Source organism: Oncorhynchus keta, unplaced genomic scaffold (assembly GCF_023373465.1).
Source record: "Oncorhynchus keta strain PuntledgeMale-10-30-2019 unplaced genomic scaffold, Oket_V2 Un_contig_18300_pilon_pilon, whole genome shotgun sequence".
Classification (NCBI taxonomy): Eukaryota; Metazoa; Chordata; class Actinopteri; order Salmoniformes; family Salmonidae; genus Oncorhynchus; species Oncorhynchus keta.
The window spans coordinates 23,541-89,354 of record NW_026280845.1 but is presented as its reverse complement, the minus strand read 5'-3'; the positions used below and the strand labels follow the sequence as shown (position 1 = coordinate 89,354).

Genomic DNA, 65,814 nt, shown 5'->3' with positions numbered 1-65,814 from the left:
ATTTAACAATGATTTGTTTACATTGTTTTGCCAGAATTTGTTTTTGTTCACCTGTGTTACCCACTCCAGTCAGCAGGCGGCGATGAGTCTTTCAGATGATGCTTCTTGCGTGACGTATAATGTACGGGACGGGATGTTTTTTTCTACAACAACACTACAGCCACCTCGGTAGCGTGCTTGACAACATAAAACTAAAACATTGAAGCGCTTTAGGCCATTTTTGTTCATATTAACCTCGGTGTTTTAAACACACTTAATGCGTATTTACTAGTTACTCTATTTAATGTACTATTTACGTGTTAAGCTAAGTAACACTCGGCTAATGCTAACTAGCTTGCTAACATCCTCGACCATGAGTTCACTAAGCTTCTCCCTCCCTGCTAAAGAAGAGGAGGTCTGCTGGACGGAGAAAGATGTTCTCGTAAAAGAGGAGGAGGAAGAGGAGGCTGTTACAGTTAAACAAGAAGTAGAGGATGAGGCTGTTACAGTGAAAGAAGAGGAGAAAGACGTGAAAGAGGAAGAATCTTTAAGAGTAAAAGAGGGAATGAAGGAGGAGGAGATTACTGTCCCGTTGGAGGAGACTGGAGATCTGATTAACACCAGTAAGTGCTGTTTTAAAAACAGTGGAACAAACTCTGTAGTTGTTGAAGTAATGTGTCATGTTAAAGACTGCGGTCAAGTGAGCCGTCATTCGCCAAACTTCCGCGTGTAGGATGTTTTCTAATGCTCAGAAAGAAACGACAGCTACGAATTATAACAAACAAACAGTTTGACTCACACTTATTCAATCTTCCATAATCAAAGTGATACCAAATCGTTTAGTTCATTTCCGTACCTTATCATAAAATTGCTTTGACATCACGGGTAGACTGAGGCTGCAGTAGCCTAATAATGTTGGTGCTGTTTAGGAAATGTTAGGAAATGTTATCAATCCAAGATGTGTTTATGATGTCATGACACACAGGACGATCTAATTGAGTCTGATATGTTTTCAGTATATTATTTATCCAGTGTAATGACCATATTCTGCCAATTTAAAATATGGGTTAACATAATTGCTACTTCTATATTACAGTTAATGTTGAAGCGAAATCGGATGATAGAAAATGTGTCACGTCTGCCACCAGTACATCCCTATTCCACTGTCAACATTAACATAACGTGGGTAGCCTATGGTTAGTAACCGGAAGGTTGCAAGTTCAAATCCTCGAGCTGATACAAATCTGAACAGGCAGTACAACATTGTTCCTAGAAAAACAAATAAATAACATGCCCATATGACAGCTTTGAAAAACACTGTACATTCGGAAAGTATTCAGACCCTTTACTCAGTACTTTGAGTTCTAGGCTTTATCAGAAAGTTAGACGTTGTTTCTGAATAACAAAACATGGGAACCCTCTAGTAATAATGAGAGAGAGAGAAGGAACAATAGCAATATTGAAAAATCAGATGTAAAATTTGAACAAACCTTACAGTTGAAATACTGCAAATTCATTATTAAGACAGAAATGACAATCTATTATTATAGGCCCATCAGCCTATAAACATGACATTATCTATTATTTGGAGCCTGCTCAAAAGCCTAATCCCTACATTGACATATCTATTATTACAGAAATAAACATCAGCCTGTAAAGACATTATCGGACAAATCTGCAAGCCTTAAACATGACATTATCTATTTTCCAAAGCAATTCTAATGAAGGGTTTAATAGAGCTCTGTTCGGCCATAAACATTATCATTATGATAGATCTGTCAGCCTGTAACCATGACATTATCTATTATTATAGAGCTCAGCCTGTAAACATTATCATTATGATAGATCTTGGGCCTGTAACCATGACATTATCTATTATTACAGAGCTCTGTTCAGCCTATAAACATTATCATTATGATAGATCTCTGACAGCCTGTAACCATGACATTATCTATTATTATAGAGCACAAAACGGATCAAGAGCTCTGCAGCCGAAAATCATGACATTATCATTATTAAATACTGTCAGTGTAACCATGACATTATCTATTATTATAGAGCTCTGCTCAGCCTGTAACATGACATTATCTATTATTACAGAGCTCTGCTCAGCCTGTAACATGACATTATCTATTATTATAGAGCTCTGTTCAGCCTATAAACATGACATTATCTATTATTATAGAGCTCTGCTCAGCCTATAACATGACATGATTACATTATCCTATTATTATAGATCTCTGTTCAGCCTGTAACCATGACATTATCTATTATTAGAAGAGCTCTGCAGCCTGTAAACACATTATCTATTATTATAGAGCTCTGTTCAGCCTATAAACATGACATTATCTATTATTATAGAGCTCTGCTCAGCCTGTAACCATGACATTATCTATTATTATAGAGCTCTGCTCAGCCTATAAACATGACATTATCTATTATTATAGAGCTCTGCTCAGCCTGTAACCATGACATTATCTATTATTATAGAGCTCTGCTCAGCCTGTAACCATGACATTATCTATTATTATAGAGCTCTGCTCAGCCTGTAAACATGACATTATCTATTATTATAGAGCTCTGCTCAGCCTGTAAACATGACATTATCTATTATTATAGAGCTCTGCTCAGCCTGTAAACATGACATTATCTATTATTATAGAGCTCTGCTCAGCCTGTAACCATGACATTATCTATTATTATAGAGCTCTGCTCAGCCTGTAACCATGACATTATCTATTATTATAGAGCTCTGTTCAGCCTATAAACATGACATTATCTATTATTATAGAGCTCTGCTCAGCCTGTAACCATGACATTATCTATTATTATAGAGCTCTGCTCAGCCTGTAACCATGACATTATCTATTATTATAGAGCTCTGCTCAGCCTGGAACCATGACATTATCTATTATTATAGAGCTCTGTTCAGCCTGTAAACATGACATTATCTATTATTATAGAGCTCTGTCTCAGCCTGTAACCATGACATTATCTATTATTATAGAGCTCTGCTCAGCCTGTAACCATGACATTATCTATTATTATAGAGCTCTGTTCAGCCTGTAACCATGACATTATCTATTATTATAGAGCTCTGTTCAGCCTGTAAACATGACATTATCTATTATTATAGAGCTCTGCTCAGCCTGTAAACATGACATTATCTATTATTATAGAGCTCTGTTCAGCCTGTAAACATGACATTATCTATTATTATAGAGCTCTGCTCAGCCTATAAACATGACATTATCTATTATTATAGAGCTCTGCTCAGCCTATAAACATGACATTATCTATTATTATAGAGCTCTGTTCAGCCTATAAACATGACATGATCTATTATTATAGAGCTTGCTCAGCCTATAAACATGACATTATCTATTATTATAGAGCTCTGTTCAGCCTGTAAACATGACATTATCTATTATTATAGAGCTCTGTTTAGCCTGTAAACATGACATTATCTATTATTATAGAGCTCTGCTCAGCCTGTAAACATGACATTATCTATTATTATAGAGCTCTGTTCAGCCTGTAAAACATGACATTATCTATTATTATAGAGCTCTGTTCAGCCTGTAACCATGACATTATCTATTATTATAGAGCTCTGTTCAGCCTGTAACCATGACATTATCTATTATTATAGAGCTCTGTCAGCCTATAAACATGACATTATCTATTATTATAGAGCTCTGTTCAGCCTGTAACCATGACATTATCTATTATTATAGAGCTCTGTTCAGCCTGTAACCATGACATTATCTATTATTATAGAGCTCTGTTCAGCCTGTAAACATGACATTATCTATTATTATAGAGCTCTGTTCAGCCTGTAAACATGACATTATCTATTATTATAGAGCTCTGTGTTCAACCTGTAACCATGACATTATCTATTATTATAGAGCTCTGTTCAGCCTATAAACATGACATTATCTATTATTATAGAGCTCTGTTCAGCCTGTAAACATGACATTATCTATTATTATAGAGCTCTGTTCAGCCTGTAAACATGACATTATCTATTATTATAGAGCTCTGTTCAGCCTATAAACATGACATTATCTATTATTATAGAGCTCTGTTCAGCCTGTAAACATGACATTATCTATTATTATAGAGCTCTGCTCAGCCTATAAACATGACATTATCTATTATTATAGAGCTCTGCTCAGCCTGTAAACATGACATTATCTATTATTATAGAGCTCTGTTCAGCCTATAAACATGACATTATCTATTATTATAGAGCTCTGTTCAGCCTATAAACATGACATTATCTATTATTATAGAGCTCTGTTCAGCCTGTAAACATGACATTATCTATTATTATAGAGCTCTGTTCAGCCTATAAACATGACATTATCTATTATTATAGAGCTCTGCTCAGCCTATAAACATGACATTATCTATTATTATAGAGCTCTGTCAGCCTGTAACATGACATTATCTATTATTATAGAGCTCTGCTCAGACCTTGACATGCTTATCTATTCAGCTCTGCTCAGCCTGTAAACATGACATTAGCCTGCAAATGACATTATTATTATTAGAGCTCTGTTCAGCCTGTAAACATGACATTATCTATTATTATAGAGCTCTGCTCAGCCTGTAACCATGACATTATCTATTATTATAGAGCTCTGTTCAGCCTATAAACATGACATCCATGAGAGCAGGACTCTAGTTGGAACTCTACATCATTTGATTTTCAAATTACACCAAGAATCTTTTAAATTAGACATTTTTTGTAAACTGGCCTATGGTTATTGAGGGATGTGATTTCAGGGTCAACTCCTCCATTAATATGATTCAACCTCCTAGCAAGAGAGTTGTGGAGGTTTCAATCAGGTCTCTGTTTAAATAAACACTCTGTCTTTGGCAGGAGAAAGACCAGACTCGGAGAAACCAGAGCCAGGGACGTCCAAACCAGCAAGACGACACCACTGCTCCCACTGTGGAATGATTTTTAACCAGTTAAGGTGTCTGAAACGACATGAGAGAATACACACAGGGGAGAAGCCTTTCCAATGCTTCCAGTGCGGAAAGTGTTTTTCCTTGTTAGCGAGCATGAAAAGACACGAGAGGACGCACACAGGAGAGAAGCCTCATCACTGCTCCCAGTGTGGAAAGAGTTTTTTTCTCATCAGGGTGCCTGAAAAGACATGAGATGATACACACAGGGGAAAAACCTCATCACTGCTCCCAGTGTGGAAAGAGTTTTAACCGGAAAGAATACCTGAAAGAGCATGAGAGAATACACACTGGGGAGAAGCGAGATAAACCTTTCCAATGCTCTAAGTGTGGAAATTTTTCCTTGTTAGCGAGCCTGAAAATACATGATAGAATACACACAGGGGAGAAGCCTCATCACTGCTCCCAGTGTGGAAAGAGTTTTAAGCTGAAAGGACAATTGAAACAGCATGAGATAATCCACACAGGGGAGAAGCCGTACCACTGCTCCCAATGTGAAAAGAGTTTTTCCTGGTTGGGTCACATGAGAAGACATAAGAGAGTACACACAGGAGATAAGGATGTAGGCTGCTGAACAGTAGGACATAGAACAGACAGTCGTGAAGAGGGCACGAGAAAGCCTATTCCCCCTCAGGAGACTGAAAAGATTTGACATGAGTCCTCAGATCCTCAAAAGGTTTGACAGCTGCACCATCGAGAGCATCCTAAATGGTTGAATCACTGCCTGGTATGGCAACTGCTCGGCCTCCGACCGCAAGGCACTACAGAGGGCAGTGCATACGGCCCAGTACATCACCGGGGCCAAGCTTCTTGCCATCCAGGACCTCTAAACCAGGCGGTGTCAGAGGAAGGACCAAAAAATTGTCAAAGACTCCAGCCACCCATGTCGTAGACTGTTGTCTCTACTACCACATGGCAAGCCTTACCGGAGCGCCAAGTCTAGGTCCAAGCCATAAGACTCCTGAACATTTAATGGCTTCCCAGACGATTTGCATTACCCCCCTTTTACACTGCTGCTACTCCCTGTTACAATCGTCCGTGCATATTCACTTTAATAACTCTACCTACATGTACATATTACCTCGACTAACCGGTGCCCCGCACCTCTGTACTGGTACCCCCTTGTATACAGGCTCCACATTGACTCTGTACTGGTACCCCCTTGTATACAGTCTCCACATTGACTCTGTACTGGTACTGGTACCCCTTGTATACAGTCTCCACATTGACTCTGTACTGGTACCCCAGATATGTCTCTCCACATTGACTCTGTACTGGTTACTTGCTGCTCTTTAGCCTCCACATTGACTCTGTACTGGTACCCCCTTTATATGGTCTCACTTGATTGTGATTTTGGTTGATGCTCTTTAATTCCTTGTTACTTTTATTTATTTTTCTTGTTACTTTTATTTTGCATTTGACTAATAAACATTTGATTTTATATTAAAGCTGATTTTAAAATAACAAATAACTGCTACTGATTAAACCTGTAAGGCATATTCATTAAAGTAACTTTTAATACCTTTGTAGGTAAGTCCAACAAGAAGCTGTGTCTGTATATGTCCTATCATTACAACTCCTCCATTAATACCTGTTGTAATCCGTCCAACAAGAAGCTGTGTCTGTGCTCCTACAGATTATTAATACCTGTTGTAGGTCAGTCCAACAAGCTATTCTGTCTTATCAGAGGCACAACTCCTCCATTAATACCTGTTGTAGGTCAGTCCAACAAGAAGCTGTGTCTCTACATGTCCTATCAGGGCACAACTCCTCCATTAATACCTGTTGTAGGTCAGACCAACAAGACGCTGTGTCTGTGTCTGTCCTATCAGGGGCACAACTCCTCCATTTAATACCTGTACATACAGAAATGCAATTGTTCATTGAATCAGTCTAAGACTTTGCACATACACTGCTGCCATCAAGTGGCCAATATCTAAATTGTGCCTAACCTGGAATAGTACACTATGGCCTTTCTCTTGCATTTAAAAGATGATGATGCAAAAATATATATATATATCTTTGTATTATCTTTTACCAGATCTAATGGGTTATATTCTCCTACATTCATTTCACATTTCCACAAACTTCAACTTCCTTTCAAATGGTATGAAGAATATGCATATCCTTGCTTCAGGTCCTGAGCTACCGGCAGTTAGATTTGGGTCATTTTCTGGGAGGAATTTGGGGGTTTGATCCTTATTAAGGGCTGTGTTTTGTGTGGGCGTGACCCTGGTGTGACGTTTTAAGAACCGTGTAAATCTCTATGACACCTCCACTGTGGGGATTTATTTCCTTTGTTACCATAGCGAGTTCTGAAATATGCTAAGTCAATTATTCATTGAGGCTGAAGACGGAATAAGAAGCGTATTGATTGTGTAATCGATGTGTAGGTTCAATCATTATTCTAATTTAAATTATGAGTCAAAGTTCCTGAAAGACACGTAAAACGTAGCCTACCGATTGTCAAAACATTAGAGTCTGGTCCCACTGTGGGACCAGTCATTCAATGTGATGATTTTGAACCTTTTTTAATCGTGATCTTTATGCACACTGGCTACTCCTCATTCAGGCTTCTGATGTATCTGTTGTATCCTACTGTAGGGCTTGGTTGTTCTAGATTAAAGGTCTGTTGTAATCCTACTGTAGGGCTTGGTTGTTCTAGATTAAAGGTCTGTTGTATCCTACTGTAGGGCTTGGTTGTTCTAGATTAAAGGTCTGTTGTATCCTACTGTAGGGCTTGGTTGTTCTAGATTAAAGGTCTGTTGTATCCTACTGTAGGGCTTGGTTGTTCTAGATTAAAGGTCTGTTGTATCCTACTGTAGGGCTTGGTTGTTCTAGATTAAAGGTCTGTTGTATCCTACTGTAGGTCTTGGTTGTTCTAGATTAAAGGTCTGTTGTATCCTTAATGTAGGGCTTGGTTGTCACACTTTTTTCCCCCCATCCCCCCATCTAGCCTGTAGCTCGGTGCAGATGTTGCCTGTAAGAGTCATGTCCTGTTGTTTCAAGAGTATTTTTCCTGCTGTAGCAAAATGGCTGAAATCAATATTTTCCCCATGTGCGCTGTATTTTTATAAAAACGTCAAAGTCAATGTGTATTTCTACAAGACGTACCTGCAACAGGTGTGGACTTTTACCCTGAAATGACGTAGTTAAAAGAGTCAATGGAAATGGTTATATAAAATAACAAGTCAATGTGCAGGGGTTATATACAAGACGTACCTGTACAGAGTCAATGTGCAGGGGTTATATACAAGACGTACCTGTACAGAGTCAATGTGCAGGGGTACGAGGTAGTTGAGGTAATGTGTACATGTAGGTAGGGGTTAAAGTGACTAGGTAGATGACAGACATATTTTTAAATGTATTTATCAGATGTGTTTTATTTAAAAAAAAATACTAACATTAAAATCATTGTTGTGCAAATACAAACCTAACATGTTGTGGGCTAATGACAGAATGACACTACACACATGCAGCACAGATGCCTTTTATTAAAATGGTCTAAAATGGTCTTCATCAATAGGAGTGAAGGAAAAACAGTTCATTGTCATGGAAACCAAACAACGCATTTATTTAGTACAATCAAATGAACCTTGTACTACACTGCAGCTATTCTGCAATTATTGCGTCCTAAATACCACTTGGACTGCAGTTTCAAAACAGCAATCTTTTTTTCTTGACAGGGAAGACGACATTTTAGGTTATTTGCCACATAGACTAGGTTTTTCAGGATAACTTCTTGATGTCGGCAAAAATGAACATGTGGCACTGACTCGCCCACGCATTGCTGAAGATTTAGGATTAACATAAAGCATTTTCACCCAATTTAAATCCAATGACACGGTGAAATGTTTACTCGATCACGACCGTTTGTGATACAGTTTAGTATCTGTAGTGACGCCTTTAGCACTGAGATGCAGCGCCACTCAAGAGCCAAAAATATCTGGCAGCGGCGGGATTCGAACCCGCGCCTCCGAAGAGACTGGAGCCTTAATCCAGCGCCTTAGACCGCTCGGCCACGCTACCAATGAACGTATATCTTCCACATGATTACAACATATTGATATCCATCAATACCGGATGTTTCCGGTTTTTATCAGTTGGGTAGTGTATATATATTTAATAGTATGGAAAAACCTTTAAATGATTTGTTATGACATTGTTTGACAGAGTCCTCTGCGTCACCCAATTCAGCCAACAGATGGCGACGTGAGTCATTCTTACGTGACGTATAATCTAGTGGACGGGAAGAGCAACACGGCTCCGTATTCATCCACCTCGATAGCTTGCTAGGCAACATGAAACCGAAATATTGAAGCTCTTTTAGGCCATTCTTGTGTATATTAGTCTCAGTATTTTAAACACAATTGTGTTAACGTATCAACTGCTTAAATGTAACGTCATTTGCATGTTAAATGTGTTAACTTGTTAAGATTGATACTGAGCCCGGCACTAGGCTAGTTTCTAATGCTAACCAGCTAATGCTATTTAGCGAACTAATATCCCCGACCATGAGCTCACTAAGCTACTTCTCCCCTGCTAAAGACGTCTGCTGGACTCAGAAAGAAGCTCTAGGGCTTAACATTGTCGTAAAGAGGATGATATTACAGTGAAAGGAGAGGAAGAAGCTTTCAGAATGAAAAAGGAGGAAGAGGAGGCTATCACATTGAAAGAAGAGGAGGAGCATTTTGGAGTGGAGGGAGTATCGGCTGTCACAGTGGTAAAAGAGGTAGAAGCTTTCAGAATGAAAGAGGAGGTAATCACATTGAAAGAAGAGAATGACACTTTAGGAGTGAAAGAGGAAGAGGGGATACAGGCTGTCACAGTGGAAAAAGAGGTAGAAGCTTTCAGAATGAAAGAGGAGGAAGAGGCGGCTGTTAGAGTGAAAGACGAACCTTTTTGGGAGGAGGAAGAGGAGGCTGTCTCAATAAAAGAGAAGGTTGAAGCCGTTCTGGGAGTGAAAGAGGAGGAGACAGAAGATCTTATTAACAGCAGTGAGTATTGTCTAAAAACAACTCAGCAGTTGTTGAACTAGGCTACGGTGTGGTTTTAAAGGGGCATTCCACTGAAGTTATGCTCTCAAATATGTTGTTCAGTACTGGAGGAATTGATAAAGGGCCAATCTGAGATTGGTACATACATTTTGTTTTTACTTTTAAATGATTGATACTTTATTGTCCATTTACATGTATTTAGTTTAGTCAGCGGGTAAACATCTTTCCACACTGGGTGCTGGTCTCCCAAGCTGGGCTCACTCTCTCAGAGGAAGAGAACATTTTTCTGGAATGGCCAGAAAATGTGACATGTTACTCCCTATCTAAATGTGGGATGTGAAACCTGGCAGTTCAGGTCTGCTCCGCTGAGAGAGTGGAAACAGAGAGCTGACATGGGGCGTTGTGACACTATAAGGCATGGGAACCTATGAAATTCACAGAGCGCTCTATACACCAATAATGTCACTCGAACCAGTCCACAACTTCACATCTCACAGTTGTTTAAAAGCAGAGAAGAAGTCCTAGAACCTGATGACACACAAGAGAGAGTTGTAGCCATTGATTCTTGAAGAATATAACTTCTAAATGCCCAATGACCTCAGTTCAACGGTCATACCCCATCTGAACCCGATATATACCGAGTTTACAAAACATTATGAACACCTGCTCAACTTTGATTTCCCATCAGAACCCACAACAGCCTGTTTAACTCTGAGGGGTAATATACTATGTAGTGGGATAGAGGAGTTAGTGAGCTGACTTTGGTTCAATTCTGAATTCGACTCAGGATAACTGTTGAAGGTCTCTTACCTCTTAACCATGTAAGTTTCTATGGCAACAAATCCTTCATCTCTAACCTGTGGGGCGGCAGCGTAGCCTAGTGGTTAGAGCGTTGGACTAGTAACCGGAAGGTTGCGAGTTCAAACCCCTGAGCTGACAAATCTGTCGTTCTGCCCCTGAACAGGCCATTGAAAATAAGAATGTGTTCTGACTTGCCTGGTTAAAAATAAAATAAAATAAAAAAACCTGCTCCGGGGCAGGCTAGTTGAGACCAATCATCAGGCTGACTCAAGTGTTGTGAGTTGAGCTGTGAGTTGAGGTCCAACCAAATCGAATTCTCTACCATCTGTGATTGCAATAAAAAGTCATAAGTTTACCATCTGTTTTGATGTTGTCATTCACACAGGAGAGACACATGACTATTATGGATCCTCTGGGAAGCCTCAACAACATGATGCTGACGAGGAAGAGAAGAGTCTTTCCAGATCAGAACACCAGATGGTACAGCTGGTGGTCTGGTCTAGCATACAGCAGATGGGTCTGGTCTAGCATACAGCTTGGTCTGGTCTAGCATACAGCTTGGTCTGGTCTAGCATACAGCTTGGTCTGGTCTAGCATACAGCTTGGTCTGGTCTAGCATACAGCTTGCTCTATCTGGGTCTGGGTTTCTGTAAAGCACTTTATGTCAACAGTGACATCAGCATCCATAATGATATGTGTCTGTGTCCCCTCTTTATGGTTACCAGGACAACGCTAGCCCTTCCTCCCTCCCGGAGTCCCCGTGTCGTGCCTCTCCCGGTAGCACCTTACTGCTGGGTATGAAGAGGTTGTCTGTGCTGCTGGTGGACTGCAGGAAAACAACGGGGCTGAGTGGAACTGTGAGAGGAGGAGAAGAGAAGAAAGGATCAGATTTGACACATCAAAGTAAGTAGTTTAGTTTGAACAAATAGAATAGATCTGCCCACTCGGGTCTGTTCCCAGTAGGGCTGTTATCTGTTCCCAGTAGGGCTGTTATCTGTTCCCAGTAGGGTCTGTTCCCAGTAGGGCTGGTATCTGTTCCCAGTAGGGCTGGTATCTGTTCCCAGTAGGGCTGGTATCTGGTCCCAGTAGGGTCTGTTCCCAGTAGGGCCGGTATCTGTTCCCAGTAGGGCCGGTATCTGTTCCCAGTAGGGCCGGTATCTGTTCCCAGTAGGGCCGGTATCTGTTCCCAGTAGGGCCGGTATCTGTTCCCAGTAGGGCCGGTATCTGTTCCCAGTAGGGCCGGTATCTGTTCCCAGTAGGGCCGGTATCTGGTCCCAGTAGGGCCGGTATCTGTTCCCAGTAGGGCCGGTATCTGTTCCCAGTAGGGTCTGGTCCCAGTAGGGTCTGGTCCCAGTAGGGCCCAGGTATCTGTTCCCAGTAGGGTCTGTTCCCAGTAGGGTCTGTTCCCAGTAGGGCCGGTATCTGTTCCCAGTAGGGCCGGTGTCTGTTCCCAGTAGGGCCGGTATCTGTTCCCAGTAGGGCCGGTATCTGTTCCCAGTAGGGTCTGTTCCCAGTAGGGTCTGTTCCCAGTAGGGTTGGTATCTGTTCCCAGTAGGGTCTGTTCCCAGTAGGGCTGGTATCTGTTCCCAGTAGGGCTGTTCCCAGTAGGGCTGGTATCTGTTCCCAGTAGGGTCTGTTCCCAGTAGGGCTGGTATCTGTTCCCAGTAGGGTCTGTTCCCAGTAGTGTCTGTTCCCAGTAGGGCTGGTATCTGTTCCCAGTAGGGCCGGTATCTGTTCCCAGTAGGGCCGGTATCTGTTCCCAGTAGGGCCGGTATCTGGTCCCAGTAGGGCCGGTATCTGGTCCCAGTAGGGCCGGTATCTGTTCCCAGTAGGGTCTGGTCCCAGTAGGGTCTGGTCCCAGTAGAGTCTGGTCCCAGTAGGGTCTGGTCCCAGTAGGGTCTGGTGTCTGGTCCCAGTAGGGCTGTTCCCAGTAGGGTCTGTTCCCAGTAGGGTCTGTTCCCAGTAGGGTCTGTTCCCAGTAGGGCCGGTGTCTGTTCCCAGTAGGGTCTGTTCCCAGTAGGACCGGTATCTGTTCCCAGTAGGGTCTGTTCCCAGTAGGGTCTGTTCCCAGTAGGGCCGGTATCTGTTCCCAGTAGGGCCGGTATCTGTTCCCAGTAGGGCCGGTATCTGGTCCCAGTAGGGTCTGTTCCCAGTAGGGCTGGTATCTGTTCCCAGTAGGGCTGGTATCTGTTCCCAGTAGGGCTAGGGTCTGTTCCCAGTAGGGCCGGTATCTGTTCCCAGTAGGGCCGGTATCTGTTCCCAGTAGGGTCTGTTCCCAGTAGGGTCTGTTCCCAGTAGGGTCTGTTCCCAGTAGGGCCGGTATCTGGTTCCAGTAGGGCCGGTATCTGGTCCCAGTAGGGCCGGTATCTGGTCCCAGTAGGGTCTGTTCCCAGTAGGGTCTGTTCCCAGTAGGGCTAGGGTCTGTTCCCAGTAGGGTCTGTTCCCAGTAGGGTCTGTTCCCAGTAGGGCCGGTATCTGTTCCCAGTAGGGTCTGTTCCCAGTAGGGTCTGTTCCCAATAGGGCCGGTATCTGTTCCCAGTAGGGCCGGTGTCTGTTCCCAGTAGGGCCGGTATCTGTTCCCAGTAGGGCCGGTATCTGTTCCCAGTAGGGTCTGTTCCCAGTAGGGTCTGTTCCCAGTAGGGTTGGTATCTGTTCCCAGTAGGGTCTATCTTCCCAGTAGGGCTGGTATCTAAAAAATGTACCAGGGATATATGCATATTCTCTCTTCAGGGACCTGAGCTTTTCTCCTACAGTCTAGTTTACTTTGGGCATTCATACAAACTCAGATTTTCAGGAAGTGGACATAAATTTATTTATATCTATCCCTAAGGGCATGTGCTACAGTCAGTTTACTTTGGGCACGTCATTCAGACAGGAAGTGGAGAAAAAACTTCCTGTTTTTGTTTATTTACCTATTTTGATGTCATATATTGAATTTGGATTTACTTCCAAAGTCTTAGTCAATAATTGAAACCAACCTCATTTAATCTGACATCCACATTCCATTGATGCCTTGCTAACCCTATATCAGATGTTGGATGTGGAGATCAATAAGGAGGTTATAGAGCTAGATCAGATTTGGATAAATTCCCTTACAACCCCCTAAGAAGTAGATCAGATTTGGATGTCATTTTTGATCAATAAGGATGTCAAGATGTAATAAGGATATCATAAATCTAGATCAGATTAGGATGTCATAAATCTAGATCAGATTAGGATGTCATAAATCTAGATCAGATTAGGATGTCATAAATCTAGATCAGATTAGGATGTCATAAATCTAGATCAGATTATGATGTCATAAATCTAGATCAGATTAGGTGATGTCATAAATCTAGATCAGATTAGGATGTCATAAATCTAGATCAGATTTACAGAATCTAGATCAGATTTAGGATGTCATAAATCTAGATCAGATTAGGATGTCATAAATCTAGATCAGATTAGGATGTCATAAATCTAGATCAGATTAGGATGTCATAAATCTAGATCAGATTAGGATGTCATAAATCTAGATCAGATTAGGATGTCATAAATCTAGATCAGATTAGGATGTCATAAATCTAGATCAGATTAGGATGTCATAAATCTAGATCAGATTAGGATGTCATAAATCTAGATCAGATGTAGGATTTAGGGCGTCAACAAAAAAGACACAACAACATGTAAAGTTCAATAGAAGGGCATTTATTTTATTAGCCTACAGTTCTCTACATCCACTCTGCTCTAAGGGATCTATATTAAACCCCATACAAAGACTTAGCAGGAGGTTTCATCATGTGGACTTCGTACATGTCTGTCTAACTAAACACTGTCTTTGGCAGGAGAGAGATCAGACTCTCACGTTGACAGCGGTAAGAGTCCTCCGGGGATCCGGACCCAGCGACGCCCAAACCAGCTGGACGGCACCACTGCGCCCAGTGTGGAAAGAGTTTTAACCATTTAGGGAACCTGAAAACGCACGGGAGGACACATACGGGAGAGAAGCCGTACCACTGCGCCCTGTGTGGAAAGCGATTCACCCATTCAGGGAGCCTGAAAGCACACACGAAAATACACACAGGGAGAAACCTTATCACTGCTCTCAGTGCGGAAAGAGATTTATCCAGTTAGGGAACCTGGAATCACACGAGAGAACTCACACAGAAGAAAAGAGGCTTTTCCACTGTTCTCATTGTGAAAAAACGTTTAAGAATTTAGGGAACCTGAAAGTGCATGAGAAATGCCATACAGGCGGGAAGCTTTTTCGCTGCTCCCAGTGTGGAACGATATTTACCCAGTTTAGGCACCTGACAGACCACGAGGTAACACACACAGGGAAGATGCCTTACCACTGCTCCCGGTGTGGAAAGACCTATTTCACATCACATGCACTTAGTCTTCATGAGAGAACACACACAGTGCTCCCGCCCTTATCTCATATTTTTGACTGAAAAATCATGTTTTTTTTTGTTTATGCCACATTTAAATCAAATTGTGTTTTTCCAGCTAGTGGATACAGTACAGTGAAATGTATGTGTTTTTCCAGCTAGGGGATACAGTACAGTGAAATGTATGTGTTTTCCAGCTAGGGATACAGTACAGTGAAATGTATGTGTTTTCCAGCTAGGGGATACAGTACAGTGAAATGTATGTGTTTTTCCAGCTAGGGGATACAGTACAGTGAAATGTACGTGTTTTTCCAGCTAGGGGATACAGTACAGTGAAATGTACGTGTTTTTCCAGCTAGTGGATACAGTACAGTGAAATGTATGTGTTTTTCCAGCTAGGGGATACAGTACAGTGAAATGTATGTGTTTTTCCAGCTAGGGGATACAGTACAGTGAAATGTATGTGTTTTTCCAGCTAGGGGATACAGTACAGTGAAATGTATGTGTTTTTCCAGCTAGGGGATACAGTACAGTGAAATGTATGTGTTTTTCCAGCTAGGGGATACAGTACAGTGAAATGTATGTGTTTTTCCAGCTAGGGGATACAGTACAGTGAAATGTATGTGTTTTTCCAGCTAGGGGATACAGTACAGTGAAATGTACGTGTTTTTCCAGCTAGGGGATACAGTACAGTGAAATGTATGTGTTTTTCCAGCTAGGGGATACAGTACAGTGAAATGTATGTGTTTTTCCAGCTAGTGGATACAGTACAGTGAAATGTATGTGTTTTTCCAGCTAGTGGATACAGTAGTAGTCACACAAAATGGCTTTCTTGAATTTCAAATGGACTAGGTTCTTCCACCACGTTTCCCCATCTTCAGACTATATTTTATGATAATATATGACAAAACGCCATTTTTAAAATTACTGTTACAGACTTTGTTTTATTGGCCGATAGTCTGAATATTGATTAGTCTGGTAATCATGTCTGTCTCTAGTAGCAGTCTGGTAATCATGTCTGTCTCTAGTAGCAGTCTGGTAATCATGTCTGTCTCTAGTAGCAGTCTGGTAATCATGTCTGTCTCTAGTAGCAGTCTGGTAATCATGTATGTCTCTAGTAGCAGTCTGGTAATCATGTATGTCTCTAGTAGCAGTCTGGTAATCATGTCTGTCTCTAGTAGCAGTCTGGTAATCATGTCTGTCTCTAGTAGCAGTCTGGTAATCATGTCTGTCTCTAGTAGCAGTCTGGTAATCATGTCTGTCTCTAGTAGCAGTCTGGTAATCATGTCTGTCTCTAGTAGCAGTCTGGTAATCATGTCTGTCTCTAGTAGCAGTCTGGTAATCATGTCTGTCTCTAGTAGCAGTCTGGTAATCATGTCTGTCTCTAGTAGCAGTCTGGTAATCATGTCTGTCTCTAGTAGCAGTCTGGTAATCATGTCTGTCTCTAGTAGCAGTCTGGTAATCATGTCTGTCTCTAGTAGCAGTCTGGTAATCATGTCTGTCTCTAGTAGTAGTAGTAGCTTTTCCTTTCTTTCACAGTCAGACTGAATTGTAGGACTAGAGGTAGTAGTAGTAGTATCAGTAGGAGTAGTATCAGTAGTAGTAGCAGCAGTAGTAGTAGTAGTAGTAGTAGTAGTAGTAGCTGTAGTAGCAGCATCAATAATAATAGTAGTAGTAGTAGTAGTAGCTGTAGTAGCAGCATCAATAATAGTAGTAGTATCAGTAGTGGTGGTAGTAGCAGTAGCTTTTCCTTTCTCACAGTCATAGACTGAATTGTACACCAATCTACAATCATAACGTCAATCATATATAATTATCAAATAGTAACATTCTAAACTAGCAAAACACATTTTAATACAAATCAACGACAAGGTTTTTTTGGTTGGCAGCTTGAGAAAATTACAGTCCATCTTTAGAGTTGTTAGGAAGGCATTTCTAAGGCTCTGGGCGATGTGGTGTGTGCCGCCTTATCAATCGGTCCGTTTAGTGAAGTACGGAACGGCAGAGTCTGAGAGCAGCCTGTTTGTTGTCACGGAGACAGAGAGTGTTCAGTTTGCTCTCTGGTTGGAGGGAGCCAGTCTGTAAACTGGGAGTTCTTCAGTGTTTTACTTGCTATATTGTATTTACTTTGCCACCATGGCCTTTTTTTGCCTTTACCTCCCTTATCTCACCTCATTTGCTCACGTCGTATATAGACTTGTTTATACTGTATTATTGACTGTATGTTTGTTTTACTCCATGTGTAACTCTGTGTCGTTGTATCTGTCGAACTGCTTTGCTTTATCTTGGCCAGGTCGCAATTGTAAATGAGAACTTGTTCTCAACTTGCCTACCTGGTTAAATAAAGGTGAAATAAAAAAATAAAACATTTTTTTAAAACAAAATGTCAGGCAGATCTGCTCCTGTCTTACATGAGTGCTTCCCGGTAGCTGGTGTACAGTTCCGACCGGCCTAGAATGATTCTGCTGCAGGGGTCTCTTCTGGACTCTCCAGCTTGAACGGTCAGGGTTTGAGTGAGGTCAGGATGTGGTCATGGTATACGAGGGTGACAGCCAGGGAAAACAGAGGATGTGGTCATGGTATACGAGGGTGACAGCCAGGGAAAACAGAGGATGTGGTCATGGTATACGAGGGTGACAGCCAGGGAAAACACAGGATGTGATCATGGTATACGAGGGTGACAGGATGTGGTCATGGTATATGAGGGTGACAGCCAGGGAAAACACAGGATGTGGTCATGGTATACGAGGGTGACAGGATGTGGTCATGGTATATGAGGGTGACAGCCAGGGAAAACACAGGATGTGGTCATGGTATACGAGGGTGACAGGATGTGGTCATGGTATACGAGGGTGACAGGATGTGATCATGGTATACGAGGGTGACAGGATGTGATCATGGTATACGAGGGTGACAGGATGTGATCATGGTATACGAGGGTGACAGGATGTGGTCATGGTATACGAGGGTGACAGCCAGGGAAAACAGAGGATGTGATCATGGTATACGAGGGTGACAGCCAGGGAAAACACAGGATGTGGTCATGGTATACGAGGGTGACAGCCAGGGAAAACACAGGATGTGGTCATGGTATACGAGGGTGACAGGATGTGGTCATGGTATACGAGGGTGACAGGATGTGGTCATGGTATACGAGGGTGACAGGATGTGGTCATGGTATACGAGGGTGACAGGATGTGGTCATGGTATACGAGGGTGACAGCCAGGGAAAACACAGGATGTGATCATGGTATACGAGGGTGACAGCCAGGGAAAACACAGGATGTGGTCATGGTATACGAGGGTGACAGGATGTGGTCATGGTATACGAGGGTGACAGGATGTGGTCATGGTATACGAGGGTGACAGGATGTGGTCATGGTATACGAGGGTGACAGCCAGGGAAAACACAGGATGTGATCATGGTATACGAGGGTGACAGCCAGGGAAAACAGAGGATGTGGTCATGGTATACGAGGGTGGCAGCCAGGAAAACACAGGATGTGATCATGGTATACGAGGGTGACAGCCAGGGAAAACAGACTCCAGAACTGGTCTTACAACTGGTCTCTTGAATAATGTTTACATACTGCTTTACTCATCTCATATGTATATATTCTGTATTTTATTCTCCTGTATTTTAGACAATGCCACTCCGACATTACTCGTCCTAATATTTATATATTTCTTAATTACATTCTTTTACTTTTAGATTTGTGTGGAATTGTTGTGAATTGTTAGATACTACTGCACTGTTGGAGCTAGGAACAACAGCATTTCACTACACCCGCAATAACATCTGCTTAAAATGTGTATGGACCAATAACATCTGCTACAACATGTGTATGGACCAATAACATCTGCTATGTGTAACAATCATCTGCTACAACATGTGTATGGACCAATAACATCTGCTACAACATGTGGACCAATAACATCTGCTACAACATGTGTATGGACCAATAACATCTGCTACAACATGTGTATGGATGGACCAATAACATCTGGACTAACAACATGTGTATGGACCAATAACATCTGCTACAACATGTGTATGGACCAATAACATCTGCTACAACATCTGTGTGTGTATGGACCAATAACATCTGCTAAAATGTGTATGGACCAATAATATCTGCTGTGTATGGACCAATAACATCTGCTACAACATGTGTATGGACCAATAACATCTGCTACCAACATGTGTATGGACCAATAACATCTGCTACAACATGGACCAATAACATCTGCTATGGTATGGACCAATAACATCTGCTACAACATGTGTATGGACCAATAACATCTGCTTAAAATGTGTATGGACCAATAACATCTGCTACAACATAACATCTGCTGTATGGACCAATAACATCTGCTACAACATGTGTATGGACCAATAACATCTGCTACATCTGCTACATGTGTATGGACCAATAACATCTGCTACAAATGTGTATGGACCAATAACATCTGCTTAAAATAACATCTGCTACAACATGTATGGACCAATAACATCTGCTACAACATCTGTGTATGGGACCAATAACGTGATTTGATTTGATACGTAGCCGATGTAGATGCCCAGTAGGTCTGCTTTGGTTAAAGGGACCCTGGTCATGATGTCAACCTGGCTCCTCCAGAGCAGGTCATAATAATACATGGAGTGGATCTGACTCTTTAGGAACTCAAGCACAAGTTAGATATCACTGTTGGAGCTAGGAACATAAACATGATATCACTGTTGGAGCTAGGAACATGAAAGCACTGATAGGAACATAAACATGATATCACTGTTGGAGCTAGGAACATAAACATGATATCACTGTTGGAGCTAGGAACATAAACATGATATCACTGTTGGAGCTAGGAACATAAAACATAAACATGATATCACTGTTGGAGCTAGGAACACAAACATGATATCACTGTTGGAGCTAGGAACATAAACATGATATCACTGTTGGAGCTAGGAACATAAACATGATATCACTGTTGGAGCTAGGAACATAAACATGATATCACTGTTGGAGCTAGGAACATAAACATGATATCACTGTTGGAGCTAGGAACATAAACATGATATCACTGTTGGAGCTAGGAACATAAACATGATATCACTGTTGGAGCTAGGAACATAAACATGATAGATATCACTGTTGGAGCTAGGAACACACAGCATGTTAGATATCACTGTTGGAGCTAGGAACATAAACATGATATCACTGTTGGAGCTAGGAACATAAACATGATATCACTGTTGGAGCTAGGAACATAAACATGATATCACTGTTGGAGCTAGGAACATAAACATGATATCACTGTTGGAGCTAGGAACATAAACATGATATATCACTGTTGGAGCTAGGAACATAAACAGCATGATATCACTGTTGTTGAGCTAGGAACATAAACATGATATCACTGTTGGAGCTAGGAACATAAACATGATATCACTGTTGGAGCTAGGAACATAAACATGATATCACTGTTGGATATCACTGTTGGAGCTAGGAACATAAACATGATATCACTGTTGGAGCTAGGAACATAAACATGATATCACTGTTGGAGCTATAACTGTTGGAACATAAACATGCACTAGGAACATAAACATGATATCACTGTTGGAGCTAGGAACATAAACATGATATCATCACTGTTGGAGCTAGGAACATAAACATGATATCACTGTTGGAGCTAGGAACATAAACATGATATCACTGTTGGAGCTAGGAACATAAACATGATATCACTGTTGGATATCACTGTTGGAGCTAGGAACATAAACATGATAGAACATAAACATGATATCACTGTTGGAGCTAGGAACATAAACATGATATCACTGTTGGAGCATGAACATAAACATGATATCACTGTTGGAGCTAGGAACATAAACATGATATCACTGTTGGAGCTAAACATGAATCACTGTTGGAAAACATAAACATGATATCACTGTTGGAGCTAGGAACATAAACATGATATCACTGTTGGAGCTAGGAACATAAACATGATATCACTGTTGGAGCTAGGAACATAAACATGATATCACTGTTGGAGCTAGGAACATAAACATGATATCACTGTTGGAGCTAGGAACATAAACATGATATCACTGTTGGATAGGATAAACACTGTTGGAGCTAGGAACATAAACATGATATCATATCACTGTTGGAGCTAGGAACATAAACATGATATCACTGTTGGAGCTAGGAACATAAACATGATATCACTGTTGGATATAAACATGATATCACTGTTGGAGCTAGGAACATAAACATGATAGATATCACTGTTGGAGCTAGGAACATAAACATGATATCACTGTTGGAGCTAGGAACATAAACATGATATATATCACTGTTGGAGCTAGGAACATAAACATGATAGATATCACTGTTGGAGCTAGGAACATAAACACACTGTTGGAGCTATAAACATGATAGATATCACTGTTGGAGCTAGGAACATAAATGATATCATGATAGATATCACTGTTGGAGCTAGGAACATAAACATGATAGATATCACTGTTGGAGCTAGGAACATAAACATGATAGATATCACTGTTGGAGCTAGGAACAGGAACATAAACATGATAGATATCACTGTTGGATAGAACATAAACATGATATATCACTGTTGGAGCTAGGAACATAAACATGATATATCACTGTTGGAGCTAGGAACATAAACATGATAGATATCACTGTTGGAGCTAGGAACATAAACATGATAGATATCACTGTTGGAGCTAGGAACATAAACATGATAGATATCACTGTTGGAGCTAGGAACATAAACATGATAGATATCACTGTTGGAGCTAGGAACATAAACATGATAGATATCACTGTTGGAGCTAGGAACACACAGCATGATAGATATCACTGTTGGAGCTAGGAACATAAACATGATAGATATCACTGTTGGAGCTAGGAACATAAACATGATAGATATCACTGTTGGAGCTAGGAACATAAACATGATAGATATCACTGTTGGAGCTAGGAACATAAACATGATAGATATCACTGTTGGAGCTAGGAACACAAACATGATAGATATCACTGTTGGAGCTAGGAACATAAACATGATAGATATCACTGTTGGAGCTAGGAACATAAACATGATATATATCACTGTTGGAGCTAGGAACATAAATATGATAGATATCACTGTTGGAGCTAGGAACATAAATATGATAGATATCACTGTTGGAGCTAGGAACACACAGCATGATAGATATCACCGTATTCGCGGAGAGCGCGCTTAAACGATGACCATGATCTCCAAAATTCACCAAAGGCTCTTTTCGAAGCCACCTCCATATTTCCGTCAAAAAGGCACAATTGTTTAATTTCTACACGCCCCTCTACATTTCCCACCATGTATGTTGTTGACGAACACCTCGTGTTCCCTGCTCTCGAGTCACAACCGGCCGTGATTGTAAATAAGAGTTGGTTCTTAACTGACTTGACTAGTTAAATAAAGGGCCACATAGAAATAGAAAATAGAAACTGCGTATTGCACGTTTTACTCGGCGGAATTCTAGATTCAATATTATCTGCTAACGAGAGGGACGTGACCACAAAAAAGTGATTATGTGTATATTAGTATGCCCAGAGTAGAACAGTCAAAGGTTTTACAAAGGAGGGGAAAATACACTATGAGTAATAAGTGATAGTGATGATATTAGGGCAAAGAGTCCCAATAATAAGTGTTGGCATGGAGAATTGTCATTATGTAGCGAAGAAAAACATTGCATGACAACTGACTTTGTAAGTTCCCACATTGCAGTGCTGCTGAGAGACTCGTGCAGAGGTGTGAAAACTTTACCGTGGAGCACGGCCGCCATCTAGTGGATAAACGCGGGTACTGCAAACGTGTGAGCACGTCATTGTGGTGTAACGGATGGGAAATGGCTAGCTTTGTTTGCGGTGTTCACGCTAAATAGCGTTTCAATCGGTGACGTCTCTTGCTCTGAGACCTTGAAGTAGTGGTTCCCCTTGCTCTGCAAGAGCCGCGGCTTTTGTGGTGCGATTGGTAACGATGCTTTGTGGGTGACTGTTGTTGATGTGTGCAGAGGGTGCCTGGTTCGCGCCCGGGTATGGGCAAGGGGACGGTCTAAAGTTATACCGTCACAGTGGCTCCCTATTGGTATTTGATTTTCAGCCCAGCGTTTCCCCAACTCCGTCCTCCAGTCCCCATGTGGTGCACGTTGTGCTTTTTTGAGAATTCTATTTCTCTTGGAATGTAAACATGCTAGAGTCTGTCAATTACTTTGTGAAAAATCGCCATTCCATCATTCCTGTCCCATGTGACCGTTGAAGACGTGTCACAAATCCTTGGTGGCAAAAACTCCCATGTTTTGATCAGATAATTTCAATTGGTCAAAAAGATGCATTAGGATGCTAGCGGAAACATTAGCATTGGGATGCTAGCGGAAACTTTAACATTAGCATTGGGATGCTAGCGGAAACATTAGCATTGGGATGCTAGCGGAAACATTAGCATTGGGATGCTAGCGGAAACATTAGCATTGGGATGCTAGCGGAACATTAGCATTGGGATGCTAGCGGAAACATTAGCATTGGGATGCTAGCGGAAACATTAGCATTGGGATGCTAGCGGAACATTAGCATTGGGATGCTAGCGGAAACATTAGCATTGGGATGCTAGCGGAAAAATTAGCATTGGGATGCTAGCGGAAACATTAGCGTTGGGATGCTAGCGGAAACTTTAACATTAGCATTGGGATGCTAGCGGAAACTTTAACATTAGCATTGGGATGCTAGCGGAAACTTTAACATTAGCATTGGGATGCTAGCGGAAACTTTAACATTAGCATTGGGATGCTAGCGGGAAACATTAGCATTGGGATGCTAGCGGGAAACATTAGCATTGGGATGCTAGCGGGAAACATTAGCATTGGGATGCTAGCGGAAACATTAGCATTGGGATGCTAGCGGAAACATTAGCATTGGGATGCTAGCGGAAACATTAACATTAGCATTGGGATGCTAGTGGAAACATTAGCATTGGGATGCTAGCGGAAACATTAGCATTGGGATGCTAGCGGAAACATTAGCATTGGGATGCTAGCGGAAACATTAGCATTGGGATGCTAGCGGAAACATTAACATTAGCATTGGGATGCTAGTGGAAACATTAGCATTGGGATGCTAGCGGAAACATTAGCATTGGGATGCTAGCGGAAACATTAGCATTGGGATGCTAGCAGAAACATTAACATTAGCATTGGATGCTAGCGGAAACATTAGCATTGGGATGCTAGCGGAAACATTAGCATTGGGATGCTAGCGGAAACTTTAACATTCGTAATGAGCACGGTGACAAACATTCATTGTTACACCCCTGTAATTACAGACAGCAATTACCACCAGTTAGATGTTACTATTACAGCATAACTATGAATTATTGTAATGTATTACAATATTTGTACTAAAACAGACATTCAAATGAGGCGCTACCAAATATTGAAAGGAGAGGAAGCTTTCAGAACAAAAAAAGGAGGAAGAGGAGGCTGTCACATTGAAAGAAGAGGAAGAGGAGATATAGGCTGTCACAGTGGATGAGGAAGAAGGGATAGAGGGTGTTACAGTGGAAGAGGAAGAAGGGATAGAGGGTGTTACAGAGGAAGAGGAAGAAGGGATGGAGGGTGTTACAGTGGAAGAAGGGATAGAGGGTGTTACAGTGGAGGAAGGGATAGAGGGTGTTACAGTGGAAGAGGAAGAAGGGATAGAGGGTGTTACAGAGGAAGAGGAAGAAGGGATAGAGGGTGTTACAGTGAAATAGGAGGAGGGGATAGAGGGTGTTACAGTGGAAGAGGAGGAAGGGATAGAGGGTGTTACAGTGGAAGAGGAAGAAGGGATAGAGGGTGTTACAGAGGAAGAGGAAGAAGGGATAGAGGGTGTTACAGTGAAAGAGGAGGAGGGGATAGAGGGTGTTACAGTGGAAGAAGGGATAGAGGGTGTTACAGTGAAAGAAGGGATAGAGGGTGTTACTGTGGAAGAGGAGGAAGGGATAGAGGCTGTTACAGTGGAAGAGGAAGAAGGGATAGAGGGTGTTACAGTAGAAGAGGAAGAAGGGATAGAGGGTGTTACAGTGGAAGAGGAAGAGAGAGGGATAGAGGAAGGGTCAAGGAAGAGGAGATAGAGGGTGTTACAGTGGAAGAGGACGAGGAAGGAGATAGAGGGTGTACAGTGGACGAGGAAGAGGAGATGCTTTCCGAATGAAAAGGAGGAAGAAGATATCACATGAAGAGGAGGATGTTGTAGTGAAAGAAGAGGAAGAACCTTTTGAAGAGGAAGAGGAGGACATCTCAATGAAAGAGAAGGGGAAATATATTTTGGGAGTGTAAGAGGAGCAGGAGGAGAGGAAGATTAACACCAGTTAGTTGTCTCATAAAAACAGGGGCACAAACTCAGCACTTGTTGAACTAATGTGTTGCTCAGTACTATAGGAATTGTTAAAGGGGCAAACTTGGAAAATGCGTTTTTTAAATGCACAAACATAAAAATACATGACAGTTTACAAAACTGATATAGACAACAACAACATAAGATAATATTACATTACAAATAAAATAAACAATTTAATTGCATAGAGTAAAGTACTGCTAAGAAGTAAGAGAAAACATGAGCTCTGGTTGTTTTGCAATGACTTACGACAGAATAAACAATTGTCGTGAATATTTTTCTAAACTGCGTTACCCACTCCGGTCAGCAGATGGCGAGGTGAGTCTTTCAGATTGTGCCTCTCGCCGTGACGTATAATCTAGTGGACGGGAAAGGGCGCTTCAATAACAACACGGTTCCTGACTCAACTTTCTCGCTCGACAACACAAAACGTAATATTGACGCTTATTTTGTCATTGTTTGTATATATATTCATCTCAGTGTTTTAAACACAATTCTGTTTGAGTATCTACTGGTTAAATGAACATAATTTACTTGTTACATTGGCAAATAAGGTTAAGGTTATTTCTGAGCCAAGCACTAGGCCAGTCGCCAGCTGACATGCCCTGACCATGAGCTCACTTTGCTACTCCACCCCTGCTAAAGAAGAAGAGGTCTGTTGCGCGGAGAAAGAATCTCTGGGGCTGAAATTTGTCGTGAAAGAAGAACATGAGGATATTGCAGTGAAAGGAGATGAAGACGTGTTTAGATTTAAGCAGGAGGAAGAGAATACTATATCATTTAAAAAAGAGAAAGAACCTTGTGGAATGAAACGGGAAGAGGAGGTTCTCACATTGAAAGAGGGGATGTTACAGTTAAAGAAGAGAAAGACACTTTAGGAGTGAAAGAGGAAGAGGGGATACAGGCTGTCACAGTGGAAGAAGAGGAAGTAGAAGCTTTCAGAATTAAAAGGAGGAAGATGAGGATATCAGCGTGGAAGAGGGGTAGAATCTTTAGAATCAAAAAGGAGGAAGAGGAAGAACCTTTTAGAGGACGAGGAGGAGGAGGCTCTCTCAATAAAAGACGAGGAAGGAGAGGAGGAGGAGACAGACGATCTGATTAACGCCAGTGAGTATTGGATTAAAAACAGGGGCATAAACTACCCTTGTTAAACTAATGTGTGGTTTTAAAGGGGCAATTCTACTGGAGTTCTACACTTGTATTGTTCAGTACTGTAGGACTTGTTAAAGGGACATGCATTTTTTACTTTTAAATTAATTGTATAAATATATAATTAATTGTATATAGCCTACCACAAACTTACACCAAACTTCGACCTCCCCCCTTGTTTTTCCACTTCTGCTACTCGCTGTTTATTTTCTTTAACAGCAAACAACACAGACGGAATCAAATCAAATATTATTAGTCACATGTGCCGATTCCCAAAAGGTAGATCTTACCGTGAAATGCTTCCTGACAAGCCCTTAACAAACAATGAAGTAAAAGAAAAAGAGTTCAGAAAATATTTAGAAAATAAACAATTGTAAAAAAAAAAATGTTTCTAAGTAACACAATAAAATAACAATAACGATAGAGATTCTGGATTCGAGTCCAGGCGACCGGGAGACCCCTGGGGCGGCGCATAATTGGCCCAGTGTTGTCCAGGTTAGGGGAGGTTTTGTCTGGCAGGGATGTCCTGGTCACATCGCGCACTAGCGACTCCTGTGACAGTCTTGGCGCAGTGCACGCTGACACGGTAGCCAGGTGCACAGTGTTTCCTCCGACACGTTGGTGCTTCCCGGGTTAAGTGGGCATTGTGTCAAGAAGCGGTGCGGCTTGGTTGTTTCGCCTCTCCGGGGGCGGTATGGGAGTAGCAACGCTGAGACAACACTGTAACTACCAATTGGAAACCACGAAATTGCGGAGAAAATGGGGTAAAAATATATATATAATAACTAACGAGGCACCGGCATCGAGTCAATGTGCGGAGGCCAGTCCAGGCAATTTCTACATGTAGGTAGGGGTAAAGTGACCATGCATAGACAAACAGTGAGCACCAGCAGTGTAAATGTACATGTAGGTAGGGGGTGGTGTCAATGTAAATAGTCTGGGTTTATTTCTTTGTACTCCCTGACGAAGGCCATGCAGCCGAAACGCGTCAGATTTTTAAAACTTTATTTCTATTGAACATGCCATAAAAAGGCATTTTAATCGATTACATGAAGAGCGCCTTGGTCCTCCTTTCTTTTTTGATGACCAATTTACCCCTTTTACCAAAGAGCACCTTTTATCTACCAAAATGTACTATTGTGTACCTTAGTAGCGCTTCCTTCCTACTTTTTCTACTAGTCTGGGTTTCCATTTGATTGATTGTTCAGCAGTCTTATGGCCTGTGGGTGGAAGCTGCCAAGGAGCCCTTCGGACATTGACCTGGCGTTTTGGTACAGCTTGCCGTGCGGTAGCAGAGAGAACAGTCTATGACTTGGGTGACTGGAGTCTTTGACAATGTTTTGGGCCTTCCTCTGATACCGCCTGGTATATAGTTCCTGGATGGCAGGAAGCTTGGCGCCGGTGATGTACTGGGCCCTACGCACTACCCTCTGTAGCGCCTTACGGTTGGATACCGAGCCAGGTGTCTCATGTGCCATATATATACTTGCCACTGCTTGACTAAAATAATCTCGGTCGTCCAACAGTCTTTCGACCAAACAATTGACCAGACGACTAAATGGGGTCAGGCCTCTATAATGGATTGATCCACTCAGACAGGCCTCTATAATGGATTAGTCCACTCAGACAGGCCTCTATAATGGATTGATCCACTCAGACAGGCCTCTATAATGGATTAGTCCACTCAGACAGGCCTCTATAATGGATTAGTCCACTCAGACAGGCCTCTATAATGGATTAGTCCACTCAGACAGGCCTCTATAATGGATTAATCCACTCAGACAGGCCTCTATAATGGATTAATCCACTCAGACAGGCCTCTACAATGGATTAGTCCACTCAGACAGGCCTCTACAATGGATTAGTCCACTCAGACAGGCCTCTACAATGGATTAGTCCACTCAGACAGGCCTCTACAATGGATTAGTCCACTCAGACAGGCCTTTACAATGGATTAGTCCACTCAGACAGGCCTTTACAATGGATTAGTCCACTCAGACAGGCCACTATAATGGATTAGTCCACTCAGACAGGCCTCTACAATGGATTAGTCCACTCAGACAGGCCTCTACAATGGATTAGTCCATTGTACATTTTCTTGAATTTGTTCTTGATTTTGGGGCCTGTGAAAAGACCCCTGGTGGCATGTCTGGTGGGATAAGTGTGTGTGTCAGAGCTGTGTGTAAATTGACTATGCAAACAATTTGGGATTTTCAACACATTCATGTTTCTTATAAAAAGAAGAAGTGATGCAGTCAGTCTCTCCTCAACTCTCAGCCAAGAGAGACTGACTGCATGGTATTAATGTCACGCTAGTATCACCAGTAGTACATTTACCGTTAATTACCATCATTTCTAGTATACAATGTTAGTTTGGTTTACGGTCATTTCTGTATGTCACTATGTCACTACAGTCTTACCGTTGTCATGGACACGTTGGTTGCCGAGAGCACTGTCTGGGCTAGTTAGTGTTTATTTCATTGCCTTTACGAGTTTTTTTGAAGCGCTCCCGTCAATCTAGAGATCTTGCGTAAAGACACTCACCTAATTATACATAGAAGTAGGCCTCTAGGCTACCTGGCCTGATTTCACATAGAAGTAGGCCTCTAGGCTACCTGACCTGATTACACATAGAAGTAGGCCTCTAGGCTACCTGGCCTGATTACACATAGAAGTAGGCCTTTAGGCTACCTGACCTGATTTCACATAGAAGTAGGCCTCTAGGCTACCTGACCTGATTACACATAGAAGTAGGCCTGTAGGCTACCTGACCTGATTACACATAGAAGTAGGCTACCTGGCCTGATTACGCATAGAAGTAGGCCTCTAGGCTACCTGACCTGATTACACATAGAAGTAGGCTACCTGGCCTGATTACACATAGAAGTAGGCCTCTAGGCTACCTGGCCTGATTTCACATAGAAGTAGGCCTCTAGGCTACCTGACCTGATTACACATAGAAGTAGGCCTCTAGGCTACCTGACCTGACCTGATTACACATAGAAGTAGGCCTCTAGGCTACCTGGCCTGATTACACATAGAAGTAGGCTACCTGGCCTGATTACACATGAAGTAGGCCTCTAGGCTACCTGGCCTGATTACACATAGAAGTAGGCTACCTGGCCTGATTACACATGAAGTAGGCCTGTAGGCTACCTGGCCTGATTACACATAGAAGTAGGCCTCTAGGCTACCTGACCTGATTACACATAGAAGTAGGCCTCTAGGCTACCTGTCCTGATTACACATAGAAGTAGGCTACCTGGCCTGATTACACATAGAAGTAGGCCTCTAGGCTACCTGGCCTGATTACACATAGAAGTAGGCCTCTAGGCTACCTGACCTGATTACACATAGAAGTAGGCCTCTAGGCTACCTGACCTGATTACACATAGAAGTAGGCCTCTAGGCTACCTGACCTGATTACACATAGAAGTAGGCCTCTAGGCTACCTGACCTGATTACACATAGAAGCAGGCTACCTGGCCTGATTACACATAGAAGTAGGCTACCTGGCCTGATTACACATAGAAGTAGGCTACCTGGCCTGATTACACATAGAAGTAGGCTACCTGGCCTGATTACACATAGAAGTAGGCTACCTGGCATGATTACACATAGAAGTAGGCTACCTGGCCTGATTACACATGAAGTAGGCCTGTAGGCTACCTGGCCTGATTACACATAGAAGTAGGCCTCTAGGCTACCTGACCTGATTACACATAGAAGTAGGCCTCTAGGCTACCTGACCTGATTACACATAGAAGTAGGCTACCTGGCCTGATTACACATAGAAGTAGTCCTCTAGGCTACCTGGCCTGATTACACATAGAAGTAGGCCTCTAGGCTACCTGACCTGATTACACATAGAAGTAGGCCTCTAGGCTACCTGGCCTGATTACACATAGAAGTAGGCCTCTAGGCTACCTGACCTGATTACACATAGAAGTAGGCCTCTAGGCTACCTGGCCTGATTACACATAGAAGTAGGCCTCTAGGCTACCTGACCTGATTACACATAGAAGCAGGCTACCTGGCCTGATTACACATAGAAGTAGGCTACCTGGCCTGATTACACATAGAAGTAGGCTACCTGGCCTGATTACACATAGAAGTAGGCTACCTGGCCTGATTACACATAGAAGTAGGCTACCTGGCCTGATTACACATAGAAGTAGGCTACATGGCCTGATTACACATAGAAGTAGGCTACCTGGCCTGATTACACATAGAAGTAGGCTACCTGGCCTGATTACACATAGAAGTAGGCTACCTGGCCTGATTACACATAGAAGTAGGCTACCTGGCCTGATTACACATAGAAGTAGGCCTCTAGGCTACCTGACCTGATTACACATAGAAGTAGGCCTCTAGGCTACCTGGCCTGATTACACATAGAAGTAGGCCTCTAGGCTACCTGGCCTGATTACACATAGAAGTAGGCCTCTAGGCTACCTGACCTGATTACACATAGAAGCAGGCCTCTAGGCTACCTGACCTGATTACACATAGAAGTAGGCTACCTGGCGTGATTACACATAGAAGTAGGCTACCTGGCTTGATTACACATAGAAGTAGGCTACCTGGCCTGATTACACATAGAAGTAGGCTACCTGGCCTGATTACACATAGAAGTAGGCTACCTGGCTTGATTACACATAGAAGTAGGCTACCTGGCCTGATTACACATAGAAGTAGGCTACCTGGCCTGATTACACATAGAAGTAGGCCTCTAGGCTACCTGACCTGATTACACATAGAAGTAGGCCTGTAGGCTACCTGGCCTGATTACACATAGAAGTAGGCTACCTGGCCTGATTACACATAGAAGTAGGCTACCTGACCTGATTACACATAGAAGTAGGCCTCTAGGCTACCTGGCCTGATTACACATAGAAGTAGGCCTCTAGGCTACCTGACCTGATTACACATAGAAGTAGGCCTGTAGGCTACCTGGCGTGATTACACATAGAAGTAGGCTACCTGGCCTGATTACACATAGAAGTAGGCTACCTGACCTGATTACACATAGAAGTAGGCCTCTAGGCTACCTGGCCTGATTACACATAGAAGTAGGCCTCTAGGCTACCTGACCTGATTACACATAGAAGTAGGCCTCTAGGCTACCTGTGTCCTGTAGCTCACATAGAAGTAGGCCTCTAGGCTACCTGGCCTGATTACATATAGAAGTAGGCCTGTAGGCTACCTGACCTGATTACACATAGAAGTAGGCCTCTAGGTTACCTGACCTGATTACACATAGAAGTAGGCCTCTAGGCTACCTGGCCTGATTACACATAGAAGTAGGCCTGTAGGCTACCTGGCCTGATTACACATAGAAGTAGGCCTCTAGGCTACCTGGCCTGATTACACATAGAAGTAGGCCTCTAGGCTACCTGACCTGATTACACATAGAAGTAGGCCTCTAGGCTACCTGACCTGATTACACATAGAAGTAGGCCTCTAGGCTACCTGGCCTGATTACACATAGAAGTAGGCCTCTAGGCTACCTGACCTGATTACACATAGAAGTAGGCCTCTAGGCTACCTGGCCTGATTACACATAGAAGTAGGCCTGTAGGCTACCTGACCTGATTACACATAGAAGCAGGCCTGTGGCAGTGCAAGCACCATGTTCTACAGTTGTTTTTAAAAACAAATAATTGTTAAAATGATTAAATGATTGGAAACCTGGCTCTGATTTGGATTAAACTTCAAAGGAAGTCAGTTTTGTCACATGGAGGTTTCATTCAGGTCTCTCTCTACTTAAATAAATACTCTGTCTTTTGGCAGGAGAAAGACCAGATTCAGAGGAACCAGAGACGTCCAAACCAGCAAGACGACACCACTGCTCCCACTGTGGAAAGAGTTTTACCCGGTTAAGGGACCTGAAAGTGCATAGGACATTGCACACAGGAGAGAAGCCTTACCAATGTTCCCAGTGTGGAAAGAGTTCTGCAGAGTTAGGGCACCTGAAAGCACATGAGAGAATGCACACAGGGGAGAAGCCTTACCAATGCTCTCTGTGTGGAAAGAGTTTTTCCTTGTTAGCAAGCCTGAAAAGACATGAGAGGATCCACACAAGAGATGCACTTTTCCAATGCTCCCAGTGTGAAAATAGTTTTTCCTTGTTAGCAAGCTTGAAAAGACATGAGAGGATACACACAGGTGATAAGACTTTCCACTGCTCCCAGTGTGAAAGGAGTTTTACACGGTCAGGGAACCTGAAAAAACATAAAAGAATACACTCAGGAGAAAAGCCTTTCCACTGCTCCCAGTGTGGGAAGGGTTTTACAGAGTTAGGGAACCTAAAAAGACATGAGAGGACACACACAGGAGATAAGCCTCATCGGTGCTCCCAGTGTGGAAAAAGTTTTACCCAGTTAGCACACATGAAAGTGCATGAGAGAATCCACACTGGAGAAAAGCCTTACCAATGCTCAGACTGTGGAAAGACCTATTCCTCATTGCGGTCACTTAAAAGTCACGTGAGAATCCACACGGGAGAAAAGCCTCACCAATGCTCAGACTGTGGAAAGACCTATTCCTCATCGCGGTCACTTAAAAGTCACGTGAGAATCCACTCAGGAGGGAAGAAGCCTTCACCCTAGTTTGTAAATTGTTATGTCACATCACATTGACTTAATTTCTTCTCCTAGCGGGTATGTTGATATTTCACTTCACATTAACTTAAAATTCATCAGAGAACATACACAGTGCTCCCGGTGTCTTATATTGTTGACTGATAATGTGTTTACCTGTCTTTACCAGATGTAATTAAATGGTACAGGGTATACTCAAACATATATTTGTTTGTTTCTATTAGAAAACATTAATTGAATATGGAGTCTGTCAGTTTGAATATAAAGGAGATCAGGTTCCTAGTTTTAAATTGTCCTTTTTTTAAACTCTTTGTGTGTGTTTATCTGGGTGTGTCATTCCTCCAGCACTACAGATAATCAAGTGATATTTGGATGTGATGCATTTGTTCCATTGTTTACATTTGCATTGTTGGCCCACTGCTGATCTTACAGTGTGGCTTTAACCTCTCTGAGACATGTGGGACGGGAGCGTCCCACCTCACCAACAGCCAGTGAAAGTGCAGGGCGCCAAATTCAAAACAACAGAAATCTCATAATTAAAATTCCTCAAGCATACAAGTATTTTACACCATTTTAAAGATACAATTATTGTTAATCCAGCCACAGTGTCTGATTTCAAAAATGCTTTACAGCGAAAGCACCACAAACGATTATGTTAGGTGAATGTTGATAAAAATACAAGTGTTATACATGGAATTAGAGATATACTTCTCCTTAATGCTGTGTCAGATTTCAAACAAACTTTACGGAAAAAGCAAACCATGCAATAATCTGAGTACAGCGTTCAGACAACAAATCAGCCAAAAAGATATCCGCCATATTGGGTAGTCAACATTAGTCAGAAATAGCGTTATAAATATTATTATTGTTACATATATATTATTATAGTATATTATTCATATTATAAATATTCACTTACCTTTGATGATCTTCATCAGAATGCACTCCTGGGAATCACAGTTCCACCATAAATGTTTGATTTGTTCGATAATGTCCATAATTTATGTCCAAATAGCTTCTTTTGTTAGGGCATTTAGTACACAAATCCAAACGCTCATTCAGGTCCAGCCGAACGTCAGACGAAAAGCTCAAAAAGTTATATTACAGGTCGTAGAAACATTTCAAACTAAGTATAGAATCAATCTTTAGGATGTTTTTATCATAAATGTTCAATAATGTTCCAAACAGAGAATTCCATTGTCTGTAGAAAAGCATTGGAACAAAACTCTGTCGTGACCACAATATAACCAATATCCAATAATAATAATATAACCAATAATGTATCTGCAATAGAGGCTGAGTTAAAAAAATACAAGCCTCAGATTTCCCACTTCCTGATTGGATTTTTCTCAGGGTTTCACCTGTCATATGAGTTTTGTTATACTCACAGACATCATTCAAACAGTTTTAGAAACTTCAGAGTGTTTTCTATCCAATACTACTAATAATATGCATATATTAGCATCTGGGACAGAGTAGCAGGCAGTTTACTCTGGGCACCTTATTCATCCAAGCTACTCAATACTGTCCCCCCGCCCCCCCTGTCACCGAGAAGTTTTTAAGGCAACGTTGTCAAATCAGCAGACAGGACATTGATAAAACAACTAATTTGCCAGTCAAAGCCTATTATGTTTGTTATAACAGTGAACCGTTCCAATAACTGGCCCAAATAACTGGCCCAAATAACTGGCCCAAATTACTGGCCCAAATAACTGGCCCAAACTGATTTATTAGAAAACATATGGCCCTTTGTAATGTCCATGTACATAGGATTCTGTATACAGCCTTTTAACATATTAAAACAAAAGAGATACATTTCCTAGAATCTGTCCGTTGCTGCAATGCTTGCAGATGTGCATAATATGCCCCGCAACCCTAATCAAAAAGTATTTAATAATTCCAAATAACAAAAAAACTTAGCTACGGGTTGCTGTGACACTTAAACTTGAATTTATTATTATTATTATTTTTTTTTTTTGCACTGCATGTTTCACCGGTGCAGTTGAATGCAGCATCGCAGTATGGTGCCATCACCACGGAGCACAGCTAACGGTAGCTACTAACAGTTAATGTTTCACCGGTGCAGTTGAATGCAGCATCGCAGTATGGTGCCATCACCACGGAGCACAGCTAACGGTAGCTACTAACAGTTAATGTTTCACCGGTGCAGTTGAATGCAGCATCGCAGTATGGTGCCATCACCACGGAGCACAGCTAACGGTAGCTACTAACAGTTAATGTTTCACCGGTGCAGTTGAATGCAGCATCGCAGTATGGTGCCATCACCACGGAGCACAGCTAACGGTAGCTACTAACAGTTAATGTTTCACCGGTGCAGTTGAATGCAGCATCGCAGTATGGTGCCATCACCACGGAGCACAGCTAACGGTAGCTACTAACAGTTAATGTTTCACCGGTGCAGTTGAATGCAGCATCGCAGTATGGTGCCATCACCACGGAGCACAGCTAACGGTAGCTACTAACAGTTAATGTTTCACCGGTGCAGTTGAATGCAGCATCGCAGTATGGTGCCATCACCACGGAGCACAGCTAACGGTAGCTACTAACAGTTAATGTTTCACCGGTGCAGTTGAATGCAGCATCGCAGTATGGTGCCATCACCACGGAGCACAGCTAACGGTAGCTACTAACAGTTAATGTTTCACCGGTGCAGTTGAATGCAGCATCGCAGTATGGTGCCATCACCACGGAGCACAGCTAACGGTAGCTACTAACAGTTCATGTTTCACCGGTGCAGTTGAATGCAGCATCGCAGTATGGTGCCATCACCACGGAGCACAGCTAACGGTAGCTACTAACAGTTAATGTTTCACCGGTGCAGTTGAATGCAGCATCGCAGTATGGTGCCATCACCACGGAGCACAGCTAACGGTAGCTACTAACAGTTAATGTTTCACCGGTGCAGTTGAATGCAGCATCGCAGTATGGTGCCATCACCACGGAGCACAGCTAACGGTAGCTACTAACAGTTAATGTTTCACCGGTGCAGTTGAATGCAGCATCGCAGTATGGTGCCATCACCACGGAGCACAGCTAACGGTAGCTACTAACAGTTAATGTTTCACCGGTGCAGTTGAATGCAGCATCGCAGTATGGTGCCATCACCACGGAGCACAGCTAACGGTAGCTACTAACAGTTAATGTTTCACCGGTGCAGTTGAATGCAGCATCGCAGTATGGTGCCATCACCACGGAGCACAGCTAACGGTAGCTACTAACAGTTAATGTTTCACCGGTGCAGTTGAATGCAGCATCGCAGTATGGTGCCATCACCACGGAGCACAGCTAACGGTAGCTACTAACAGTTAATGTTTCACCGGTGCAGTTGAATGCAGCATCGCAGTATGGTGCCATCACCACGGAGCACAGCTAACGGTAGCTACTAACAGTTAATGTTTCACCGGTGCAGTTGAATGCAGCATCGCAGTATGGTGCCATCACCACGGAGCACAGCTAACGGTAGCTACTAACAGTTAATGTTTCACCGGTGCAGTTGAATGCAGCATCGCAGTATGGTGCCATCACCACGGAACACAGCTAACGGTAGCTACTAACAGTTCATGTTTCACCGGTGCAGTTGAATGCAGCATCGCAGTATGGTGCCATCACCACGGAGCACAGCTAACGGTAGCTACTAACAGTTAATGTTTCACCGGTGCAGTTGAATGCAGCATCGCAGTATGGTGCCATCACCACGGAGCACAGCTAACGGTAGCTACTAACAGTTAATGTTTCACCGGTGCAGTTGAATGCAGCATCGCAGTATGGTGCCATCACCACGGAGCACAGCTAACGGTAGCTACTAACAGTTAATGTTTCACCGGTGCAGTTGAATGCAGCATCGCAGTATGGTGCCATCACCACGGAGCACAGCTAACGGTAGCTACTAACAGTTAATGTTTCACCGGTGCAGTTGAATGCAGCATCGCAGTATGGTGCCATCACCACGGAGCACAGCTAACGGTAGCTACTAACAGTTAATGTTTCACCGGTGCAGTTGAATGCAGCATCGCAGTATGGTGCCATCACCACGGAGCACAGCTAACGGTAGCTACTAACAGTTAATGTTTCACCGGTGCAGTTGAATGCAGCATCGCAGTATGGTGCCATCACCACGGAGCACAGCTAACGGTAGCTACTAACAGTTAATGTTTCACCGGTGCAGTTGAATGCAGCATCGCAGTATGGTGCCATCACCACGGAGCACAGCTAACGGTAGCTACTAACAGTTAATGTTTCACCGGTGCAGTTGAATGCAGCATCGCAGTATGGTGCCATCACCACGGAGCACAGCTAACGGTAGCTACTAACAGTTAATGTTTCACCGGTGCAGTTGAATGCAGCATCGCAGTATGGTGCCATCACCACGGAGCACAGCTAACGGTAGCTACTAACAGTTAATGTTTCACCGGTGCAGTTGAATGCAGCATCGCAGTATGGTGCCATCACCACGGAGCACAGCTAACGGTAGCTACTAACAGTTAATGTTTCACCGGTGCAGTTGAATGCAGCATCGCAGTATGGTGCCATCACCACGGAGCACAGCTAACGGTAGCTACTAACAGTTCATGTTTCACCGGTGCAGTTGAATGCAGCATCGCAGTATGGTGCCATCACCACGGAGCACAGCTAACGGTAGCTACTAACAGTTAATGTTTCACCGGTGCAGTTGAATGCAGCATCGCAGTATGGTGCCATCACCACGGAGCACAGCTAACGGTAGCTACTAACAGTTAATGTTTCACCGGTGCAGTTGAATGCAGCATCGCAGTATGGTGCCATCACCACGGAGCACAGATAACGGTAGCTACTAACAGTTAATGTTTCACCGGTGCAGTTGAATGCAGCATCGCAGTATGGTGCCATCACCACGGAGCACAGCTAACGGTAGCTACTAACAGTTAATGTTTCACCGGTGCAGTTGAATGCAGCATCGCAGTATGGTGCCATCACCACGGAGCACAGCTAACGGTAGCTACTAACAGTTAATGTTTCACCGGTGCAGTTGAATGCAGCATGTGCAGTATGGTGCCATCACCACGGAGCACAGCTAACGGTAGCTACTAACAGTTAATGTTTCACCGGTGCAGTTGAATGCAGCATCGCAGTATGGTGCCATCACCACGGAGCACAGCTAACGGTAGCTACTAACAGTTAATGTTTCACCGGTGCAGTTGAATGCAGCATCGCAGTATGGTGCCATCACCACGGAGCACAGCTAACGGTAGCTACTAACAGTTAATGTTTCACCGGTGCAGTTGAATGCAGCATTGCAGTATGGTGCCATCACCACGGAGCACAGCTAACGGTAGCTACTAACAGTTAATGTTTCACCGGTGCAGTTGAATGCAGCATCGCAGTATGGTGCCATCACCACGGAGCACAGCAGCTAACGGTAGCTACTAACAGTTAATGTTTCACCGGTGCAGTTGAATGCAGCATCGCAGTATGGTGCCATCACCACGGAGCACAGCTAACGGTAGCTACTAACAGTTAATGTTTCACGTGCAGTTGAATGCAGCATCGCAGTATGGTGCCATCACCACGGAGCACAGCTATAGCTACTAACAGTTAATGTTTCACCGGTGCAGTTGAATGCAGCATCGCAGTATGGTGCCATCACCACGGAGCACAGCTAACGGTAGCTACTAACAGTTAATGTTTCACCGGTGCAGTTGAATGCAGCATCGCAGTATGGTGCCATCACCACGGAGCACAGCTAACGGTAGCTACTAACAGTTAATGTTTCACCGGTGCAGTTGAATGCAGCATGGGTGCCATCACCACGGAGCACAGCTAACGGTAGCTACTAACAGTTAATGTTTCACCGGTGCAGTTGAATGCAGCATCGCAGTATGGTGCCATCACCACGGAGCACAGCTAACGGTAGCTACTAACAGTTAATGTTTCACCGTGCAGTTGAATGCAGCATCGCAGTATGGTGCCATCACCACGGAGCACAGCTAACGGTAGCTACTAACAGTTAATGTTTCACCGGTGCAGTTGAATGCAGCATCGCAGTATGGTGCCATCACCACGGAGCACAGCTAACGGTAGCTACTAACAGTTAATGTTTCACCGGTGCAGTTGAATGCAGCATAGTATGGTGCCATCACCACACACAGCTAACCATAGCTACTAACAGTTAATGTTTCACCGGTGCAGTTGAATGCAGCATCGCAGTATGGTGCCATCACCACGGAGCACAGCTAACGGTAGCTACTAACAGTTAATGTTTCACCGGTGCAGTTGAATGCAGCATCGCAGTATGGTGCCATCACCACGGAGCACAGCTAACGGTAGCTACTAACAGTTAATGTTTCACCGGTGCAGTTGAATGCAGCATACAGTATGGTGCCATCACCACGGAGCACAGCTAACGGTAGCTACTAACAGTTAATGTTTCACCGGTGCAGTTGAATGCAGCATCGCAGTATGGTGCCATCACCACGGAGCACAGCTAACGGTAGCTACTAACAGTTAATGTTTCACCGGTGCAGTTGAATGCAGCATACCATATGGTGCCATCACCACGGAGCACAGCTAACGGTAGCTACTAACAGTTAATGTTTCACCGGTGCAGTTGAATGCAGCAAACCATCACCACGGAGCACAGCTAACGGTAGCTACTAACAGTTAATGTTTCACCGGCAGTTGAATGCAGCATCGCAGTATGGTGCCATCACCACGGAGCACAGCTAACGGTAGCTACTAACAGTTAATGTTTCACCAGTTGAATGCAGCATCGCAGTATGGTGCCATCACCACGGAGCACAGCTAACGGTAGCTACTAACAGTTAATGTTTCACCGGTGCAGTTGAATGCAGCATCGCAGTATGGTGCCATCACCTCCCACGGAGCACAGCTAACGGTAGCTACTAACAGTTAATGTTTCACCGGTGCAGTTGAATGCAGCATCGCAGTATGGTGCCATCACCAAACAGCTAACGGTAGCTACTAACAGTTAATGTTTCACAGTTGAATGCAGCATCGCAGTTGGTGCCATCACCACGGAGCACAGCTAACGGTAGCTACTAACAGTTTGTTTCACCGGTGCAGTTGAATGCAGCATCGCAGTATGGTGCCATCACCACGGAGCACAGCTAACGGTAGCTACTAACAGTTAATGTTTCACCGGTGCAGTTGAATGCAGCATTCAGTATGGTGCCATCACCACGGAGCACAGCTAACGTTAGCTACTAACAGTTAATGTTTCACCGGTGCAGTTGAATGCAGCATCGCAGTATGGTGCCATCACCACGGAGCACAGCTAACGGTAGCTACTAACAGTTAATGTTTCACTTGCAGTTGAATGCAGCATCGCAGTATGGTGCCATCACCACGGAGCACAGCTAACGGTAGCTACTAACAGTTAATGTTTCACCGAGCAGTTGAATGCAGCATTTTTCAGTATGGTGCCATCACCACGGAGCACAGCTAACGGTAGCTACTAACAGTTAATGTTTCACCGGTGCAGTTGAATGCAGCACGCATAGTCCATCACCACGGAGCACAGCTAACGGCTACTAACACTTAATGTTTCACGTTACAGTCTCATGGTGCCAACCACGGAGCACTAACACTACTAACAGTTATAGTCTCATTGAATGCAGCAAATGACTGCCATCACCACTTTTCAGCTATAGCTACTGGGACATTAATGTTTCACGGTGCAGTAACACATTACAGTATAGTCCATCATGGAACAGCTAACGGCTACTAACACTTAATACATTATAGTCTCATATGGTGCCATCACCACGGAGCACAGCTAACACTTTACATTATAGCTACTAACAGTTAATGTTTCACTTTACATGCAGCATAGTCCATCACCACGGAGCACAGCTAACGGTAGCACTAACACTTTACATTAATAGTCAGTATGGTGCCATCACCACGGCACTAACAGCTACTACATTATAGTCAGTTGAATCATGGTGCCATCACCACGGCACAGCTAACACTAACAGTTACATTAATAGTCTCATGGTGCCATCACCACGGCACAGCTAACACTACTAACAGTTATAGTCTCATGGAACACATACCAGTAACACCACGGAGCACAGCCATAGCTACTAACATTAATGTTTCACCGTCAGCATCGCAGTAGGTGCCATCACCACGGAGCACAGCTAACACTTTACTACTAACAGTTAATAACACCATGCAGTAATAGCATCAGTATGGTGCCATCACCACGGAACAGCTAACGGTAGCTACTAACAGTTAATGTTTCACCGGTGCAGTTATAGTCTCATCACCACGGAGCACAGCTAACACTTTAGCATTATAGTCTCATGTTGAATGCACGGCACCATCAACACACAGCTAACGTTACTAGTCTCATGGAATGGCACTAACACCACGGACATTATAGCTCTCATTAATGAAATGCAGCATTGCACTCACCACGGAACAGCTTTAGCTACAGCACAGGACCGCCACTGTCCCCTCTTCTGCAACGGAATTAGTAGCTAGCTGGAAGTGAACGTTATTTATACTCAAAAATATAAACGTAAAATGCAACAGTTTACATTGATATATAGTCTCATGGATTTCACATGACTGGGAATAACACTATTACAGATATAAAAAAAAAAGTCTCAATGGAACATGATCTCGTTACTAACATTTATCGATTATAGTCTCATGGAACACGGCACTAACACTTTACCATTATAGTCTCATGGAACACCATACCATAACAACATAATACACCATACCATAATCTCATAATAACACGGCATACCATAATAACATAATAACACCATACGTTATAGTCTCATGGAACACGGCACTAACACTTTACATTATAGTCTCATAACACGGCACTAACACCATACTCATGGAACATAATAACACCACTAATAACATACATAATAACATAGTCACCATACATGGAACACGGCACTAACACTTTACGTTGATAGTCTCATGGAACACGGCACTAACACTTTACATTATAGTCTCATGGAACACGGCAACTGAACACGCATTACATCTGTCATTGTATGTGGCAAAACTTAATTTTAGTCTCACAAGGAACATTTACTGATCATGCTGTTAAATCAGATTCTTGAAATGAACACCACTGTCAGGTTGATGGATTATCTTGGCAGTCTCATATAACACGGATAAACAAATTTGACAGAAATAATAGCTTTTTCTTTTGTGCATGGAAAATCTCACTCCTCTTATTATAGTCTCATGGAACACGGCACTAACACTTTACGTTATAGTCTCATGGAACACGGCACTAACACTTTACGTTATAGTCTCATGGAACATAAAACTAACACTTTACATTATAGTCTCATGGAACACGGCACTAACACTTTACATTATAGTCTCATGGAACACGGCACTAACACTTTACGTTATAGTCTCATGGAACACGGCACTAACACTTTACATTATAGTCTCATGGAACACGGCACTAACACTTTACATTATAGTCTCATGGAACACGGCACTAACACTTTACATTATAGTCTCATGGAACACGGCACTAACACTTTACATTATAGTCTCATGGAACACGGCACTAACACTTTACATTATAGTCTCATGGAACACGGCACTAACACTTTACATTATAGTCTCATGGAACACGGCACTAACACTTTACGTTATAGTCTCATGGAACACGGCACTAACACTTTACATTATAGTCTCATGGAACACGGCACTAACACTTTACATTATAGTCTCATGGAACACGGCACTAACACTTTACATTATAGTCTCATGGAACACGGCACTAACACTTTACATTATAGTCTCATGGAACACGCACTAACACTTTACATTATAGTCTCATGGAACACGGCACTTTTACATTATAGTCTCATGGAACACGGCACTAAACTTTACATTATAGTCTCATGGAACACGGCACTAACACTTTACATTATAGTCTCATGGAACACGGCACTAACAACATGATAGTCTCATGGAACACGGCACTAACACTTTACATTATAGTCTCATGGAACACGGCACTAACACTTTACATTATAGTCTCATGGAACACGGCACTAACACTTTACATTATAGTCTCATGGAACACGGCACTAACACTTTACATTATAGTCTCATGGAACACGGCACTAACACTTTACATTATAGTCTCATGGAACACGGCACTAACACTTTACATTATAGTCTCATGGAACACGGCACTAACACTTTACATTATAGTCTCATGGAACACGGCACTAACACTTTACATTATAGTCTCATGGAACACGGCACTAACACTTTACATGTCTCATGGAACACGGCACTTACATGCTTTTACTCATGGAAAAGAGACTCACAAAATAACAACATGATTTACCATTCAGTCCCTATCAGCATAAAACCCAACATGATTTTACCAATAGTCCCTAAGCATAAAAACAACATGATTACCATTCAGTCTATAAGTAAAAACCAATTCCAGTCATGTTTTCCATTCAGTCCCTATCAGCATAAAAACAAATGATTTACCATTCAGTCCCTATAAGCATAAAAACGACATGATTTACCATTCAGTCCCTATCAGCATAAAAACGACATGATTTACCATTCAGTCCTATCAGCATAAAAACGACATAATTTACCATTCAGTCCCTATCAGCATAAAAACAACATGATTTACCATTCAGTCCTTATCAGCATAAAAACGTCAAACCGAAACACAACCAAAACAAACTGAAAGTGCAACAACTTTAAAGAGTCACAAGCAGGGTAGAGTGTAGGGGTGGCAGGGTAGCCTAGTGGTTAGAGCATTGGAAACCTAGAACCAAAAGGTTCTGCCCTGCCCCTGAACAGGCAGTTAACCCACTGTTCCTAACATCTCAAAATAAGAATTTGTTCTTTAACTGACTTGCCTGGTTAAATAAAGGTAAAATAAAATAAAAATTGACTACTTTAATACACTAAGTAATGTTTTCTAAAGACATCAATCAATCAAATCTATTTTAAAAAGCTATTTTTTTTCAGCATCAGTGCTTCTACAGATACCTAAAACCTCAGACCAACGATTAGAAACAAACACTTATAACATCTCACAAAGTGCTTCTACAGATACCTAAAACCTCAGACCAACGATGTGATGAAAACAAACACTTATAACATCTCACAAAGTGCTTCTACAGATACCTAAAACCTCAGACCAACGATGTAGAAACCAACACTTATAACATCTCACAAAGTGCTTCTACAGATACCTAAAACCTCAGACCAACGATGTAGAAACAAACACTTATAACATCTCACAAAGTGCTTCTACAGATACCTAAAACCTCAGACCAACGATGCCCATGTAGAAACCAACACTTATAACATCTCACAAAGTGCTTCTACAGATACCTAAAACCTCAGACCAACGATGTAGAAACAAACACGTATAACATCTCACAAAGTGCTTCTACAGATACCCAGCCTTTTTCAATGTTAGTTAGTTTGCTCCCACTGAAGAGACAACAGAGGTTATCATTCAATGTTAGTTAGTTTGCTCCCATTGAAGAGACATCAGAGATCACCATCCTCATCTATCAGTTAAAGACACACCCAGTACCCTGTTACCACGGTATCGGACCACACCTTAAAGGGACAGTTGAACATTTTTGGTCTATCCTAATGACACCTATTTGAGGGGAAAATGTGCTTCACTGAAACTGGATCACCCCAACAAAAAAAACATGTCATTAAAAGACTCATACTTTAGTTGTGCTCCTAAATATATTTGTGTGCTCCTAACTATATTTGTGTGCTCCTAACTATAAACGTAGGATCACATGTGCTCCTAAATATATTTGTGTGCTCCTAAATATATTTGTGTGCTCCTAACTATTTTTTTGTGCTCCTAACTATAAACGTAGGATCACATGTGCTCCTTGTAATACATGTCAGCGTAGAACTATAATAATAAGTCAACTGCACCAATCAGCATTGTATCTGTCAGGACAGTGTGGTGTGTAGTGATATGTATCTGTCAGGACAGTGTGGTGTGTAGTGATATGTATCTGTCAGGACAGTGTGGTGTGTAGTGATATGTATCTGTCAGGACAGTGTGGTGTGTAGTGATATGTATCTGTCAGGACTATAGAACTATAAGAACTATAGAACTATAAGAACTATAGAACTATAGAACTATAGAACTATAAGAACTATAGAACTATAAGAACTATAGAACTATAGAACTATAGAACTGCACCAATCAGCATTGTATCTGTCAGGATAGTGTGGTGTGTAGTGATATGTATCTGTCGGAACTATAGAACTATAGAACTATAAGAACTATAGAACTGCACCAATCAGCATTGTATCTGTCGGGACAGTGTGGTGTGTAGTGATATGTATCTGTCGGAACAGTGTGGTGTGTAGTGATATGTATCTGTCGGGACAGTGTGGTGTGTAGTGATATGTATCTGTCGGGACAGTGTGGTGTGTAGTGATATGTATCTGTCAGGACAGTGTGGTGTGTAGTGATATGTATCTGTCGGGACAGTGTGGTGTGTAGTGATATGTATCTGTCAGGACTATAGAACTATAAGAACTATAGAACTATAGAACTATAGAACTATAAGAACTATAGAACTATAAGAACTATAGAACTATAGAACTATAGAACTGCACCAATCAGCATTGTATCTGTCAGGATAGTGTGGTGTGTAGTGATATGTATCTGTCGGAACTATAGAACTATAGAACTATAGAACTATAAGAACTATAGAACTGCACCAATCAGCATTGTATCTGTCGGGACAGTGTGGTGTGTAGTGATATGTATCTGTCGGGACAGTGTGGTGTGTAGTGATATGTATCTGTCAGGACTATAGAACTATAGAACTATAAGAACTATAGAACTATAAGAACTATAGAACTATAGAACTATAGAACTGCACCAATCAGCATTGTATCTGTCAGGATAGTGTGGTGTGTAGTGATATGTATCTGTCGGAACTATAGAACTATAGAACTATAGAACTATAAGAACTATAGAACTGCACCAATCAGCATTGTATCTGTCGGGACAGTGTGGTGTGTAGTGATATGTATCTGTCGGGACAGTGTGGTGTGTAGTGATATGTATCTGTCGGGACAGTGTGGTGTGTAGTGATATGTATCTGTCAGGACAGTGTGGTGTGTAGTGATATGTATCTGTCGGGACAGTGTGGTGTGTAGTGATATGTATCTGTCGGGACAGTGTGGTGTGTAGTGATATGTATCTGTCGGGACAGTGTGGTGTGTAGTGATATGTATCTGTCGGGACAGTGTGGTGTGTAGTGATATGTATCTGTCGGGACAGTGTGGTGTGTAGTGATATGGAGGCACTTTGCTGATTTTTGATGTTCACTTGGTGAACTGTTCATCATTACTATTGTGTCCAAATTAATTATTTTAACCCACATTGGTTAAAAGACTCATATCATTAAAAATAAAATGACATTGACTAACATACCACATTACTTCATACTTACATTTCTTGTTTTTACAACAATGACAAAGAATTGCTTATTCATTTTTATTTATTATTTTGTAGTCATATCGGAAGAAAATATTTTGGATGGTCGTTTGTTTTCCTCCCAATCTGCCTGCCACGGTGACTGGTGGACCAAAAGCGAACCCCCCCAAAAATACTTAGAAGACAATTGTCCAAAGTTTGTAAAATAATTTAACCATTCACTCCATTGACCGTCTGACTTTGTCGTTCACACAGGAGAGAGACATGACTACCGTGGATCATCCGGGGAGCCTCAACAACATCCTGATTCTGAGGAAGCAGAGAAGAGCCTCTCCAGATCAGAACACCTCATTAAACACCAGCGGACACCTACAGGAAATAACCACTCCGCTGCTCTGAATGTCGGAAGAGTTATTCAAGATCAGATTCACTAAAATTACACCTGAGAATTCACACAGGTGAGAAGCTTTTCAACTGTGATCAATGTGGGAAGAGTTACTCAAGATCAGATTCACAAAAATTACACCTGAGAATTCACACAGGTGAGAAGCTTTTCAACTGTGATCAATGCGGGAAGAGATGCACCTCTTCGTCAGAACTTAAAATACACCAGAGAATCCACACAGGAGAGAAACCTTATCGCTGCTCACAGTGTGGCATGACTTTCTCCAGATCACATTCATTGAAATCACACCAGAGAACTCACACAGGAGAGCAGCCTTATAGCTGTTATCAATGTGGGAAGAGTTTTGCTCAGTCAACCAACCTTAAATCCCACCAGAGAACTCACACTGGAGAGAAGCCTTATAGCTGTGATCAATGTGAGAAGAGATACTCTGATTTAAGAGATCTGATTAAACATCACAAAATGCACACAGTAGATCCACAGAGAATGGTATGTCCAACACCAGACCTGGGTAGTAGAACACAGAGAATGGAATGTCCTCCAACACCAGACCTGGGTAGTAGAACACAGAGAGTGGAATGTCCAACACCAAACATGGGTAGTAGAACACAGAGTGTGGAATGTCCAACACCAGACCTGGGTAGTAGAACACAGAGAGTGGAATATCCAACACCAGACCTGGGTAGTAGAACACAGAGTGTGGAATGTCCTCCAACACCAGACCTGGGTAGTAGAACACAGAGTGTGGAATGTCCTCCAACACCAGACCTGGGTAGTAGAACACGGAGAGTGGAATGTCCAACACCAAACATGGGTAGTAGAACACAGAGTGTGGAATGTCCAATACCAGACCTGGGTAGTAGAACACAGAGAGTGGAATGTCCTCCAACACCAGACCTGGGTAGTAGAACACAGAGAGTGGAATGTCCAACACCAGACCTGTGTAGTAGAACACAGAGTGTGGAATGACCTCCAACACCAGACCTGGGGAGTAGAACACAGAGAGTGGAATATCCAACACCAGACCTGGGTAGTAGAACACAGAGAATGGAATGTCCTCCAACACCAGACCTGGGTAGTAGAACACAGAGAATGGAATGTCCTCCAACACCAGACCTGGGTAGTAGAACACAGAGTGTGGAATGTCCAACACCAGACCTGGGTAGTAGAACACAGAGAGTGGAATGTCCAACACCAGACCTGGGTAGTAGAACACAGAGAGTGGAATGTCCAACACCAGACCTGGGTAGTAGAACACAGAGAGGGGAATGTCCAACACCAGACCTGGGTAGTAGAACACAGAGAGTGGAATGTCCTCCAACACCAGACCTGGGTAGTAGAACACAGAGAGGGAATGTCCTCCAACACCAGACCTGGGTAGTAGAACACAGAGAGTGGAATGTCCTCCAACACCAGACCTGGGTAGTAGAACACAGAGAGGGGAATGTCCTCCAACACCAGACCTGGGTAGTAGAACACAGAGAGGGGAATGTCCAACAACCGACCTGGGTAGTAGAACACAGAGAGGGGAATGTCCAACACCAGACCTGGGTAGTAGAACACAGAGTGTGGAATGACCTCCAATACCAGACCTGGGTAATAGAACAGGGGGAAGGGGGGTTGGCTCGGGTTAGTTGAGAAATGTGTGTTTGGGGGAGGGGTTGGTACCAATGATTTATATATATCTATATATATATATATATATATATACATACACACACTAGATGAGAAGAATGGGGTGCTGTTTTGAAGCCACTGCGCCTCCATTTTGGTACTCCACTACCATTCTAAAAACTATTTAGGAAGCTATAGAAATGTATTTATTCATGTCTACATTTGTTGTATTCTATCACAGACACCTTCACGCAAACTTTTAAATGATATTATGTGAACTAAACACAGAGGACTAATTGATCTAAATTGGGAAGAGAGATGAGAAACAGAGTGAGATGTCGGACTCTAAGACGCATGGAACACATTTTGGCATGAACATTGAGGGTTTCCACCATTAAAAAGCATCAACTGGGTGGGACTTTCCTATTGGTTAAGGAGGTATCACATGATTCCATCCAGGTCATCAACTGGGTGGGACTTTCCTATTGGTTAAGGAAGTATCACATGATTCCATCCAGGTCATCAACTGGGTGGGACTTTCCTATTGGTTAAGGAGGTATCACATGATTCCATCCTGGTCATCAACTGGGTGGTACTTTCCCATTGGTTAAGGAGGTATCACATGATTCCATCCAGGTCATCAACTGGATGAGACTTTCCTATTGGTTAAGGAGGTATCACATGATTCCATCCAGGTCATCAACTGGGTGGGACTTTCCTATTGGTTAAGGAGGTATCACATGATTCCATCCAGGTCATCAACTGGGTGGGACTTTCCTATTGGTTAAGGAGGTATCACATGATTCCATCCAGGTCATCAACTGGGTGGGACTTTCCTATTGGTTAAGGAGGTATCACATGATTCCATCCAGGTCATCAACTGGGTGGGACTTTCCTATTGGTTAAGGAAGTATCACATGATTCCATCCAGGTCATCAACTGGGTGGGACTTTCCTATTGGTTAAGGAGGTATCACATGATTCCATCCAGGTCATCAACTGGGTGGGACATTCCTATTGGTTAAGGAGGTATCACATGATTCCATCCAGGTCATCAACTATGTGGGACTTTCCTATTGGTTAAAGAGGTATCACATGAATCCATCCAGGGCATCAACTGGGTGGGACTTTCCTATTGGTTAAGGAGGTATCACATGATTCCATCCAGGTCATCAATTGGGTGGGACTTTCCTATTGGTTAAGGAGGTATCACATGATTCCATCCAGGTCATCAACTGGGTGGGACTTTCCCATTGGTTAAGGAGGTATCACATGATTCCATCCAGGTCATCAACTGGGTGGGACTTTCCTATTGGTTAAGGAAGTATCACATGATTCCATCCAGGTCATCAACTGGGTGGGACTTTCCTATTGGTTAAGGAAGTATCACATGATTCCATCCAGGTCATCAACTGGGTGGGACTTTCCTATTGGTTAAGGATGTATCACATGATTCCATCCTGGTCATCAACTGGGTGGGACTTTCCCATTGGTTAAGGAGGTGTCACATGATTCCATCCAGGTCATCAACTGGGTGGGACTTTCCTATTGGTTAAGGATGTATCACATGATTCCATCCAGGTCATCAACTGGGTGGGACTTTCCCATTGGTTAAGGAGGTGTCACATGATTCCATCCAGGTCATCAACTGGGTGGGACTTTCCCATTGGTTAAGGAGGTGTCACATGATTCCATCCAGGTCATCAACTGGGTGGGACTTTCCTATTGGTTAAGGATGTATCACATGATTCCATCCAGGTCATCAACTGGGTGGGACTTTCCCATTGGTTAAGGAGGTGTCACATGATTCCATCCAGGTCATCAACTGGGTGGGACTTTCCCATTGGTTAAGGAGGTGTCACATGATTCCATCCAGGTCATCAACTGGGTGGGACTTTCCTATTGGTTAAGGAGGTATCACATGATTCCATCCAGGTCATCAACTGGGTGGGACTTTCCTATTGGTTAAGGAGGTATCACATGATTCATCCAGGGCATCAACTGGGTGGGACTTTCCTATTGGTTAAGGAGGTATCACATGATTCCATCCAGGTCATCAATTGGGTGGGACTTTCCTATTGGTTAAGGAGGTATCACATGATTCCATCCAGGTCATCAACTGGGTGGGACTTTCCCATTGGTTAAGGAGGTATCACATGATTCCATCCAGGTCATCAACTGGGTGGGACTTTCCTATTGGTTAAGGAAGTATCACATGATTCCATCCAGGTCATCAACTGGGTGGGACTTTCCTATTGGTTAAGGAAGTATCACATGATTCCATCCAGGTCATCAACTGGGTGGGACTTTCCTATTGGTTAAGGAGGTATCACATGATTCCATCCAGGTCATCAACTGGGTGGGACTTTCCTATTGGTTAAGTGTATCACATGATTCCATCCTGGTCATCAACTGTGGGACTTTCCCATTGGTTAAGGAGGTGTCATGATTCCATCCAGGTCATCAACTGGGTGGGACTTTCCTATTGGTTAAGGATGTATCACATGATTCCATCCAGGTCATCAACTGGGTGGGACTTTCCCATTGGTTAAGGAGGTGTCACATGATTCCATCCAGGTCATCAACTGGGTGGGACTTTCCCATTGGTTAAGGAGGTGTCACATGATTCCATCCAGGTCATCAACTGGGTGGGACTTTCCTATTGGTTAAGGAGGTATCACATGATTCCATCCAGGTCATCAACTGGGGACTTTCCTATTGGTGGGACTTTCCATAGGTTGGTTAAGGAAGTATCACATGATTCCATCCAGGTCATCAACTGGGTGGGACTTTCCTATTGGTTAAGGAGGTATCACATGATTCCATCCAGGTCATCAACTGGGTGGGACTTTCCTATTGGTTAAGGAGGTATCACATGATTCCATCCAGGTCATCAACTGGGTGGGACTTTCCTATTGGTTAAGGAGGTATCACATGATTCCATCCAGGTCATCAACTGGGTGGGACTTTCCTATTGGTTAAGGAGGTATCACATGATTCCATCCAGGTCATCAACTGGGTGGGACTTTCCTATTGGTTAAGGAGGTATCACATGATTCCATCCAGGTCATCAACTGGGTGGGACTTTCCTATTGGTTAAGGAGGTATCACATGATTCCATCCAGGTCATCAACTGGGTGGGACTTTCCTATTGGTTAAGGAGGTATCACATGATTCCAGGTCATCAACTGGGGACTGGGACTTTCCTATTGGTTAAGGAAGTATCACATGATTCCATCCAGGTCATCAACTGGGTGGGACTTTCCTATTGGTTAAGGAGGTATCACATGATTCCATCCAGGTCATCAACTGGGTGGGACTTTCCTATTGGTTAAGGATGTATCACATGATTCCATCCAGGTCATCAACTGGGTGGGACTTTCCCATTGGTTAAGGAGGTGTCACATGATTCCATCCAGGTCATCAACTGGGTGGGACTTTCCTATTGGTTAAGGAGGTATCACATGATTCCATCCAGGTCATCAACTGGGTGGGACTTTCCCATTGGTTAAGGAGGTATCACATGATTCCATCCAGGTCATCAACTGGGTGGGACTTTCCTATTGGTTAAGGAGGTATCACATGATTCCATCCAGGTCATCAACTGGGTGGGACTTTCCTATTGGTTAAGGAAGTATCACATGATTCCATCCAGGTCATCAACTGTGGGACTTTCCTATTGGTTAAAGAGGTATCACATGATTCCATCCAGGTCATCAACTGGGTGGGACTTTCCTATTGGTTAAGGAGGTATCACATGATTCCATCCAGGTCATCAACTGGGTGGGACTTTCCTATTGGTTAAGGAGGTATCACATGATTCCATCCAGGTCATCAACTGGGTGGGACTTTCCCATTGGTTAAGGAGGTATCACATGATTCCATCCAGGTCATCAACTGGGTGGGACTTTCCTATTGGTTAAGGAAGTATCACATGATTCCATCCAGGTCATCAACTGGGTGGGACTTTCCTATTGGTTAAGGAAGTATCACATGATTCCATCCAGGTCATCAACTGGGTGGGACTTTCCTATTGGTTAAGGAGGTATCACATGATTCCATCCAGGTCATCAACTGGGTGGGACTTTCCTATTGGTTAAGGATGTATCACATGATTCCATCCAGGTCATCAACTGGGTGGGACTTTCCCATTGGTTAAGGAGGTGTCACATGATTCCATCCAGGTCATCAACTGGGTGGGACTTTCCTATTGGTTAAGGATGTATCACATGATTCCATCCAGGTCATCAACTGGGTGGGACTTTCCCATTGGTTAAGGAGGTGTCACATGATTCCATCCAGGTCATCAACTGGGTGGGACTTTCCTATTGGTTAAGGAAGTATCACATGATTCCATAATATAATAATATAATAATAATACATGGTTAAGGAGGTATCACATGATTCCATCCAGGTCATCAACTGGGTGGGACTTTCCTATTGGTTAAGGAAGTATCACATGATTCCATCCAGGTCATCAACTGGGTGGGACTTTCCTATTGGTTAAGGATGTATCACATGATTCCATCCTGGTCATCAACTGGGTGGGACTTTCCCATTGGTTAAGGAGGTGTCACATGATTCCATCCAGGTCATCAACTGGGTGGGACTTTCCTATTGGTTAAGGATGTATCACATGATTCCATCCAGGTCATCAACTGGGTGGGACTTTCCCATTGGTTAAGGAGGTGTCACATGATTCCATCCAGGTCATCAACTGGGTGGGACTTTCCCATTGGTTAAGGAGGTGTCACATGATTCCATCCAGGTCATCAACTGGGTGGGACTTTCCTATTGGTTAAGGAGGTATCACATGATTCCATCCAGGTCATCAACTGGGTGGGACTTTCCTATTGGTTAAGGAGGTATCACATGATTCCATCCAGGTCATCAACTGGGTGGGACTTTCCTATTGGTTAAGGAGGTATCACATGATTCCATCCAGGTCATCAACTGGGTGGGACTTTCCTATTGGTTAAGGAGGTATCACATGATTCCATCCAGGTCATCAACTGGGTGGGACTTTCCCATTGGTTAAGGAGGTATCACATGATTCCATCCAGGTCATCAACTGGGTGGGACTTTCCTATTGGTTAAGGAGGTATCACATGATTCCATCCAGGTCATCAACTGGGTGGGACTTTCCTATTGGTTAAGGAAGTATCACATGATTCCATCCAGGTCATCAACTGGGTGGGACTTTCCTATTGGTTAAGGATGTATCACATGATTCCATCCAGGTCATCAACTGGGTGGGACTTTCCCATTGGTTAAGGAGGTGTCACATGATTCCATCCAGGTCATCAACTGGGTGGGACTTTCCTATTGGTTAAGGAGGTATCACATGATTCCATCCAGGTCATCAACTGGGTGGGACTTTCCCATTGGTTAAGGAGGTGTCACATGATTCCATCCAGGTCATCAACTGGGTGGGACTTTCCCATTGGTTAAGGAGGTGTCACATGATTCCATCCAGGTCATCAACTGGGTGGGACTTTCCTATTGGTTAAGGAGGTATCACATGATTCCATCCAGGTCATCAACTGGGTGGGACTTTCCTATTGGTTAAGGATGTATCACATGATTCCATCCTGGTCATCAACTGGGTGGGACTTTCCCATTGGTTAAGGAGGTGTCACATGATTCCATCCAGGTCATCAACTGGGTGGGACTTTCCTATTGGTTAAGGATGTATCACATGATTCCATAATATAATAATATAATAATAATACATGGTTAAGGAGGTATCACATGATTCCATCCAGGTCATCAACTGGGTGGGACTTTCCTATTGGTTAAGGAGGTGTCACATGATTCCATCCAGGTCATCAACTGGGTGGGACTTTCCCATTGGTTAAGGAGGTATCACATGATTCCATCCAGGTCATCAACTGGGTGGGACTTTCCTATTGGTTAAGGAGGTATCACATGATTCCATCCAGGTCATCAACTGGGTGGGACTTTCCTATTGGTTAAGGAGGTATCACATGATTCCATCCAGGTCATCAACTGGGTGGGACTTTCCTATTGGTTAAGGAGGTATCACATGATTCCATCCAGGTCATCAACTATGGTTAAGGGACTTTCCTATTGGTTAAAGAGGTCACATGATTCCATCCAGGTCATCAACTGGGTGGGACTTTCCTATTGGTTAAGGAGGTATCACATGATTCCATCCAGGTCATCAACTGGGTGGGACTTTCCTATTGGTTAAGGAGGTATCACATGATTCCATCCAGGTCATCAACTGGGTGGGACTTTCCTATTGGTTAAGGAGGTATCACATGATTCCATCCAGGTCATCAACTGGGTGGGACTTTCCTATTGGTTAAGGAGGTATCACATGATTCCATCCAGGTCATCAACTGGGTGGGACTTTCCTATTGGTTAAGGATGTATCACATGATTCCATCCAGGTCATCAACTGGGTGGGACTTTCCCATTGGTTAAGGAGGTGTCACATGATTCCATCCAGGTCATCAACTGGGTGGGACTTTCCCATTGGTTAAGGAGGTGTCACATGATTCCATCCAGGTCATCAACTGGGTGGGATTTTCCTATTGGTTAAGGAAGTATCACATGATTCCATCCAGGTCATCAACTGGGTGGGACTTTCCCATTGGTTAAGGAGGTATCACATGATTCCATCCAGGTCATCAACTGGGTGGGACTTTCCTATTGGTTAAGGAGGTGTCACATGATTCCATCCAGGTCATCAACTGGGTGGGACTTTCCTATTGGTTAAGGAAGTATCACATGATTCCATCCAGGTCATCAACTGGGTGGGACTTTCCCATTGGTTAAGGATGTATCACATGATTCCATCCAGGTCATCAACTGGGTGGGACTTTCCTATTGGTTAAGGAGGTATCACATGATTCCATCCAGGTCATCAACTGGGTGGGACTTTCCTATTGGTTAAGGAGGTATCACATGATTCCATCCAGGTCATCAACTGGGGACTTTCCTATTGGTTAAAGAGGTATCACATGATTCCATCCAGGGCATCAACTGGGTGGGACTTTCCTATTGGTTAAGGAGGTATCACATGATTCCATCCAGGTCATCAACTGGGTGGGACTTTCCTATTGGTTAAGGAGGTATCACATGATTCCATCCAGGTCATCAACTGGGTGGGACTTTCCCATTGGTTAAGGAGGTATCACATGATTCCATCCAGGTCATCAACTGGGTGGGACTTTCCTATTGGTTAAGGAAGTATCACATGATTCCATCCAGGTCATCAACTGGGTGGGACTTTCCTATTGGTTAAGGAGGTATCACATGATTCCATCCAGGTCATCAACTGGGTGGGACTTTCCTATTGGTTAAGGATGTATCACATGATTCCATCCTGGTCATCAACTGGGTGGGACTTTCCCATTGGTTAAGGAGGTGTCACATGATTCCATCCAGGTCATCAACTGGGTGGGACTTTCCTATTGGTTAAGGATGTATCACATGATTCCATCCAGGTCATCAACTGGGTGGGACTTTCCCATTGGTTAAGGAGGTGTCACATGATTCCATCCAGGTCATCAACTGGGTGGGACTTTCCTATTGGTTAAGGAAGTATCACATGATTCCATAATATAATAATATAATAATAATACATGGTTAAGGAGGTATCACATGATTCCATCCAGGTCATCAACTGGGTGGGACTTTCCTATTGGTTAAGGAAGTATCACATGATTCCATCCAGGTCATCAACTGGGTGGGACTTTCCTATTGGTTAAGGATGTATCACATGATTCCATCCTGGTCATCAACTGGGTGGGACTTTCCCATTGGTTAAGGAGGTGTCACATGATTCCATCCAGGTCATCAACTGGGTGGGACTTTCCTATTGGTTAAGGAGGTATCACATGATTCCATCCAGGTCATCAACTGGGTGGGACTTTCCTATTGGTTAAGGAGGTATCACATGATTCCATCCAGGTCATCAACTGGGTGGGACTTTCCTATTGGTTAAGGAGGTATCACATGATTCCATCCAGGGCATCAACTGGGTGGGACTTTCCTATTGGTTAAGGAGGTATCACATGATTCCATCCAGGTCATCAACTTGGGTGGGACTTTCCTATTGGTTAAGGAGGTATCACATGATTCCATCCAGGTCATCAACTGGGTGGGACTTTCCCATTGGTTAAGGAGGTATCACATGATTCCATCCAGGTCATCAACTGGGTGGGACTTTCCTATTGGTTAAGGAAGTATCACATGATTCCATCCAGGTCATCAACTGGGTGGGACTTTCCTATTGGTTAAGGAAGTATCACATGATTCCATCCAGGTCATCAACTGGGTGGGACTTTCCTATTGGTTAAGGAGGTATCACATGATTCCATCCAGGTCATCAACTGGGTGGGACTTTCCTATTGGTTAAGGATGTATCACATGATTCCATCCTGGTCATCAACTGGGTGGGACTTTCCCATTGGTTAAGGAGGTGTCACATGATTCCATCCAGGTCATCAACTGGGTGGGACTTTCCTATTGGTTAAGGATGTATCACATGATTCCATCCAGGTCATCAACTGGGTGGGACTTTCCCATTGGTTAAGGAGGTGTCACATGATTCCATCCAGGTCATCAACTGGGTGGGACTTTCCTATTGGTTAAGGAAGTATCACATGATTCCATAATATAATAATATAATAATAATACATAATAATACATTGGTTAAGGAGGTATCACATGATTCCATCCAGGTCATCAACTGGGTGGGACTTTCCTATTGGTTAAGGAGGTATCACATGATTCCATCCAGGTCATCAACTGGGGTTAAGGAGACTTTCCATCCAGGTCATCAACTGTTTTCCTATTGGTTAAGGAGGTATCACATGATTCCATCCAGGTCATCAACTGGGTGGGACTTTCCTATTGGTTAAGGAGGTATCACATGATTCCATCCAGGTCATCAACTGGGTGGGACTTTCCTATTGGTTAAGGAGGTATCACATGATTCCATCCAGGTCATCAACTGGGTGGGACTTTCCTATTGGTTAAGGATGTATCACATGATTCCATCCAGGTCATCAACTGGGTGGGACTTTCCCATTGGTTAAGGAGGTGTCACATGATTCCATCCAGGTCATCAACTGGGTGGGACTTTCCTATTGGTTAAGGATGTATCACATGATTCCATCCAGGTCATCAACTGGGTGGGACTTTCCCATTGGTTAAGGAGGTGTCACATGATTACATCCAGGTCATCAACTGGGTGGGACTTTCCCATTGGTTAAGGAGGTGTCACATGATTCCATCCAGGTCATCAACTGGGTGGGACTTTCCTATTGGTTAAGGAAGTATCACATGATTCCATCCAGGTCATCAACTGGGTGGGACTTTCCTATTGGTTAAGGAGGTATCACATGATTCCATCCAGGTCATCAACTGGGTGGGACATTCCTATTGGTTAAGGAGGTATCACATGATTCCATCCAGGTCATCAACTATGTGGGACTTTCCTATTGGTTAAAGAGGTATCACATGATTCCATCCAGGGCATCAACTGGGTGGGACTTTCCTATTGGTTAAGGAGGTATCACATGATTCCATCCAGGTCATCAATGGGTGGGACTTTCCTATTGGTTAAGGAGGTATCACATGATTCCATCCAGGTCATCAACTGGGTGGGACTTTCCCATTGGTTAAGGAGGTATCACATGATTCCATCCAGGTCATCAACTGGGTGGGACTTTCCTATTGGTTAAGGAAGTATCACATGATTCCATCCAGGTCATCAACTGGGTGGGACTTTCCTATTGGTTAAGGAAGTATCACATGATTCCATCCAGGTCATCAACTGGGTGGGACTTTCCTATTGGTTAAGGATGTATCACATGATTCCATCCTGGTCATCAACTGGGTGGGACTTTCCCATTGGTTAAGGAGGTGTCACATGATTCCATCCAGGTCATCAACTGGGTGGGACTTTCCTATTGGTTAAGGATGTATCACATGATTCCATCCAGGTCATCAACTGGGTGGGACTTTCCCATTGGTTAAGGAGGTGTCACATGATTACATCCAGGTCATCAACTGGGTGGGACTTTCCCATTGGTTAAGGAGGTGTCACATGATTCCATCCAGGTCATCAACTGGGTGGGACTTTCCTATTGGTTAAGGAGGTATCACATGATTCCATCCAGGTCATCAACTGGGTGGAACTTTCCTATTGGTTAAGGAAGTATCACATGATTCCATCCAGGTCATCAACTGGGTGGGACTTTCCTATTGGTTAAGGAGGTATCACATGATTCCATCCAGGTCATCAACTGGGTGGGACTTTCCTATTGGTTAAGGAGGTATCACATGATTCCATCCAGGTCATCAACTATGTGGGACTTTCCTATTGGTTAAAGAGGTATCACATGATTCCATCCAGGGCATCAACTGGGTGGGACTTTCCTATTGGTTAAGGAGGTGTCACATGATTCCATCCAGGTCATCAACTGGGTGGGACTTTCCTATTGGTTAAGGAAGTATCACATGATTCCATAATATAATAATATAATAATAATACATGGTTAAGGAGGTATCACATGATTCCATCCAGGTCATCAACTGGGTGGGACTTTCCTATTGGTTAAGGAAGTATCACATGATTCCATCCAGGTCATCAACTGGGTGGGACTTTCCTATTGGTTAAGGATGTATCACATGATTCCATCCTGGTCATCAACTGGGTGGGACTTTCCCATTGGTTAAGGAGGTGTCACATGATTCCATCCAGGTCATCAACTGGGTGGGACTTTCCTATTGGTTAAGGATGTATCACATGATTCCATCCAGGTCATCAACTGGGTGGGACTTTCCCATTGGTTAAGGAGGTGTCACATGATTCCATCCAGGTCATCAACTGGGTGGGACTTTCCCATTGGTTAAGGAGGTGTCACATGATTCCATCCAGGTCATCAACTGGGTGGGACTTTCCTATTGGTTAAGGAAGTATCACATGATTCCATCCAGGTCATCAACTGGGTGGGACTTTCCTATTGGTTAAGGAGGTATCACATGATTCCATCCAGGTCATCAACTGGGTGGGACATTCCTATTGGTTAAGGAGGTATCACATGATTCCATCCAGGTCATCAACTATGTGGGACTTTCCTATTGGTTAAAGAGGTATCACATGATTCCATCCAGGGCATCAACTGGGTGGGACTTTCCTATTGGTTAAGGAGGTATCACATGATTCCATCCAGGTCATCAATTGGGTGGGACTTTCCTATTGGTTAAGGAGGTATCACATGATTCCATCCAGGTCATCAACTGGGTGGGACTTTCCCATTGGTTAAGGAGGTATCACATGATTCCATCCAGGTCATCAACTGGGTGGGACTTTCCTATTGGTTAAGGAAGTATCACATGATTCCATCCAGGTCATCAACTGGGTGGGACTTTCCTATTGGTTAAGGAAGTATCACATGATTCCATCCAGGTCATCAACTGGGTGGGACTTTCCTATTGGTTAAGGAGGTATCATGATTCCATCCAGGTCATCAACTGGGTGGGACTTTCCTATTGGTTAAGGATGTATCACATGATTCCATCCAGGTCATCAACTGGGTGGGACTTTCCCATTGGTTAAGGAGGTGTCACATGATTCCATCCAGGTCATCAACTGGGTGGGACTTTCCTATTGGTTAAGGATGTATCACATGATTCCATCCAGGTCATCAACTGGGTGGGACTTTCCCATTGGTTAAGGAGGTGTCACATGATTCCATCCAGGTCATCAACTGGGTGGGACTTTCCTATTGGTTAAGGAGTATCACATGATCATGGTTAAGGAGGTATCATGATTCCATCCAGGTCATCAACTGGGTGGGACTTTCCTATTGGTTAAGGAGGTATCACATGATTCCATCCAGGTCATCAACTGGGTGGGACTTTCCTATTGGTTAAGGAAGTATCACATGATTCCATCCAGGTCATCAACTGGGTGGGACTTTCCTATTGGTTAAGGAGGTATCACATGATTCCATCCAGGTCATCAACTGGGTGGGACTTTCCTATTGGTTAAGGAGGTATCACATGATTCCATCCAGGTCATCAACTATGTGGGACTTTCCTATTGGTTAAAGAGGTATCACATGATTCCATCCAGGGCATCAACTGGGTGGGACTTTCCTATTGGTTAAGGAGGTATCACATGATTCCATCCAGGTCATCAACTGGGTGGGACTTTCCTATTGGTTAAGGAGGTATCACATGATTCCATCCAGGTCATCAACTGGGTGGGACTTTCCTATTGGTTAAGGAGGTATCACATGATTCCATCCAGGTCATCAACTGGGTGGGACTTTCCTATTGGTTAAGGAAGTATCACATGATTCCATCCAGGTCATCAACTGGGTGGGACTTTCCTATTGGTTAAGGAGGTATCACATGATTCCATCCAGGTCATCAACTGGGTGGGACTTTCCTATTGGTTAAGGATGTATCACATGATTCCATCCTGGTCATCAACTGGGTGGGACTTTCCCATTGGTTAAGGAGGTGTCACATGATTCCATCCAGGTCATCAACTGGGTGGGACTTTCCTATTGGTTAAGGATGTATCACATGATTCCATCCAGGTCATCAACTGGGTGGGACTTTCCCATTGGTTAAGGAGGTGTCACATGATTCCATCCAGGTCATCAACTGGGTGGGACTTTCCCATTGGTTAAGGAGGTGTCACATGATTCCATCCAGGTCATCAACTGGGTGGGACTTTCCTATTGGTTAAGGAGGTATCACATGATTCCATCCAGGTCATCAACTGGGTGGGACTTTCCTATTGGTTAAGGAAGTATCACATGATTCCATCCAGGTCATCAACTGGGTGGGACTTTCCTATTGGTTAAGGAGGTATCACATGATTCCATCCAGGTCATCAACTGGGTGGGACTTTCCTATTGGTTAAGGAGGTATCACATGATTCCATCCAGGTCATCAACTGGGTGGGACTTTCCTATTGGTTAAGAGGTATCACATGATTCCATCCAGGTCATCAACTGGGTGGGACTTTCCATTGGTTAAGGAGGTATCACATGATTCCATCCAGGTCATCAACTGGGTGGGACTTTCCTATTGGTTAAGGAGGTATCACATGATTCCATCCAGGTCATCAACTGGGTGGGACTTTCCTATTGGTTAAGGAAGACTTTCAACTGGGTGGGACTTTCCTATTGGTTAAGGAGGTATCACATGATTCCATCCAGGTCATCAACTGGGTGGGACTTTCCTATTGGTTAAGGAAGTATCACATGATTCCATCCAGGTCATCAACTGGGTGGGACTTTCCTATTGGTTAAGGAGGTATCACATGATTCCATCCAGGTCATCAACTGGGTGGGACTTTCCCATTGGTTAAGGAGGTATCACATGATTCCATCCAGGTCATCAACTGGGTGGGACTTTCCCATTGGTTAAGGAGGTGTCACATGATTCCATCCAGGTCATCAACTGGGTGGGACTTTCCTATTGGTTAAGGATGTATCACATGATTCCATCCAGGTCATCAACTGGGTGGGACTTTCCCATTGGTTAAGGAGGTGTCACATGATTCCATCCAGGTCATCAACTGGGTGGGACTTTCCCATTGGTTAAGGAGGTGTCACATGATTCCATCCAGGTCATCAACTGGGTGGGATTTCCCTATTGGTTAAGGAAGTATCACATGATTCCATCCAGGTCATCAACTGGGTGGGACTTTCCTATTGGTTAAGGAGGTATCACATGATTCCATCCAGGTCATCAACTGGGTGGGACTTTCCTATTGGTTAAGGAGGTATCACATGATTCCATCCAGGTCATCAATTGGGTGGGACTTTCCTATTGGTTAAGGAGGTATCACATGATTCCATCCAGGTCATCAACTGGGTGGGACTTTCCTATTGGTTAAGGAGGTATCACATGATTCCATCCAGGTCATCAACTGGGGACTTTCCTATTGGTTAAAGACACATGATTCCATCCAGGGCATCAACTGGGTGGGACTTTCCTATTGGTTAAGGAGGTATCACATGATTCCATCCAGGTCATCAACTGGGTGGGACTTTCCTATTGGTTAAGGAGGTATCACATGATTCCATCCAGGTCATCAACTGGGTGGGACTTTCCCATTGGTTAAGGAGGTATCACATGATTCCATCCAGGTCATCAACTGGGTGGGACTTTCCTATTGGTTAAGGAAGTATCACATGATTCCATCCAGGTCATCAACTGGGTGGGACTTTCCTATTGGTTAAGGAAGTATCACATGATTCCATCCAGGTCATCAACTGGGTGGGACTTTCCTATTGGTTAAGGATGTATCACATGATTCCATCCAGGTCATCAACTGGGTGGGACTTTCCCATTGGTTAAGGAGGTGTCACATGATTCCATCCAGGTCATCAACTGGGTGGGACTTTCCTATTGGTTAAGGATGTATCACATGATTCCATCCAGGTCATCAACTGGGTGGGACTTTCCCATTGGTTAAGGAGGTGTCACATGATTCCATCCAGGTCATCAACTGGGTGGGACTTTCCCATTGGTTAAGGAGGTGTCACATGATTCCATCCAGGTCATCAACTGGGTGGGACTTTCCTATTGGTTAAGGATGTATCACATGATTCCATCCAGGTCATCAACTGGGTGGGACTTTCCCATTGGTTAAGGAGGTGTCACATGATTCCATCCAGGTCATCAACTGGGTGGGACTTTCCCATTGGTTAAGGAGGTGTCACATGATTCCATCCAGGTCATCAACTGGGTGGGACTTTCCTATTGGTTAAGGAGGTATCACATGATTCCATCCAGGTCATCAACTGGGTGGGACTTTCCTATTGGTTAAGGAGGTATCACATGATTCCATCCAGGTCATCAACTGGGTGGGACTTTCCTATTGGTTAAGGAGGTATCACATGATTCCATCCAGGTCATCAACTGGGTGGGACTTTCCTATTGGTTAAGGAGGTATCACATGATTCCATCCAGGTCATCAACTGGGTGGGACTTTCCTATTGGTTAAGGAGGTATCACATGATTCCATCCAGGTCATCAACTGGGTGGGACTTTCCTATTGGTTAAGGAAGTATCACATTTCCATCCAGGTCATCAACTGGGTGGGACTTTCCTATTGGTTAAGGAGGTATCACATGATTCCATCCAGGTCATCAACTGGGTGGGACTTTCCTATTGGTTAAGGAGGTATCACATGATTCCATCCAGGTCATCAACTGGGTGGGACTTTCCTATTGGTTAAGGAGGTATCACATGATTCCATCCAGGTCATCAACTGGGTGGGACTTTCCCATTGGTTAAGGAGGTATCACATGATTCCATCCAGGTCATCAACTGGGTGGGACTTTCCTATTGGTTAAGGATGTATCACATGATTCCATAATATAATAATATAATAATAATACATGGTTAAGGAGGTATCACATGATTCCATCCAGGTCATCAACTGGGTGGGACTTTCCTATTGGTTAAGGAAGTATCACATGATTCCATCCAGGTCATCAACTGGGTGGGACTTTCCTATTGGTTAAGGAGGTATCACATGATTCCATCCAGGTCATCAACTGGGTGGGACTTTCCTATTGGTTAAGGAGGTATCACATGATTCCATCCAGGTCATCAACTATGTGGGACTTTCCTATTGGTTAAAGAGGTATCACATGATTCCATCCAGGTCATCAACTGGGTGGGACTTTCCTATTGGTTAAGGAGGTATCACATGATTCCATCCAGGTCATCAACTGGGTGGGACTTTCCTATTGGTTAAGGAGGTATCACATGATTCCATCCAGGTCATCAACTGGGTGGGACTTTCCCATTGGTTAAGGAGGTGTCACATGATTCCATCCAGGTCATCAACTGGGTGGGACTTTCCTATTGGTTAAGGAGGTATCACATGATTCCATCCAGGTCATCAACTGGGTGGGACTTTCCTATTGGTTAAGGAGGTATCACATGATTCCATCCAGGTCATCAACTGGGTGGGACTTTCCCATTGGTTAAGGAGGTGTCACATGATTCCATCCAGGTCATCAACTGGGTGGGACTTTCCTATTGGTTAAGGAGGTATCACATGATTCCATCCAGGTCATCAACTGGGTGGGACTTTCCTATTGGTTAAGGAGGTATCACATGATTCCATCCAGGTCATCCAGGTCATCAACTGGGTGGGACTTTCCCATTGGTTAAGGAGGTGTCACATGATTCCATCCAGGTCATCAACTGGGTGGGACTTTCCTATTGGTTAAGGAGGTATCACATGATTCCATCCAGGTCATCAACTGGGTGGGACTTTCCTATTGGTTAAGGAGGTATCACATGATTCCATCCAGGTCATCAACTGGGTGGGACTTTCCTATTGGTTAAGGAGGTATCACATGATTCCATCCAGGTCATCAACTGGGTGGGACTTTCCTGATTCCATCCAGGTTAACTGGACTTTCCTATTGGTATCACATGATTCCATCCAGGTCATCAACTGGGTGGGACTTTCCTATTGGTTAAGGAGGTATCACATGATTCCATCCAGGTCATCAACTGGGTGGGACTTTCCTATTGGTTAAGGAAGTATCACATGATTCCATCCAGGTCATCAACTGGGTGGGACTTTCCTATTGGTTAAGGAGGTATCACATGATTCCATCCAGGTCATCAACTGGGTGGGACTTTCCTATTGGTTAAGGATGTATCACATGATTCCATCCAGGTCATCAACTGGGTGGGACTTTCCCATTGGTTAAGGAGGTGTCACATGATTCCATCCAGGTCATCAACTGGGTGGGACTTTCCTATTGGTTAAGGATGTATCACATGATTCCATCCAGGTCATCAACTGGGTGGGACTTTCCTATTGGTTAAGGACACATGATTCCATCCAGGTCATCAACTGGTGGGACTTTCCTATTGGTTAAGGAGGTATCACATGATTCCATCCAGGTCATCAACTCCTTTCCTATTGGTTAAGGAGGTATCACATGATTCCAT

General features: G+C 43.2%; 1 protein-coding gene and 1 non-coding gene across 4 annotated transcripts; one reads left to right on the top strand and one right to left on the bottom strand.

The window, feature by feature from the left end:
• Nucleotides 1-8,906: 8,906 nt before the first annotated feature.
• On the bottom strand, nt 8,907-8,988 carry trnal-aag (transfer RNA leucine (anticodon AAG)). The gene has a single exon. It is a non-coding gene; the product is annotated as a tRNA-Leu (tRNA).
• A 187-nt stretch (nt 8,989-9,175) lies between these two features.
• Nucleotides 9,176-33,693, top strand: LOC118378922 (zinc finger protein 664-like). 3 transcript variants are annotated; one of them, XM_052503901.1, is made up of 4 exons: nt 9,176-9,956; nt 11,143-11,237; nt 11,483-11,660; nt 14,582-15,258. In XM_052503901.1, the coding sequence occupies exons 1-4, from the start codon at nt 9,599-9,601 to the stop codon at nt 14,701-14,703; spliced, it is 753 nt and encodes a 250-aa protein (XP_052359861.1). In that variant the 5' UTR covers nt 9,176-9,598; the 3' UTR covers nt 14,704-15,258. The 3 variants fall into 3 exon arrangements, 2 of the variants coding, with proteins under 2 accessions (XP_052359861.1, XP_052359860.1); XM_052503900.1 differs by lacking the exon at nt 14,582-15,258 and adding an exon at nt 32,518-33,577 and having other exon boundaries at nt 9,193-9,956; XR_008105069.1 differs by lacking the exons at nt 9,176-9,956; nt 11,143-11,237; nt 11,483-11,660; nt 14,582-15,258 and adding exons at nt 26,578-26,682; nt 32,518-33,693.
• The last annotated feature ends 32,121 nt before the right edge of the window (nt 33,694-65,814 follow it).

Coding starts and splice junctions, on each gene's coding strand:
- LOC118378922 (XM_052503900.1), top strand. CDS start 9,599: ATGAAAAAGGAGGAAGAGGAGGCTATCACATTGAAAGAAGAGGAGGAG. Junction 9,957..11,142: donor AGAAGATCTTATTAACAGCA/GTGAGTATTGTC, acceptor TCATTCACACAG/GAGAGACACATGACTATTAT. Junction 11,661..32,517: donor ATCAGATTTGACACATCAAA/GTAAGTAGTTTA, acceptor GTCTTTTGGCAG/GAGAAAGACCAGATTCAGAG.